Consider the following 67,930-nt stretch of genomic DNA (forward strand, 5'->3'; position numbering starts at 1 on the left):
AAAAAAAAAAAAAAGAAAAAAAAATGAAGGAGAGGAAGAAAGGGGAAGAGGAAGAGGGAGAGAGAACAGGGGTGTTGCTTTATTGCCCGGGCTAGAATGCAGTCTAAAAATGGGTATGCCTGTAATTGTGTTTAATAATAGAGACATTAAAAAAAAATGAGGGAAGAAAATAACTAACAAGCAGCCAACCAATATTTCATTTAAACCTGTAAATAGGTGTGATGTGGTACTGATAAGAGTGTATATTTTGTGTATTTAAAGTGGAGAGTTCTATAAACGTTAATTAAGTCTTCTTGTTCCGGATCTGAGTTCAAGTCCTGGATATCGATGTTAACTTTCTATCTCATTGATCTGTCCAATATTGATGTTGAAGTCTCCCATTATTATTGTGTGGGAGTCCAAGTCTCTTTATAAGTCTTATATATCTGGGTATTCCTGTATTGGGTGCGTATATATTTAGGATCTTTAGCTCTTCTTATTACATTGATCCTTTTATCATTATGTAATATCCTTCTTTGCTTCTTTTGATCTTTGTTGCTTTAAAGTCTATTTTATTAGCAAAAATTGCAACTCCTGCTTTCTATTTATTTATTATTTTTGCTCTCCATTTGGTTGGTAAATTTTTCTCCATCCCTTTGTTTTGAGTCTTGTGTATCCTTGCATGTGAGATGGGTCTGGATGTAGCATACCAATGGGTCTTGGCTTTTTTTGCCTGTCTGTGTCTTTGGATTGGAGGATATAGTCAATTTAAATTTAGAATTAATAACAATATATGTGAGTTTGATACTGCCATTTAATGTTAGCTGGCTGTTTTGCCCATTAGTTGATGCAAGTTCTTCATTATGTTGATGTTCTTTATTTTTTGGTTTTTTTTTAGAAAGGCTGATACTGGTTGTTCCTTTCTATTTGTAGTGGTTCTTTCAGAAGCACTTGTAAAGCAGGCCTGGTGGTGATGAAATCTCTGAGTGCTTGCTTGTTCACAAAAGATTTTATTTTTCCTTCGCTTATGAAGCTTAGTTTGGCTGGATGTAAAATTCTGGGTTGAAAGTTCTTTTCTTTAAGGATGTTGAATATTTGCCCCCACTCTTTTCTGGCTTGTAGGGTTTCTGCTGAGAGATCAGCTGTGAGTCTGATAGACTTCCCTTTATGGGTAACCTGACCTTTCTCTCTGGCTGCCCTCAGTATTTTCTCTTTCATTTCAACCCTAGTGAACCTGGCGATTATGTGCCTTGAGGTTGGTCTTCTTAAGGAATATCTTTGTGGTGTTCGCCGTATTGTGTGGAGTTGAATATTGTCCTGCCTTGCTAGGTTGGGAAAGTTTTCCTGAATAATATCCTGAAGCATATTTTCCAGCTTGGATTGATTCTCTTCGTCACATTCAGGTACACCTATCAAACGTAGATTAGGTCTTTTTACACAGTCCCATATTTCTTGGAGACTTTGCTCGTTCCTTTTTATCCTTTTTTCTCTAATCTTGTCTTCACGTTTTATTTCATCAAGCTGGTCTTCGACCTCTGATATCTTTTCTTCTGCTTGATCAATTCGGCTGTTAAAACTTGTGCATACTTCGCGAAATTCTCGTGTTGTGTTTTTCAGCTCCATTAATTCACTTATATTCCTCTCTAAATTGTGTGTTATTGTTAACATTTCGTCAAAACTTTTTTCAAAGTTCTTAGTTTCTTTGCATTGGGTTAGAACAAGTTCTTTTAATTCCCAGAAGTTTCTTATCATCCACTTTTTAAAGCCTGCTTCTGTTAATGGAACACAGTCTTTCTCCATCAGGCCTTGTTCCATTGCTGATGAGGAACTGTGATCCCCTGTAGAAGTAGAGGCATTCTGATTTTGGGTATTCTCAGCCTTTTTAGGCTGGTTTCTTCCCTTCGTTATAGATTTATCCATCTGTGGTCTTTATAATTACCGTCTTTATAATTGGGTTTCTGAATGGACGTCCAACTTGTTGATTCCCGGCGTTAAAATCTGAGCAACCCACTGCACCGGCCAAAACAGCGGCGTTAAGATTGATGGTGCTTTTCTGACTCTGCATCAAGAACCACCGCACCATGGCAGTGGCAAAACCGCCCTGCCGACCACAAGAGTCGCGCTGGTGACCCGTGGGGCTCCTCCGCTGGGAATCACCTGGTGCGTGAGCAGCAAAAATTGATCTGAAAGTGTGGCGTCCTCTCGTTCTCTCTGCTTTCAGTGGGAGCTACAATCCCGAGCTGCTAGTGATCAGCCATCTTGGATCTCTCTATTTTGTAGTATTTCTTTAAAATTTTCAAAATTATGGTGAAATATAAGTAACATAAAATTTACCATTGCAGGCCAGGCATGGTGGCTCACGCCTGTAATCCCAGCACTTTGGGAGGCAAAGGTGAACAGATCACGAGGTCAGGAGATCGAGACCATCCTAGCCAACACGGTGAAACCCTATCTCTACTAAAAATACAAAAATGAGCCAGGCATGGTGGTGTGTGCCCATAATCCCAGCTACTAGGGAGGCTGAGGCAGCAGAACCGCTCGAACCCAGGAGGCAGAGGTTGCAGTGAGTTGAGATTGTGACGCTGCACTACAGTCTGGCGACAGAGCAAGACTTTGTCTCAAAAAAAAAAAAAATTACCATCAGAACCATTTGTAAGTGCACAGTTCAATGGTGTTGAGCACATTCACATTGTTGGGTAACCTTCAACACCATCCATCTCCAGAATGCTCATCATCTTGCAAAAGCAAAACTCCATTAAACAATAACTCCCCACCCGCTCCAACCCCCTTGTCTTCACTTTTGTTGTTGTTGTTGTTATTGTTGATTTGTGCAAGAATTGGCTTTTGTAGAGTGATCTCTTTAATAGATATTTGCCAATGGTTTCCTGACCTGGCATTGTACTAGGCCTGGAACACAGGAGGAACTTGAAGCTTATCATTAGCTCTGAAGGTTTAAGATTCAATGAGACTGAAAAAATGGAGGAAAGTTTTTTTCATGTGTTCATTCAACAAAATGCTCCTAACCTTATCAGGCCCATGGGGCCAGGAAGCAGCAATGGAATATATACCTTCTCCCTACCCTGGAGGTACTCATGTCCAATGCCAGAGTAAAGGAGCTGGTGTGACCAGTGGCTATCTGGGCTCTGGGCTTCCCCTCCCCATGCTTCTCTGTTAGCCAAATCCTACCCTCACACTAGCAGAGTGAAACACAAGCTGCTATGGAAATGCAGTGGTGCAACCAACCATAGGTGTGCCGGGACCATGGAAGGCTGAGGGTGAAGAAGAGCTGAGAAAGGATTCATCAAAATTATGTATGTTTGAAAGGACACTATTGAGAAATGTCAAAGATAACCCACAGAATGGGATAAAATATTTGTAAAGCAAATATCTAATAAGGAACTGGTATCTACAATATATTTAAAATCTTGCAACCCAAAAGTAAAAAGACAAGCCAATTAAAAATGGACAAATCTTGCAACCCAAAAATAAAAAGACAACTCAATTAAAAATGGGCAAATATCGAAAGAGGATGTATAAATGCCCAGTAAATACACGAAAAAATGCTAAACATTGGCCAGGCACAGTGGCTCACACCTGTAATCCCAGCACTCTGGGAGGCAAAGCTGGAGAATCGCATGAGGCCAGGAGTTTGAGACCAGCCTGGGCAACAGAGTAAGACCCCCCTACCCATCTCTACAAAAAAAGAAAAAAAGAAGAGAGAGAAAAAAATTAGCCTGAGGACTATGGCCCACACCTGTAGTCCCAGCTACCCAGGAGGCTGAGGTGGGAGGATCACTTGAGCCCAGGAAGTCGAGGCTGCAGTAAGCCATGATTGTCTCACTGTACTCCAGCCTGGATGACAAAGTGAGACCCTGTCTCTTAAAAAAAAATTGCCCAATGTCATTAGTCATCAGAGAAATATGAATCAAAACTATAATGAGACACCACTTCATACCCATTAGAATGGCTAGAATAAAGAAGTCAGGTAATAACAAGTATTGTTGAGGATGTGGAGAAATTAGAACCTGAAACACTAATCATGGGAATGTAAAAGGGTGCAGGTAATTTGAAAAACAATCTGGAAATTCTTCAAAAATTTAAGCATGAAATTGCCACTGGATTTAGCAATTTCACCCCTAGGTTTATCTTCAGAGAAATGAAAACATAGTCACACAAAAATTTGTACACACAGGTTCACAGCAGCATTACTCACAATAGTCCAAAGAAGGAAACCACCCATATGTCCATCAACTGATGAACAGATAAAAACAAAAGGTGATAGGTTAGTGCGAAAGTCATTGAGGTTTTTTGCCAATAGTATCCCTACAATGGACTATTATTTGATCATAAGCAGTAATGAAGTACTGATACAGAGTACAACAAGGATAAACCTTGAAAACATGCTAAGAGAGAAACCAGAAACAAAAGATCACATTTCACAATTCAGTTTAACTATTTCGAAGTGTACAATTCAGTGGCATTAATTACATTTGCAATGTTGCACAAATAATACCACTATCTAGTTCCAGGATTTCTTTTATTCCCCCCCCGCCCCCCACCAACCATACACCTCATGCCTATTCTCCCTTTCCTCTAGGCCTTGGCAACTCCAGAGTTTTTGGTGTGTTTCTGTTTTGTTTTTTTGAGATGATGAAATGTTCTAAAATTGATTGTGGTGATGGTTGCACAACTCTGTAAACATACTAAAATCCATTGAATTGTATACTTTAAATTGGTGAGTTGTGTGGTATATGCATTAAATCTCAATAAAGCTGTTAGAAAGAAACGTTGAGAAGAATCCTCTGACATCCCAGTCTCTCCCCTCAGCACAAGTTAGCAGTAGCCAACAACTAGAAAAATTTGCAAACATGGCAACAACAAAACCCAAACCTAGCTCAATTCTCACTAGATCAGCTCAAAAACCACACTAAAAGAAAAAGAGGCATGCCCATTCCAAGCATAAATTCTATTTATCTCAATTTCTTCTCTTTTTCTATACATGATATTTGACATTCCATCAAAAAACAGGTGATACTCACACACGAAAAATATCCATTATCAAGAAATAAAACACACAGGAGAACCAGACTGAAAGATGAGTGAAACTATAAGATGTTGGGGCTGAGTGTGGTGGCTTATGTCTGTAATCCCAGCACTTTGAGAGACTGAGGTGGGTGGATCACCCGAGGCCAGGAGATCGAGGCCAGCCTGACCAACTTGGTGAAACCCTAACTCTACTAAAAATACAAAATTAGCTGGACATGGTGGTACATGTCTGTAATCTCAGCTACTTGGGAAGCTGAGGCAGGAGAATTGCCTCAGTGATTCTCTTGAACCCAGCAGGTAGAGGTTGCAGTGAACTGAGATCACACCATTGCACTCCAGCCTGAGTGACAAGAGCAAAATTCTGTCTTAAAAAAAAAAAAAGAAGTTGGAACCATAAGACAGAGGTTTTAAAATAACTATGATCAATAAGTGAAAGTATCCAGTGGAAAAGGTAGACAACCTGAATGAACAGGTGGGGAATTACAGCAGAGAGATGAAAACCATTTTTTAAAAAAAGAGTCAAATGAAGTGCCAGAAATAAAAAATAACATATCAAAGATCAGTAAGTCTTTCAATGTGCTTAGCAACACAAAGATAAAAAAAGAGTCTGCACTGGACACAGAGAGGGGAACAACACACACCACAGCCTGTTGGGGGATGGGAGACAAGGGGCGGGAACTTAGAGGATGGGTCAATAGGTACAGCAAACAACCATGGCACATGTATACCTAGGTAGCAAACCTGCACATTCTGCACATGTATCCCAGGTTTTTTTTTTCTTTAAGAAGAAATAAAGAAAAACAAAACAAAGCAAAACAAAAAGAGTGTGTATGAGTTGGGGGTTGGGGGTGGCAGGAAACAGAGCATCTAAGACCTGTAGGACAATATCAAACAGTCTATATGTGTGTGTAATTGGAGTCCCCGATGGAAAAAAGAGAGAAGAAAAAAGAGAAAATTCAAAGAGACAATGGTCAAGAATTTTCCAAATTTAAAAAAAGACAGCAAATCACAGACCCAAGAATTCCAGAGAACCTCAGGCAGGATAAATACAAAATATATACCCACGTAGATCCAAAAACTGCCAAAAAACAAAATCAAAAGTAAATATTAAAGATAATCAGAGAAAAAATGAAATATTACATACAAAAGAACAAAGATAATATTTACTGCAGATTCTTGTCAGAGTTTTTGCAAGGCAGAACACAATGGAGTGACATCTTTACTATAGGGAAAAAGCTGTCATCTCAGATTTCTATTCCCAGGGAAAAGGCCATTTCAAAATGGAGATAAAATAAAGACTTTTAAGACAAAGGCTAAGAGAATTCATTGCCAGCAGAGCTGCACAACCAGAAATGTTAAAGGAAGTTATTTAGGTGAAATGCATGTAATACCAGATGGAAATTCAGATTTACACAAAGAGATGAAGAGTGCTGGGAACTGTAAAAAAAAACGAAGGCCGGGCATGGTGGCTCACACCTGTAATCCCAGCACTTTGGGAGGCCGAAGCCGGTGGATCACCTGAGGTCAGGAGTTTGAGATCAGCCTGGCCAACGTGGTGAAACCCCATCTCTACTAAAACTACAAAAATTAGCTGGGTGTGGTGGCACACGCCTGTAATCCTAGTTGCTCAGGAGGCTGAGGCAGGAGAATTGCTTGAACCTGTGGGGCAGAGGTTGCAGTGAGCCGAGATCGCCCCACTTCACTCCAACCTGGGCAAAAGAGTGAAACGCTGTCTAAAAAAAAAGAAAAAAAAAGAAGATAAGTATAAAAGACTGTATTCTTATTTTTTAATCACTTTACAAGATAATTGTCTAAAGCAAAAACAGTAATAATATATTGTAGAGTTTATAACATCTGTAGAAATAAAATGTATAACAAAATAGCACAAAGGCTAGGAAGGAAGAGGTGGAAGTACTATACAGCTGTGAGGTTCTTACCCTACAAATGAAATAGTACATTAGCATTCAAAGGTAGACTAATAAATTTAAGATGCATATTGTAAACCCTAGGTCAACCACTAAATTTTTTAAGAGTATAACCAATGACCCAGCAGTGGAATAAAATGGAGTAACAATAAAATACTAAATTAATCCAAAAGAAGACATGAAGAGAGGAAACAATGATAAAAGATCAGATAGGAAAAGTCAGAAAAAAACTAGCAAGGTGGTAGATTTAAATTCAGCCATATCAATAATTATATGAATGGTAAAGGTCTAAATACCCAATTAAAAGACAAACTGTCAAATTTTATTTTTTCGAAAAGACCCAACTATATTCTCTTTCTTTCTCTCTCTCTCCCTTTCTCTCTCCCTTTCTCTCTTTCTTTCTTTCTTTTGATGGAGTCTGGCTCTGTTGCCAGGCTGGAGTGCAGTGGTACATTCTGGGTTCACTGCAACCTCTGCCTCCTGGGTTCAAGCAATTTTCCTGACTCAGCCTCCTGAGTAGCTGAGACTACAGGCCCACACCACCATGCCCGGCTAATTTTTGTATTTTTACAAGAGATGGGGTTTCACAATGTCAGCCAGTGTGGTCTCGATCTCCTGACCTCGTGATCCACACACCTCGACCTCCCAAAGTGCTAAGATTACAGGTGTGAGCTACTACATGGGGACCTCCAACTATATTCTTTATATAAGAACTTCCCTTTGCTGCCCAGGGTGCCCAGGGTGGTCTGGAACTTCTAGTTTCAAGTGATCCTCCTGCCTCAGCCTCCCTACTTGCTGGGATTATAGATGTGAGCCATCCTGCCCGGCAGAACCTCACTTTAAATATAAAAACATAACCACAGGCTAAAAGTAAAAGGATGGAAAGGGTTACACACACAAACACTAATCAAACACTGACAAAAAAAGTTAGGGTGACTTAAAACAGAGTAGAGTGAAAAACAGGAAAAATAAAAAATTAAGGTGACTATATTAACATAAGACAAAGTAGGTCTCGGAACAATATTACCAGGAATAAAAGGGGATATTATACAATGATAAAGAGGCCAATTCGTCAAGAAGATATAATCCTAAATATATGTGCCTAATAACAGATCTTCGAAATACTTGAAACAAAACCTGATAGCACTGAAAGAAAAAATAGACAAATACACAATTATAATCGGGGATTTCAAATTCCTCTATCCATTCAGTAATTGATAAAACAAATAGACAGAAAATCAGAATGATATAGACAACCTGAATAACAATATCAAACGATTCAACCTAACTGACATTTATAGAACACTATATACAACAGAATAAAAATTTGCAGGAAAAAAAAGATTTGCCAAGACTGATCATGTTACCAAAATTCTGCCCATGAAACAAAGCTTAATAAATTTAAAAGAATTGAAGTCATATGAAGTATGCTTTATAATCAAAATGGAATTACACTAGAAACCAATAATAAAAATATAGCTAAAACATTCCCAAATATTTGAAAACAATGCCCTTTTTAAAAAATAATGCATCAAAGAAGAAATTACAAAGGAAATTTAAAAATATTTTAAACTAAAAAAAAAATATTTTAAACTGAATGAAAATGAAACACAATGTATAAAAATTTATGGGATGCAGCTAGAGCAGTTTTTAAAGGAAAATGTATAGCATTAAATGCTTATATTATAAAATAAAAAAGGGGCCAGACACAGTGGCTCACACCTGTAATCCTAGCACTTTGGGAGACCAAGGTGGACCAATTCCCTGAGGTCAGGAGTTCGAGACCAGCCTGGCCAACAGACTGAAACCCCGTCTCTACTAAAAATACAGAAAAATTAGCTGGGTGTGATGGTGCATGCCTGTAATCCCAGCTACTCGGGAGGCTGAGGCAGGAGAATCACTTGAACCCAGGAGGCGGAGGTTGCAGCAAGCCAAGATTGTACCGCTGCACTCCAGCATGAGCAATAGAGCCAGACTGCCTCTCAAAAAATAAAAATTAAAAAAATCAAAATTAAAAAGAATTGGAGTCAATAATCTAAACTTAAGAAAAAGAAGGACAAAATATAGCCAAAGCAAATGGAATAAGGATAAAAGCAAAAGCAAATGAAACTGGAAACAGATACATAGAAAAAAATAATGAAAACCAAAGGGTTTTACTGAAATAAATAAAAATAAATCTCTAGTCAGATGGATAAAAAAAAGTAAAGAGACAAATTACCAATATTGGGAATAAAAAGAGATACCACTAAAGCTCCTACAGATATTATAAGAATAACCAGTGACTATTATAAACAACTCTGTGCCAATGTATTTTATATCTTATGAAATGTCCTAATGGAGGCACTCAGAAGTGGCCAAGTCATTTCTTCCACATCTGCACCTGGTCTAACTGTGAGGCTTGGGGCAGCCATGAAGGGAAATGTGGGTTACCCACTGTTCAAACTGCTGTGGGAACACGCCTCCAGCCTCAAGTGGATGGGGTTAGCCTGGCAGAGGCTACACTGTGCTAACTGACCGAGTTCAAAATCTCAGGTTTATCTCAGGTCTAAGCCTGTTTCTCAACATCAAGTACATAAGAAATGGTGGCCATGGACTTAATTCTGGAGATTGCCCAATGGCAGTGTTGGAAAATCCCCACATTTAGGCTTTTCTTCCCATCTAAGCCATGCTGGACACCATCGGACACAGGGCTCTCTCTCTGTCTGTCTCTCTCTTTCTGTCACGCCACCACTCCACCCCCTCTTCCATTCAGGCCCAGGTAAATAAAATAAGAACAAGCAAGGGCTTTGATATCAAAATAACCAAGATTCAAGTCCCAGTTCTTCCTCTAACTAGCTACTAATTCTCGAAGCCTCGGTTTACTCATTTCTGTTTTAAGGTTGTTGTGAACTCACCCCTCTAAGATCGCTGTAGAGGTTAAATAACAAGACGCATGTACAGTGTTATGAACAAGATCAGGGCTAAATTCCTATCAGTCTCTGGTCTCTTCCCAACCCCAATGCAGATTACCCCCTCTTCTCAGTTTGACCTTGAACTTCAGAAGCTTCAGGAGGCCAGGGATTGGGTCAAGTTTTCTTCTCACCATTGTATCTCTAATACCTACACAGGTATTGCAAGGCAAAGAGCATGTATGTAATATATGTGTTGAATGAATGGGTGAATGAATTAATGAATGACAATAGTCATTCTAGGTACAGTATCATGATAGTTGATACTGGATGCTGCAATGTATTTTCCAAGTTCCCAGAGTGCACATGATTGCAGAAGGAGGAATGGGCAATAAGATGGATAAGATCCAGTCTTTACCCTTGAGGAATCCATAAATGTTTTCTGATGTCTACCCTGTGCCAGGTCTGCACAGAATCAGTTCAGAATCTGATCAGAATCAGGCGTACTGTCCCTTCATACAGTCAGGTGGAAGGGGAGGAATACAGACAGATAAATTATTTGGTGGTAACTCACGCCTTTCCATTCTGGGAAGCCAAAGCGGGCAGATCACTTGAGGTCAAGAGTTTGAGACCAGCCTGGCCAACATGGTGGAACCCTGTCTCTACTAAAAATACAAAAAAATTAGCCGAGCATGGTAAAGCGCACCTGTAATCCCAGATACTCAGGAGGCTGAGGCACAAGAATCACTTGAACCCAGGAGGCAGAGGTTACAGTGAGTCAAGATTGCGCCACTGCACTCCAGCCTGGGTGAGAGAGCAAGACTCCATCTTGAATATGTATATATATATATACATTTAAACATACTGTCTGCTTCAATAAAATGTGGCTTCTCCAAGCTGTGAACTTCCAGCAGGGAAGGACCCTACTCCCAAATTTCCAGCTCAAACCCTGGTGTTAGTTTTTGTTTGTTTCTTTGTTTCTGTGCAGCAAGCAGCAGAAATGTTAAAGTTTAAATGAAAGTTTTAAAAAGGGGTATGGTTGTAAAGAAGGCTTCTTGGAGGAAGATGTGTCAAGACAGGACATACATGCAGGGTGTCAAAACGGGGGAGCTTGGGGAAGGGCTTGAGTTTAAGAGCACAGTGTGGGCAGGGGCCCAGAAGTAGAAAAGCAGCATGTTCAGGGGCATGGCAAGTGACCTAATGGGGCTAGTGAGCTGGACCCACATCAGAGCGAGGCAGTGGACGAGTGGAGGGGACTGGAGAGAGTGGCAGGGGCAGGATCATGTGAGACCTTGCATGCTAAGTTAAGGAGCTTGGGCCTCATCCTAAGAGCTATGGGGAGCCATGGGAAACAGTGGTTGGGTTCTGTGTCCCAAAGCTCATTCTGGGAGTCTGGAGATGGGAGCAGTGAAGAGGTTAGTACAGCTGTCTATGCAAGATGGCATGGCCCAAGGCTGTAGAGAGGGAGAGAACTGTTTCCTCGTTGTTGGAGGTGAAGGCATTAGTGTGAATGTTTCTATATATGTCCATGAGCATAAGCAATCTTTCTTAGAGGGTAAGTGTAACTAAAAAAAAAAAAATTAAAAAAAAAAAAAACAACCCTATTCAGTTTCATGGCTATTGCACCATATCCAACAGCCTGGGGGAGGCCAAAGTTACCAAAGAATGAGGCTGAGAGACATTCAGCCAAAGCCTGACTTTATATTTCTTTCTCATCAATAGCATCCTGCACATTCACATTTTTCTACAGGCTTTAAGGTGTTTTAATCCTGGTTATCTCATCCAAAATATTTGCTTTTCTGCCTTTCTTTGTGTTTCCTGTATGCCTCATGTCAACATCCTTGTTCAGGTCACTTATTAAAAAAAAAAAAAAAAAAAATCCATTAGGCCAGGCTGAGGTGGAGCCTGGAATGACCAGGAAACTTTACTCTGGAACGAACTCCTACCTGAAGCAGATCTTCCTCCCTAGCAGGGCCCACACTGGCCTGCTGGTCACCTCCCTGCTCAGGACTCTGCTGATACCACAGACCTAGCTCTAGGCCAGTTTGAGAATCTAATGAGGCCACTGGAAGGAAAACTGATGCAGGGATACCACCCCTCCTTGGTGACTCAGTCCTAGCTCCTGATAACTCATGGGGTTTTTTTGTTTGTTTTTTGTTTGTTTGTTTGTTTTTTCTCTTGAGGGCCACAGAACATCCTTTATAGAATGCAGTTATATAACTGACCTCAGAATACGCCAGGATTTTGCAGCCATTATAGAGAATTGTCTCTGGAGCCAGGCTGTCTAAGCTTATATCCTGGTTCTGCCACTTCCTAAGCTGTGTGATCTTGGGCAGTTTTTTTAACCTTTTCGTGTCTCAATTTCTTCATCTAAAAAATGGACTTATATAGTATCTACTCCAAAGGGTAGACTGTTGTAAGGCTTAACTAAATCCGCCCATGTAAGGAACCTAGAATAGTAACTGGCAGGCAGTAAATGCTCACAGAAGTTTAACGCCTGGTATTGCCTGCTGTAGTTCATGAAAACTGCTGCTTCTCCTTTTGGAAAAATCAGGATGGCACTAGCCCACCTCCAGTCTTCCAACGCTTCTCCATCTCAACAGCATTCCCTAGAGGTTATGGATTTCTGTCATCTGCAGGTTCTCTGAGATGCAGTTGGAGCAATTTAATACAGCAGAGCAGTCCCATGCTCCACTGTAGTCTCACTGCAAAGCAGTTCAGCAGTGTTTCTCAAAATGTGGGCTTCAAACTAGCAGTATCAGCATCTCGTGGGAACTTGTTAGAAATGCATATTCTTAGCCTCTCTCCAGAACCGACTGAATCAGAAACTCTGGGAGTGGAACCCAGCAAGCTGTGTTTTAACCAGCCCTCTGCTAAGGTTTGAGAACTGCCACAGCATAGTATAGCACAGTGGTTTATTTAGGTAGTTACAACCCAGTTAATTACCCGCTCCTTCTTCACAAAGTGTTCCTGATTCCCTCAGAACCCTCTTTTACTGACAGCTCTAACTTCCTCCCTGTATTACTGCTGTCCATGTCCAGAAGTGCCTCCCTGTATTGCAAATTCCTGAGAGCAGTGTTGGGTCTTACTCATCTCTGCACTGGGCAGCCCAGGGCCTACTACAGGGGCTTTTGCTTAGGAAAGATATGCTGAGTCAAGTGTGTAAAATTTTCAGTTTCCTCTCACTAAGACTACTATTACTGAGCCTCTGCTCCTTCCAGGACCCTTGCTCATACTGCATTTTCCTTTGTGAAGCGTGGTCCTCTCCTATGCTAAAATGCCTGGTTCTTTGTCATTTCTAGCGACCTTTAGTTCCACCGATTTCTCTGGGCCTTTTACTCTTCTGTCTCCCTTTATGTTTGTTCAAAGCTCTTTGGAGAAGGTGTCAGATCTCTTGGCAAACCTGTCCTCCTAATCCTTATTTTCAATCATAATATTTGTACTGATAACAACACGTCAAGTACTATACACCGGGCCCTGTGCTGGGCATTTTACATTCATTCATTCATTCATTCATTCAGAGACAGAGTCTTGCTCTGTTGCCCAGGCTGCAATGCAGTGATATGATCATAGCTCACTGCAGCCTCTAACTCCTAAACTCAAGCAATCCTCACCCTCACCCGGCCTCAGCCTCCTATGTAACTGGGACTACAGACACATGCCGCCATACCTAGGTAATATTTTTTTGGTATAGATGGGGACTCTCTGTGTTGCCCAGGCTGGTCTTCAACTCCTGGACTTAATTGATCCTCATGCCGTAGCCTCCCAGAGTAGTGAGATTACAGGCATGAGCCACAGTGCCCAGATGGCATTTTACATTTATTATTTTAGTCTTTACAACAACCCTAAAAGGAAGATACTTAATCCCATTTGGATGGAACACAAGGAAACTGAGGCTCGAACACAGTAAGCAACATTAACATGTGGCAAGGTTGGGGCTTATTCAGGCTGGGGCCAAGTCAGGGTCTGGGTGGATGGACCAGGAGAAGTGCCTTGTCTAGGCATGTATACTCATATAAGAATGATCCACCAACAAACCTGTCCAGTGCCCTTGCTCAGGAAGATGGGTCTGACCAGGTCTCAGCCCATCAGGGTGCCTTTCCACAGTGTGCAGGGGGTGTCCGACTGAATGCCCATCTTCAGTGCATCCCCCTGGCCCAGCATTTGCCCTTCTGTACAGTGAGAGTTTCGAACTGTGTTCCACAGAGCCCTGGAGATGAGGGTGGGTGGGCTGGGCAAGTGACAGGCAGACCCGGAGGAACTGTGGGACCACCCAGCAGCCTGTCATCTCTGTCACTTCTTGAGCTCCCAAACAAGGCTGTATTTGAAGAAAGGGTTTCACTGCTTTTAAAAAGCTAGAAACTACTGCTGAATAATAATTGTCATTTTAGGTGCCTGTTTCTTTTCCCAGAATATCCCTGGGGAGCAAGAACTGTACCCACAGCACCTAGCATCAGGAAAGGTTGGCCAAATGGAAGGACAGATGAGAAATCAATGTACTGAGAGCTCTCTGTGTAATATCCCCCGCTCAGCTCCGACTCCATCCCCCATTCCTACAGGGAAAAGGCCTTGGGAGAGTTGAGTAAGAAACGAGCAGGCAGAATGATGCAAGGAAGCTGTCTGTACACATTGCAACAGAACTTTCTAAAATAGGGCTGGGGCTGCTCCCAAGGGTCTCAGCCCTGCCCTTCTCCTCTACCATCATCCAGACCTGTCACACAATAGGGCCAAAAGCCATTACCAAGCCCTGCTAAGGCCTGACCTTAGTGCTGGCAAGTCAGTGGGCTCTGGAAGTCTTGGGTTCTGGTTTGAAAGCTGGATCCATCTTCAATCACCTGCTTCCTTCCTTTCAGCCCTACATCCATGCCATCAAGTCCTACAGACTCTAAAGCTCAGCACCTCTCAAAACCACCCTTGCTTCTCCTTTGCCTTGCCACCCCTTCAGTTCAGGCTGTGTCGTCATTATCTCTCCCCTTCCTCTCACCTGCCTCCCTCCCTGCCATCCAACATCACCCAGGTCCCTCCCGTAGGCCAGGCCTAGTGTTGGGCCCTGGGACACAGAGAGGACTCTGATTCTACTTGCCTCTCAAGGAGCCTCTCCGGGAAGAATCCACTGTATAAACATTTAGTTTCAGATGCTCATCGCTTCTTGGCCTTTTGGCTAAGATCAAGTGTAGTATCAGATGCTCTGAAAGAGGGAAGGTGGAAGTCTGATGCCAGCACAGAGCTGGGGAGGGTCATCGTAGGGCCACGAGCTGTCTACCTTCCATTACCCCAGCTCCACTCTCCAACTTTCCCCACTCATACTCTCCTTGGATGTTCTGTGTAGCATCTGTAGGTTGCCTTACCCTCTGCGCAATTAGAAGTTCTGACAGGCCAGGTGTGGTGGCTCATGGCTGTAATCCCAACACTTTGAGGGGCCAAAGCGGGTGGATGACCTGAGGTCAGGAGTTCGAGACCAGCCTGGCCAACACGGTAAAACCCTGTCTCTACTAAAATTACAAAAATTAGCCAGGCATGGTGGCAGGCACCTCAATTCTCAGCTACTCTGGAGGCTGAGGCAGGACCCAGGAGGTGGAGGTTGCAGTGAGCTGAGATCACCTCACTACACTCCAGCCTGGGCAATAGAACAAGACTCCATCACACACACACACACACACACACACACACACAAAGTTCTAGCAGAAGATTGGAAGGAGGAAGTGGCAGAGACCCTGCCAGGTTCCTGTGGGTTGTCTGTGCCCCTTCAGCAAAGGCCACAGCTTCCATGTGGCAGCCCTCTCTACTCTGCCCCCATTGCACCTGTTGTGTCCTCCTTTTAGTCCTTTAGGCCAAATGCCCTATGAGGTGACCATCCCTGGGCTACTGCGCCATCCCTTGAGTTTTGTCATAGCTTGCTTTCATCTTTGCGAACAGTCTTTGTATTAAATTGTCCTCAGATTACCCAGTTTGGGTGGGCTGATTCCCACAGGGACACTGACTAATACAAGGCAGAGATAGTCAGGAAGGGTGCCATGGAGGTGATAGTTAAAGGTGTTCTTGCCTGGGAGATGATCTTTCCAAAGCATAAAATCCTGTTAAAAACCAAGACTGCTTGCCAACCAAGACTGCTTGCCATCCAAGACTACACACCATCAGGCCCCTGATGACCAAGCAGCATGCGGGGAAGTCACCAGGAAGAGGGACAGTAGGGGGCTTGGAAATGGAAGCAAAGAGTTCCAAAAGGGGTGTGGCCATGCCACACAGCTGCTCTGGCTGGCAAATTCCTTGGAATAAGGAGGCGGGTAGGTTTACATGCTAGAGGGCCATGCCAGGCTGCCTCTACACTGCCCGCCCACTCTCTAAGTGAGTTGAGCACTGAAAGGAGTTTAATCCCAATGGGCCCTAGCCTTGGAACAGGAGAACTGGTTAAATTCCAACCCCATGTGTAAGCTTTTTAATTCCCTGAGTTTTCATTTTGCCAACTGCAAAATGGGACTAACCTCACAGGGCTGTGGGGGGAGCATAAAGGAGGCAATGAATGGCAATTTGCTTCCATCCAGTAGTTCTGATGTTTCAGGTGCTCCCTCTCCCAGCCTTGGGAGGCAGGAAAAGCGTACAGCTTTGAGGGTCTGGAAGACTTAGTGTGAATTCCAGTTTTACTACTTACTCCCTGTGTGATCCAGGATAAGTCACTTCACTTCCCCGCATCCCATTTGCAAAGGGGTGGGGGTAATCACCGCTTATAGGGTGGCTGTGAGGACTGCACAAGCTCACACAAGCCAGGGCCCAGCACAGAGCAGGGAGCTTGGTACATGTTTGTTTCCATCTTTCTACCTGTGCATTTTTTAGGGTAAATGTCCTTTCTGCCTTATAGGCTGGCCACTTACCCTCCTCAAGGATGTGTGCAATGGAGGAGCTAAGACTGCCATCCCTGAAACGTATCTCAGAGGTGCATGCATCAACCCCTCATGAACTACAAAGCTGCACACAATCCTCAAGGGCAGTACAACACTGGTGACTGAAGTGGTGCAAGGATGAGCCATCCTTATGGATGTTTCTCTCATCACACTCCTCCTTTGGTCCATCCCCCAACAGGATGAAATCCAAGCTTCTTGGCAGGACCACAAAGCCCACCCTGGTCAAGACCTTCTTGGAGGCATGACTAGACCAATCTCTGATTTACCCAAAGCACCCATGGGTTGAGAGATGGTGAAGGGAAGGTAACCAGGTCCTAGAACACATTCTCACAGCTGTCCTGCTCACACACTTGCAGGAAGGGCAGGGCTGGTCATTATAGGAGTCTAGGGATGTCAGGAGGCATAGGAAGGGGCCAGGAGAAGTCAGAGTCTGGTGTGAGCCCTCCACCCTTGTCCCACCTCACACAGGGGAAAAGAGTCCCAGGGCACAGGAAGCTGCCAAGAAACTTCCTTTCTGGGCTACTCTTAAGTTTGGGTCTGGTTTTCCTTCCAAATCCAATCTGGACCAAGCTGTTTAAGTAGTAGCCATGGGCATGGCGGCTGGAAGCCAAGGGGAAGGAGTCTTCTAGAAGTTGAGATGCCAGGGGCCCTTCGCTCTGTGAGATGGTACAAAAGCAAGCAATTGTGCCTCTCAGCCCTTGGACTTGCCTCTGCATCCACTCATAGACATTCCCACATGGGAAGGGCCTAAGCTGGGGATCACCAGATTTTATGGCCCTATTCCCCAAGCACCCATCACGGCACCACCAACCCCGCTGATCTTTCTAATCCACCAATCTGATCAAGGTGCCTCTCTGCTCACACTCCTCCTTTGGTCTATCCCCCACAGGATGAAGTCCAAGCTTCTTAGCGGAACCCACAAGACCATTCAGATCTGGTCCCTATCCTCAGCCTCACTTCCTGTCTGTCTCCAGCTTCACTTCCTACCCCTCCTCTGCCTGTATCTTTCTTCCAATCACACCAGGATGCTCACAGTTCCCACCTTCAGGCCTTTGCCCATGCTATAATCTCTGCCTGACATCTTTCCCCTTCCCCTGTGCCTTACAGAATCAGACTTCTCATCTCAGGTCCTGTGGCAATGTCACTTCTTCTTGACCTTTCCAATTTACCATTCCCTCCCCTTCCTCTATGACTTTACTATTCTTTTTCAGGGGGCAGCCCACCTTGAACTAAGCATCTATGCCAAGCTAGGCCCACACTAGGATACAAAGTGATGAAGTTCCTGCCCTTGTGAAACTCCTGGGCCCGTGGAAAGGCAGGCAGACAGTGACAGCACAGGGGGAAAGGCCAAACTTGGCATTGCCTTCCATGTTACCCTGTGCCACAATCTGGTGGTCTTAGGATCATTGGCTTTAGGACACCATCTCTCGATTGGGTCCCCTCGAAGCCAGGGACTAAGTCCAATTACTCTCTGTGTCCTAAAGAGGGCCGGGCTCAGAGAAGGTGCACAGCAAAAATGTGCTGAAGGAGATGAACCTGGGATCTGAATGTTTCAAAAAGGCCTTGGTAACTCCAAGTCTTGCCATTTAAGACAATGATGTCTTACATTACAGCACAATGGTAACACTCTTACATGCTGTAACTTCACTTGATTCTCAAATACTCAAGTGAAGTCAGCAAAACAGAAACTGTCACCTCCATTTCATGATGCAGAAACTGAAACCTAGACAAGATAGTGACACTGATTTGCTCAAGGTGAGAGAGTGGGCCCTGAGTTCCAGTCCAGGCCTCTTCCACAGGAGACATTTCCAGAGCAGGCACAAGCCACAGACTGACCTGGGATCTTCTAGGCCAGCAGGAGTCTTGCTTCCAAGAGCACCCTCTCTGAGGAGAGGATGCCAGGATTCACTGGCACCTTCAGCTTCCTCCTGGCTTCACTCCTCCTTGCCCAAAAATAAACCACACCTGTTTCCACCTCCCAGCCTTTGCACATACCAGTCTCCCTGTCTCCCCCCATCCCCCACACGTGGCATGCCACTAGCCTACCCTCAGTTTCCTAAAAGGCACTAAGATCTTTCCAGCCTCACGGCCTCAACACATGCCAGACCCACTGCCTGGGATCCTTTTCTTTCTACTCTTGGCCAACTCAGGCCTTGGGGCCCAGTGACAGGGTCTGAGAGACTTATCCCTGTGGCCTTGAGAGGACTGAACAAACGGAAGTGTTTCTAGGTTGCACCAGTGGCATTTATTACCTACTGCCCTGCGCCTGTTAACTTCTGTCATTCTCCCCTCTCCCTGTGAGAACATGATACAGACCACAGTCTTATGCTGTGAACACACAGCTAGCTGTTCCAACTATGCCTAAGAAATCTGTCTTGTCACTGCCATGCTTGTTGTCCCCACTCACTCCCTGAGCCTCCCATCCAACAAGTTGCTCCACCACATTCTGGTGGATCTCGCTTCCTATGCTCTTCTCTAGACAAGGCCTTCCCTCCATTCCCTCTACCACTGCCCTGCCTAGAGGCTCATCCTCTCTCACATGGATTCCCCCCGCCCCACAGACTCCCCACTGCCCTCCTGGCCTACAGCCTGTCCTGTCCAATTCCCATACAATGGCTAAGGGCTCTTAAAACTCACCTGACCAGTCATTTCCCTACTAAAGCTCTCCCAAGACTCAACTTCTACCCTGATGTCTCAAGAGTGGCACTTCCAAGACTCCCTCAGTTCTAGCACCCACGCCTCCCACTTTAGCCTCATTTTTGATAGGTGGCTGGGCTCCAGCCACTCCAGAGTCCCCAGCCCTGCCCCAAACATGCTGGCTTTTCTAACACTTTATGCCTATCTTTCTGCTTTGCCCTCACGTCCTCCAGCTGCAAAATTCCTACCCATTAATAGGCAAACAATTCTGGAAGCTTTCTATGTGCCAGACACTACCTAGGCTCTTTTTGTACCTTACCTGATATACTTCTCAAAGCACCTCCCAAAAATAATAATTATTATTCCCATTTTGCAGATATGGAAACTGAGGCTCAAGAGAGGCAGGGCAAGAACTGGACTCCTAGTCTATCTGATTCCAAAACTGCTGTACACCAACCTCTCTGGGAAATGCACCAGCCCCACTTCCCCCATCCCAAGGCAGAGTCCTCTCTCCTCTGTGGTTCCATAGTCCCCTGATTTCTCGCTTGTCTCAGCTGTTGTCACCAGTGACTGTGCGTGGCTGTCTCTGCCGCCCCCTCAAGGTGAGCATCCCAAGGGCAGAACCTGGGCTAATCTGGCTGGGTCTCCAGCACCCAGAAGGGAATAAGTGCTCTGTGGGGTTTCTTGATAAAGAGATAGAAAGCCAGAAGCAGTTTGGGTGGTTTAGACACTCAGCCCCAATCTAACTAATCCTGATACCAGTGACCAAAAGCAGGACCTTCGCATCTTTGCCGCCAAAGTACAGCCCGGCCAAAAGAGAAAAGGGTCGAGCCCCTGCACGCCCTTGCCTGCGCTGCACGTGCTCGGTTTTCCTCGCCCAGGTACCGGCCGCCGGGCCGTACCAATCTCCGCGGGGGAGCGCCCGGCGGCGGACTGAGGGAGCAGCGGGAATAACCGGGCGCGCTCCCTTGAAGGAGGGCTCAGAGCTGCTCACCTCTCACTCATTCCCTGGATTCTCGCCAAGCAGGCTGCCGGCCCGCTCTGGGCCCGCGCCGAGCCGAGCGTCAGGCGTTGTTCCCCCGCGAGCAAGTGGCTTTGGCCGCGGCTTGGAACGGCCAGTCCCGCCGCGCCGCGCCCCGCCCCGCCCTCTGCGTCGCCGCCCGCCGGGTTGTGAGGTGATAAGGTGCCGCGCTCCGGGACGCCAGCGCTGTGGTCGCCGTCTCTGCTGGGCTCTAGGCTGTTTCTCCCGCGCCGCCACTGGCCGCCGGCCGCAGCTGCCGGTGTCCTAGCCGCCCAGTCTCGGCGCTGTCCCGGTGCCCCCGTGCTCTGCGCGAAGCCCTGGCCCCGGCGGCCGGGGCATGGGCCAAGGGCGCTGGGTGAGGCGGCTTCCCGAGGAGCCGTGACGGGGCGGGCTTCAGCATGAAGACCCTCATAGCCGCCTACTCCGGGGTCCTACGCGGCGAGGGTCGGGCCAAGGCTGACCCTATCCAGCGCTCTCACGGAGGACCTTCGCTGTCGCGCGAGGGGTCTGGGAGATGGGGTGAGTGTCAGCGGGGTGAGCGCCACCGCGCAGGGGGCTCCAAGGCCTGGGCAGCTTCCGTCCTGGGGTTATGGACCTGCGAGAAGATTTTCTGGGAAGGGCCCTGTGGCAGGCTGGTGGGTGCGTGTTCCTTCACTCTGGCACTCATCAGTTTTTGCGACTTCTGTTACATCACTGTCCACCACCACCCGCGGCTTGTTTCCCTCATCCGTGAGGTGGGAGTGGTCCCATCTCCCTGCACCAGGTGCCCTGGATGGGGCAGGATGGCATGGGTTTTGCAATCTCCTGAGACAGCCACCAGACGGTGACATGCCCGACTGGAACAGGTGTGTCTGCCCTGCTCTGCCCACGCCCATCCTCTCGCCCAGGCTCTGGAGCCCACCCAGCAGCAACTCTGAGCCTGGCACGCTAAGAACGCAGCGGGGAGGCCCCTGCATGTCTTCCAGGGTAACTGAGGTCCTCAGTGAATTGGCAGAGTTGCAGTGAATCCCCCTCCCACCCCCCGCAGCTTTTCCCATGCAAGGAGGAGCAGCTCTTCCAACCCCCACATCCCTTACCTAGAGTTGGAGAAACTGAATTGGGAGGAAGCATGCCTAGGGTTTCCTTAGCTGATACCTTAACCCCGGGAGACCCTGGGAAGTCACCACAGCCATCCTGGTCCGTGTGTGTCTTGCGTGAAGCCCCTCTCTCTCCTTCTAAGTCTGTATTCTGCTTTCTGAGCCTCTCTGACATGGATTTTTCTTTAGTAATGTAACAGTCGCCTACTCCACCCACCTCTGTTATAAAAATAAAGCCTGCTAATTATGGGAATTTTGAAAAATATAGACAAACAATTTCTAGTAAATCGACTGTCCAAAGATAGCTTCCTATTAGCATTTTAGTATATTTCTGATTTTCTTTATACACATTGCATAGATACAGTTGAGGACATGCTATAGATAGAGTTATGAATCTTGTTTTCTCCCCTTTAATGTAACATTGAGGTTTCTCTCCTGTTAATCAGAATCACTTATAATGATCTAGTGGTTGCAATAACCCACCTGCAACTGTACCACACTTTAACTGTGACCTGGGCATTGGCATTGGTCCTTATGTGACTATCGCTGTGGTTATCTGCCTCTCTTGGTGTGGGTGCTGCTTGTTGCCCTTGAAGAGATACACAGCTGCTACCCTGTCTCCGGGGCAAGTAGCCTGAGCTGCCCCATGCACCCTGGCAGTAGCCTCTGACAGCCCCTTCTCTCACTTGAGTCCTTTTCTGTTCCCTCTGTCCTTTGATGTCCTTTGGGAATGAAGGGACTTGCCTGTGTTCATGCATTTAAAGATGTTTTTGCACTAGATGGTGGGATAGGAATGTTCTCTGTGGTGCTACTTCCTGGAGATCCCATTCCCTCAGCTCTGCCATCCGCAGGCTAGGAGCTGTGTCTTCCAGGAGCCAGTGACCCTGGCTGTCATGTTTTTGACTTAGAGTTTGTAACTCAGGAGAACTTGTACTCTAGCGATTGGTTTTAACCAAGCCACTTAATATCATGTCAGGAACATTTCTCCATGTTTTTATCAGATCTTGAAAACTTTTTTTTTTAAAACTGGGTGCAAGGAATGTACACCACGGCGTGTAGGAAGGGCTGGTATGAAATGTAAACCAGTCAGTTTAGCTTTCTGGGATCTACTTTGGTGAAAGATTGGGTGGAGTAGGGGAGGGCACTGAAGCACATTTTGTTATCTGGGCATCTCCATTAGACCTGCTTTCTACATCCTTGGTCCTTGAAGATACTCTCCAGTGGCCTAGTTTGCCTCTGCAGATAAGGTCCCACTGTTCTGAGCTGGTGAACAGCCTGTCAGTTACAGTATTCAAGGAGAGACCATGGATTCTGTGAAGGGAAGTCCTGTGATGGGTGAGAGATTGAAATAGATACCTTGGCATCTGGTTTTTTGGCCAAAAAAAAAAAAGGCCAGCTGTGGGGGGGTGGGTAGGTGGGTGCATGCTGGTGAAGCAGGAGTCTGTATTGATATTTCCTAATTTTTGGAGGGCTGTCCTGTGCCAGGCATGGAAGCTACAGAGTTCATCAGGTCAGGAGGGATATATATCCTATTCGTCATCCTTGCCTTTGGACTAGGGATTTTTCATTTAGATGAGCCCTCTGATACCTGTCTGTATCCTCAGGGTTCAGCACAGGACCCAGCATGAGATGATGGTGGTCCCAGTAAAATTCTGAGCTGATTTGTTGTGTGAGGCTTCGAAGAGCAAGGCTAGAAACAGGAGTGGGATGATGGATGCAAGTTTTGTTTAATGAGTCCTCTCTGACAGCTGTTGAGGACTACAGCAGGCTGGGGTGGGTGAGGGTGGAGTCCTACATCACTATAGATGTGCCTGAAACTAAGTGGCTAGATTGTTGGGGGTAACTGGGAACTGAGGATTGACAGTCACCTAACCTAGTCCAAAGTCATAGGATGACAACATAGAGTGTTCTCTCCAATGCTCCCCTCTCATGCTCTCTCTATTGTTCTCTCTCATTCTCCCCTCTCCAATTCTGTGTAGCTCCCCGCCTCACCTACATCACTTCCCCAGCTGCACAGAGGCCACTTTGGGGCTGTATTACCAAGGGCTCATCTAGGCTGGGAACTGAGGGCCAAGAGTAATGTTGTATTAACAGGCTCAGTGACTCAATTGCCAGTGTTGAAATCCTGCCCCACCTCCACCCTCCTGCCCTCAAATTCAACAGGAAGTACTTGAGTTGTAAAAACTAGTGCTGGATTGGGCCCAACCCTCATGTTGCAGATGGGATCACTGGGGTCCCCGGAAAGAAGGGACTTTCCCAGGGTTATCAAAGCCAGGCTAGAACCCAGATCCATCTCCCAGTCTGTGGCCTGACTCCTTAAACCAAAGGGTGATGAGGCCATGAAGGGCTGAGTGCAGAGCTCTGTGCTTTGTAGGTTCTCAACAGTTTGCTCAATGAGTGAAGGTTGCCCTGTGGTCTCCATGATGTGAGTGGCAGCTTATCCCTTCTCAAGCTTGCCCTAGTCGATTAGAGAAACCAAGATCCCTCAGAGCTTTGGCTGCCAGCTGAACTTCCAGTTGCTCCCTCCCCACACCCAGTCACCCTTCAGACTTTCCAAACTCTTCCTCCTGGCCTGTGAAGGAAGCCCCATCTGAACAGTCCCCACTGCCTCACAACTTCCTCTCCTACCATGTCACCCACTATGCTGCAGACACATGGCAGTCTTCCTGTTCCTGCAGCATGACTCCCAATTCAGTCTTATCTCAGGGCCTTTGAATATGCTGCCTTTCTGCCCAGGTCTTTGCATGGCTGGCTCTAGAACATTCAGTCTCCTCTCAGAGGTATTCGCTGGCCACCCCATCTAGAGAGCCACTCTCAACCACCACATCTTGTTTTATTTTTATAGCCCCTATCACTACCTAAATTTTCATGTGTGCTTATATGTTTAAGCAGTTGTCTCCCCATAAAAGCTCACACCTGTAATCCCAGCACTTTGGGAAGCTAAGGCAGGTGGGCGAATCAGGAGGTTAGGAGGTCAAGAGATTGAGACCATCCTGGCTAACACAACCCTGTCTCTACTAAAAATACAAAAATGAGGCGGGTGTGGTGGCGTGCGCCTGTAATCCTAGCTACTCAGGAGGCTGAGGGAGGAGAATCGCTTTAACCTGGGAGGTGGAGGTTGCAGTGAGCTTAGATCAGACCACTGCACTCCAGCCTGGGCGGCAGAGTGAGACTGCCTCAAAAAAAAAAGAATATCAATCCCTTGGTTGGCTGGGTGCCATGGCTCATGCCTGTAATCCCAGCACTTTAGGAGGCTGAAGTGGGAGGATCACTTGAGGTCAGGAGTTCAAGGCCAGCCTGGCCAACATGGTAAAACCCCATCTCTACTAAAAATACAAAAATTAGCCAGGTGTGGTGGTACGTGCCTGTAATCCCAGCTACTGGGGAGGCCGAGGCAAGAGAATCGCTTGAACCCAGGAGGAGGAGCTTGCAGTGAGCCGAAATTGTGCCACTGCACTCCAGCCTGGGTGACAGAGCAAGACTCCATCTCAAAACAAAACAAAAAGAACAATCAGAAAGAAGAATATCAGTCCCTTGGGAACAGGAACCTTGTCTATCTTTCTCAGTATTGTGACCCCAGGATATAGCACAGTGCCTGGCACTGGTAATAGGTACTTAGTATTTGTTGAATGAAGGAATCATTAATGGGACTGCCCCATTCCTCTTGGAGGAAGCCCTGCTTTTAGCTTCAGTGTGATTCCTTGAGCTTTCCTTGGGCCTTCTCTGTACCTATAACCTCCTGTGCTGCGTGCTGAGATTGCAGCTGTTCCCTGCCCTGAGGTACCCACAGTCTGGCAAGGAGCTGGCTCCATGGCTAAGTGGCAAGTGGGCAGAGCCAGGCTCACCATAGCCACCCTTACCACTTCCCAAGGCTTATTAGAAGCCAAAGAGCCAGGATTCCAGGCCTTTTGTCTGGGATATGGCTAGGGGGCTTACTTCTCTGAGAATCTCACTCCTATCTGGAAAATAGAGTCAGAATTCTCAGATTCTCAAGGATGGAGGGTTTTGTGAACTTGTGACATTCATGTTAGTCCTTGCCATTTGTCCTGTGTTACACATACAACAGGCCTCCAATACTGTGGAGAGTGGCAGGCCCTGCTCTAGGGCATCCAGGAAGGCTTCACTGAGGTAGGGACTTGGGTTGTGGACCCTTTAGTTTATTGACTGAGCTCCTTCCGTGTGTCAGCTGCAGTCCCTGCCTTTGAGGAAGTGAGATCAGGGGATGTACACAAGATGACTGTGCAGAGTGACCTTAGCAATGACAGGAAAGACTGCAAAGAGGCGAGAGAGGGGAGGTTAATCACCCTGAGGTCAGGGAAGTCTTCCTGGAAGAGGCGACATTCAGTCTGGATCTGGAAAGATGAATAGACATTAGCAAGACAAGCAGGAATATTCAGGTACAGGAAATAGCATAAATACAGGCATGAGATTTGGATAGGAGAGACAGACTGACTTCAGGGCCTCTGAGTGACCAACCGAGGCTGAGGTCCTAGTGTACTGAGAGCCAGAGACAAGAGACAGAGAGGATGCTGGATTCAGGCCTGTGGTGGCTCACCTACGTCTGCAGCAGGAGGAAGACTTGAGAGCTCATAGGAAAGGAGCCTGGTGCAGTTAGTTTCTTGGCCTTCAACACTTTGAGGGCCTCCTGTATGGAGCTGTTGGCTGATTCGAGGGCCTCATGGGCAGGACCCAGGGCTAGGAGTCAGGCCTGGGCTCTGTCCAGCCCCTGCTTGGCCACTGACCTACTCTGCAGCCTCAGCAAACCACTACCCTTCCCGACTCTCAGTCTCCTCATCTATGAAATGAGTAGAAGTGTCAAAAGAATCTGTCCAGATTATGGTGCAGACGCAGAGAGGTAAACCTGTGAACCTTTCAGGGAAATCAATAGAAATGGGAAATACAGCTCCTTTTCTTGTGAGAGCAGAATTAGCCATTCCAAGCCCTGCATCTGCTTCCCATGTGACCTTGGGCATTACCCTGCCTCTTGGGGCCTCAGCCTTCTCATCTGCACATTGAGGAGGACTGGTTGAGATGACCCCCTTGGCTTCCCTTCATCCCTGTTGGAGAAATGTGATTCCAGTCATGTCCCTAATTGCTGTGGGACCCTTGAGGTCAGCCACCTCCTTATTCTTGTCCTCAGCTTCTCCTTGTGAAAATGGTGCAGTCATTCACTTGGGACCAAGGTAAGTGCCCCTGAAGAACCTGTCTCCCATGCTTGCCCATGTATTGCGATGGGGACATATTTTGGAGATTCCTTGGTGACATACCCACAAGCTGGTAGTGTTGCCATGGTAACCCCTTCCACTGCAGTAGCTACTTTTTGAATGTGCTAGGTCACGGTGGGTGGGGGTAGGGAAAGCGGGTCCCTGGGGTCCTCAGCAATCATGTCCAGGGTCCTGGATGTAGCTCCATGTTCGGTTTCAGGAACATGGCATCCTAAGAGCCTCACTTCCTTGACTCTACCTCTAGGAACTCTGTCCTACTTGATGAAAACCGAATAGATGGAAACCCAGGTGTATGGAGTAGCCCGAGGAGGGGCTTATATTCCCTTTAGGGTGATCTGTGGATAAAAATTCATTAGTGGATTCTAGCAGAGCACAGACGGCCCTAGTTAGCAGCAACTTCCTAATTTAATGCTAATGGGGAAACCTAGAGAGGGGAGGAAGAGGCTTAGGGGCCCAGCAAGTCTACAGATCCTCAGCCTAGCTCCCTGCAGCAGGCCCTGAGGACTGACAGCCCACTTCCCACCTGGCACACCTACCATAGCTGTGTGCTGACTCTCTAGTAGTTTGGCTTCCCCTTTGGGCTAGATGTCCCACAGGGTCCTGCTTCAAGGATACCTCATTTGCAAAACAGAACCCTTAAAGGGGATTATTAGTCTTTCCAGAAAACAACTCACTGGCGTTTTGGGACCAGGTAGATGGCTAGCTAGCTGTCTTAGGGCTCTTAGGTACCAGTGGAGGGAGTGGGCTGTGACTGGCTGTCTGCTGTCTTCTATGCCTTCAACATAGAGGCCAGGACTCCTCGACCTGTCTTTTCCAACTAGACTCACACAGTCTGTGCTGCAGTCTGGCTAAACTACTTGCAGTTAATTCCTCAAACTTGTTCTCTCTCTCATTTTCGGGCCTTTGCAATGCCATTTGCAGAACTCTACTATCTGGGGTTCTGCCCCTGTACCTTCCTCCTGGATGGCATCCATAAGAACACCCTCCTGTGGGGGTTGGGGGTTTTCCCTGCATTCCTGGTCCTGAATGACCCTTTGTTATAATTGTTTGCAGCCTTGTCTCCCAGCCATATCTGGGGTGGACAGCCCAGGAGCAGAACTCAGCCTCTAGCAGATGCCCAAGAAACAGAGGAGAGGCAGGGTCTAGAAGCTGCCCTCCTGGTGTGGAGCCTGGCATGTAAAGGGTACTTAGAAAGCACTGGTGTGAATGTTAGTGTTTGGCCTTCACCCTTCTCTCTCCCTTCCTCTGGGGCCTTCCACTGTTGCCCAGACATTAACCACCCTCCAGCTGGAGAAGACATTTCCCTCCTGATTTCCCAGAAAGCTCTGCTTGACCCTCTGTCCTGGCACAGGTCAGTCAGCTGTGGGTGGACTTGTTTCTGTCTTTGTCTAGGCCCTGTTTATTAAGCATTCAGTCATTCAGTAAACATTGATTGAGGACCTTCTCTGTGCCTGACTCTGTGCTGAGTACCAGGGCCCGGATGAATGAGACATGGTCCCTGCAAACACATACACATACCTTTCCCATAATGAGAAAGGGCTGAGTACAGGGGTGAGTTGGGACAGGCAGGGATGTGGTCAGTCCAACCTAGGCAGAGAAGAAGGAAAATATTCTAGAGAAAGAGTGAACAGGTTGGTCTCTAGCAGGCCAGTGCTCAGTGCCTGGCAGATGCCTGGTAAGCGTGTGCTAAAAGACTGACCAAACAAGACTTGGAAGCAATAGAACTCTACCTGGAGGCACTGCAGGCATGTCAGAGAGTGTGGGGAGACTTCCTGGAGGAAGGAGTCTCTGGCTGAGCACATGGTGAGGCACCAAGCGGAGACAGCTTCTTGTGTGAGGCTTGCGGGAACCCAGTCCTGGCATGGGATTCTAATAGGAGCAGGCATAACCCTCCAGAGATGGCAGCTTTGCCATGATGGGCCTCTCATCATCATGTGTGTGGACTCCCACTGAAAGGTACCTGCCTGGAGGAGCCTGGAAGAGACCTCACCTCCAGCCTTGATGAACTTTCATCTCTTTGGCACTTGGCCTGACTTCCTAGACCTCCGTGGGGCTGGAAGAGCCCGCCAGGGGACAGTATGTACTGACCCCCACTCTGCTACCTCTTCTCATGACATAGAACCTGTGACCATGCACCTCTTAAAAAACTCTATTTGCTTTCTCTGTCTGCATGCAACTTGTCCTTGCCCCTTTGGGGTAACTTGGGGGTGACCTTCTCACTCACCTAGACCCAGGGCAGACATTAGGCCCAGATGGACCCAGGTGTGGCATCCTTGGGGTTGGGCATGTGGACAGGGTGACCCCCCCCCCCGCCACCTCAAGGAGCCCAAGAGGCTGTTCGCACCTCTCTTAGCTCGCTGGCATCTTTCTGGCTCTCTTACATTCATGCCAGACACTCTGTTTAGCCCTTTTCCATAAGTTAATTAGATTCCTCATGACAATCCTGGATTAAAGCTAAGGAGGACACTGAGTCCTGGTTGCAGGGGAGTGACTTGCAAGGTCTCACTGCAGGTAAGAATCAGAGCCAGGGTTTGAATCCTAAGTCAGCCTGTCACCTATGCCTCTGTTCCTAGGCAGGGCAGGGATTATTTTACATATCAAACAAGAGAGGACACCGAGGCTTACTTGGTAATTAACCAGCATTCATACAGTCTTTACTTTTTATGAACGCTTGCCTATACATTATCTCATTTAATTCCCACAACAATCTGGCGAGGTAGGTATTAGCCCCACTGTACAGATGAGGAAGCTGAAACTTGTATAGGAAGTGATTCATCCAGGCCACTTCCTGTGAGTTAGGGTCCGGGTTCTTCTGACTCACGGTCCCCGTTCTCTGCACATTCTCCAGGCTGGCATGCCCTCTGCCAGATAGCACTGTGGAGGTGGGTAGAGGAAGCAGTGTGGGCTGTTCAGAAGTGTGAGCTGCCCACATTCTCTGTCTACCACTGCTTCCCCATGTGCGCTCAGGGCCTCTTCTCCATAGACCAGGGATCCTCCTACCCCCCTCTCTATCTCATTGCCCCAAATTAGTTTTCTTCATAGCTCTCATTGCTGTCTGATGTTACATCATGCATTAATACAGAGGTTTTTTATTTCTCCCTCAGCAGAAGTTAAGCATCCTAATAGGCAGGACATCATCTGCTGTGCTCACTACCTTTCCCAGGACTAGTATTAGAGCTTAGTACCTTGTATGTGCTCTATGCTTTGGGTCTTACTCTGTCCCTACCCACCCACCTCCCCCAGGAAGCCACCTTTGACCACTCATCCCAACTTCTTTATTCTCAGCTTCTATTTCGGGCAGTCATACACCCCGCTTTCTGGGCTCTTGAATATTTGGGTCTGCCTCATTAGAACTCCCTGCAAGGCTTTATTCCAGCAGTTTCCCCCACCACATTGCCCACTTCCCTCCTCTTTGTCCCCTAGATCTTGTCTTTGGGGCCCATGGTCTCCTTGGAGCCTCCTCTGCGCTACCATCACTCTGCGACCTCTTCTCATAACACACACCTATGGCCATGCGCCTCTGGAAAAACTCTGCTTTCTCATTATGTATACCCCTTCCCTCTCTGGAGGTGGGAGGAGCAATGCCAGTAGCCACTGCTTAATCACCTAACAAATGCCACATGCGCCTTATACACATTTTAAAATGTAATGTTCCCAAAAATTCTGTGAGGTGGGGATTATGACTCTCATCCTACAGATGAGAAAACCAAAGCTACAGTTAGGTGACTTGCCTGAGCTCACAGAGCCAGGCAGGGGCAGAGCTAGTTCAGGGCCTTCTTTCACAGATTTAGGGGCTTGGGCTGAGATACTTTTGCCCTCAGGCATGTAAGAGGAAGCCCAGAAAACTTGGGTTTCATCAGCCCCGAGGTGTGGCCTTCCTTGTCACTTTGATATCAGATATTGGGCAAAGAGGTACTCATAGACACCCTTCAACACTCCAGCCCTGCACTGGGCCCTGGGCCTGAGGGCTGCTTGGAAGCACATGGGTTGGGGGGTAGGGAGGAATCACACTCCTTGTACTGCCAGTCTCACCAGAACATCCCCATGAGACTTTAAGCATGATATGGACAGAAAGGGCTTTGCCAGGCTGTGTTCCTGAAGTCTGGGTATGAGCTGGCTTGTTTAGTGGGGCCAGCCTTCAACAGCATGGCATTGTAGAGGTGATGGGGGACCAGGAGCCTGAATCCCTGCCTTAAGTCCTGGCTCCCACACCCTGACATCAAGCAAGTGGTTTTGAATCTTTTGGCCTCACCTCACCTCAGTTTCCTTCTCTGTGAAGCGGATTACCAGTCCTCCCCTTGTCTGCCTTCCCAGAGAGTGCTTTGGGACGGTAAAACCCCACATAGACACAGGAGAAGTGGATTACTTTCTGGGTGGTAAGAGAGCTGCTCCGTGTCTCACTGTCAGCTCTACTCCCTCTGCTTTCCCCAAATGTAGGAGCAAATGAGCTGTGTAAAGCAAGTGCTGCCCAGGAGCAGCTATTTGAGCCAGTTGTTGGGAATCTTCCCCTATAGCCTGTCTCATCTCCCCCCACAAAACAAAGACACCTATAGGTAACAGGGTTGTGTTCCCTTTATAGGCGGGGAAACTTGTGCCTAGGGAGGGCAAGAGAGGCTCATCCCCCATCTCTGGGGTTGGTCCTCAGTGATGGGGCTGGCTTGGCCTCCTGCCAGGTAGCCCAGTCTAACTTGGGCATCCAGGCCTATAGCTGCCTCTGAGGTAGCTCTGGATTTACTTACGGATTTGCTCAACCATGCAGTAAACCTCTATGAGCTCCTTTTACCACAGACAAATCAGGTACCAAGTCCTGGCACCCAAGAGTCACTGGCAGTGGGATGGCCAAGTAAAGTGACACTGGTGCTATGGGAGTGTGCAGAGAGGGTGCGGGTGTGGTGAGGGAGCAGGTTGGAGCTGGGACTTAGCTGGATGCTGAGGCTCCCTGGTGGCCCTCCTCTGGAGTCACGAACAGTCAGACAGGGTGTGAAGGTGGGGGCATGTGGTGGCATCTGATTGCAGCATCGACATCCCCACCAGCTTCTGCTGGGCTCCTCTCAGCCACAGCTGGGGCAGAGGAAGTACTGACAGCCAGGTGGCAAGGGCTAGCAGTGGCCTGGGGGTGCCCAACCAAACCCTGACTTCCCATCTGCCTGAGCAACTATACCAGAACTGCTGCAAGGTGGTAAGCTCTAAGTCCCAAATACCCTGCCAGGAGTCCTCAGGAGGGTAGATGCTAGAGATCACAGACTTCGCCCTTCTTACCCCCACTTCATAGATGGGGAAACTGAAGCCCAGAGAGGTGAGGAGACTTAGCATGGGAGTTGGTGGCAGAGCTGAGACTAGAACCCCAACTCCTGCTGCCACTTTACCTGCTGTAGAAAATGCCTGCTCCTGACCTACCCCTCTGAAGGAAAACAGGTTATTCATTTATCCCTTTCCCCTCTGAGCTCCCTACCACTTCCCCCTGCTATGTTGTGGGAAGCATAGAGAAGGAACTGGGAAACCCACAACATCGGGGCAGATGCAGGCCTGGAGGTTGGGCCTGAATTTAGTTCAGCTCTGCCAACCTCCAGCTGAGCGACTTTCACCCAGTGTCACCATCAGAATGGGGTGTTGATGCCAAACTCATAGGAGTCCAAGTGCCTGTGCAAGGGCATGGGTGGGGGGGTCCCAAAGCTTTATGGGCCTCTTGTGCATCATACCTGTCACTCAGCCCTGCAGAGAGGGAGCTCAGGGGCCTGAGGAGAGGCCAGAGTACCCCCTTGGGGCTGCCAGGGCACTAGGGATCCAGATAAGGATCAGACCCAGGCCTGGCCCTCAGGCAGTTTCTAGTGTGATGCAGAATCAGCTTGTAATCAGCACTTAGTACAAGGTCAGGGGCTATGGATGCCTTGAAGAGGACTCTCTTGTTTCTCCATTGTGCAGGTCTCACTTTATCTTCAAATAGGTTATCTTCACAGGTGGTAAGATGGCCTCTGGCAATTCCAGGCTTGCATAGACCTTAGAGTTTATCATCCCAGAGAAGGAAAGGCCTTCTCTTTCCAAAGGCTTCCTGGAAGACATGCTGCCCTAGATAGGTTCGAAACCTCTCTGGGTTTTGAAGGATTTGTTGCTTTATCTCATTGTGAGGGAATCTTCAAGTGAGCAAAGCAGGGAAGGCCTCTACCTAGAATATTTCTTATGTGGACTGGGAGCTCCTACTGGCCTACATGGGGTTCAACATCCATGGCCAGGCCAGGTCCCAGGCCCGGGCTCCATGGTCAGCCAGGTTGGGATTGTCTGAGAAGGCCTGGGCCTGAGACTGCAGAGGAGCAGTCCTCCTAGCTCCCTCTCCAGGAGCCTCCCCACTCTGACCCCCATAGAAGCACTTGGCATTTGGTATTTGGGACCTAGAGCTCACCACCTTGCAGCAGTCCCAGTACAGTTGCCCAGGCAGATAAGAAGTGAGGGTTCACTTGGTAGACTGCATTTTCCACTTGTTAGCAGAGCAAGCTGTGGGTGGTAGTTGGGGCTGGATAAGCCAGGGTGAGAACCAAACGAGCAGTGTGGGAAAAGCCTGAGCTCTAACCCACCTTGCTGTGGGACTTGTGAGACTCCCACAGGCCCTCAGTTTCCAGTCTATACAATGGGGTGAGGGTTGAACTAGGTGGTGTGTGTTTCCTGCACTATGACTTTACCTAATTTTAAGACACCTAATAAGCTTAGCAGAAAGATTTGAATTAGACATGGTGATGAATTTTTGGGTCTTCTCGGTTGTTTCAGTTCAGGATATGTCATCAGTGAAATTTCTGTACTCCTCCTCCAAGCAGGAGAGCTGGACAGGATCTGGCCCTGGCACCAAGGTTGGGAGCTTGATAAGCTGACTCCCAGGGCACCTATTCCCTAAGCACCCCTCAAACCTCTGGCTTCAGGGGCCTGTCTGCAACAGGAAGCAGTCAGCCACGAGAAGGCGTCCATTGCTTTTTTTTTGTGCGGAGTAGAAGGTGGTGTTCCCCAGTGCTGTCCCTCACCCCTACCTGAGTCTTTGGACTGAAGCACTTATAGTGGTGTTTCTCAGACTTAATCACCTGGGGATCTTGTTAAAATGCATATTTTGATTCAGTAGATCCAGTCTGGAGCCCAAGGTCCTGCATTTCTAACCTGCTCACAGGTGATGCTGATGCTGCCCTTCCCAGACCACACTTTGAGTAGGAAAGTACTAGAGTACATTTTGTCTTCTGTCTAGCCAGGGCATCCAGCCTGCCTCAGATGGAGCAGGAACTCACCTGCCATTTAACCAACCCCAAGTGAAGCAGGAGGCCATGGCTCAGGAGGCAGAGCCAGTTGCTGGAAGATGACTTGGCCGTCTCCAGTCCTTGGACCAAGGGTTCAAGCCTATGCTAGGACTTCACTTCCCTTCCTTATATACTCACTCAGGACTGTCCCCACTTGTAGGTGAAGGTGAAAGGTCATGAGACCCTCAAGGATAATCATGCGATGAACTCATCTGTCTAGGCTCCACTGACGGACAGGCTGACCAGGGCTTGAGCATTACCTTCCCACTGTGTCCTGTGTATAGAGCGTTTGCACTCAGCAGCTGCTCTGAGGAAGGGGGAGATCCTCTAAGCAGGGTCAGGAATACTGAGTTTCAGTCCTGGCTCTGCTGCCTACTACCTGGGTAGCCCTGGGCCAGTCAGTTCCCGTCTCTGAGCCTCAGTCTCCCTGGCTGTCTAATTAGGCTATACTGGATGACCCCAGAGGGCCCTCAGGCTCTAGGATGGATTGTTGGGCAACTCTGGAGATGGGACAGTCCTATGAAGGTAGGATTTTTATAAAGTGGGTGAAGGAGCTATTATGAGGCAGACATCTGGAATGGCTCTGTGGCCCAGCCTTTTTATATGCTTTTGTGAGTTCACATCCTGCCGCCTCCACCCCAGTTATGCCTGTGAAGTTATTAAATGCTACTGAGCACCCAGTTTATGCACTGAGTATATGGCAGTGAGCCCTGCAAGCTTGCCTGGGGTCACATAGTGAGTGGAACCAAAGTCTGAACCTAGGTTTAACTCTTCTGCTAAACCAAGCCTCTTTCCTCCAGGGAAAGGGGCCATCTTGAGGCCTAGCATTTCCTACCTTCCTCCTAAAAGTCAAAGCATTTGTTAACTTGATAAGGGTAGGTCTCTTTCTAAACTTGGCTGCAGCTTTGTTCTACAGATTTTAAAGAAAAGCAAAGGCTTCAGTGTAGCCCCCTAAATCCCTCTCTCTCCCTGCTCCCAGCTTACATGCTAAGTTGAAAGGTTATGAGACCCTCAAGGACAAGATTGTGACTAATTCATCTGCACTCTGGGCCTTGCATGGAGTAGATGGTATGAAGGAATGTTTGATGGGCACACAGTAGTCTCTTGGTGAAGATATGTTGAACAAAGGGCATGTACTGGGGGCTCAGCAAAGAGGGATTCGAGGTGGCCTACTGTTTCAGCTGCTGGAAGGAATGGGGTATGGGTGAGGAACCTTTACCCATGCTCTTTTCCAGTGCCATCTCTTGCAGTCACCAGGCTCCTGTCCTCACTGCCCATCAGCTGCTGGAGTCTAGAGCGTCATCCTGGGGGCACCAAGCCAATTAAGTGGGGACATCTCGTCCTGAATTCCAGGCTTGGCACTTGCTTGATAGCAAATGTAATTACAGCCCTCAGTGTCCTTCATGCTGCCTAAAGCTCACTAGCCACTGGGTCCTTTGGAGAAGCAAAGGCTCCCACCTGACTCCTTTCTGGGCCCCACGCTTTGTGCACTGAGGTGAAGCTGAAGATGTAAATCTCTCTGAAAGTGGTAGTGGTGTGGCAATCAGTGGTATTGGGGGTGGGGACAAGAGGATTCACCTCCTTGGAGAAGAGGTATTAGTCCGGGACATACAGGAGGTAGGGCAGTGGTTGGGGATGCTCAAAGTACACTTGGAAAAAAAAAACATTGCAAATTGGATGTTGAACCTCTGTCCTTGGTCTCACAGACAGATAGGAAAGATTAAATATTTGTACTAGATCCAGATAAAGGACAGGAGTTTGACTGGGGTGGAGGGGACGGAAGAGAACTGGTAATTACGAGAGATTTCCCAAGGCCCAGCCCTGGGACTAGTCTCTTTAGATACTTCATGTAGTCTCCAGAATGACCCTCGGAGTAGGATACCATTCCTATTGTGTATCTATAGAAACTAGAGCACAGGGAAGTATGCCAACAGCCCAGAGTAACAAAGCCATGGGGTTGGGGGCTAGGATCTGAACGTGGGGCTGTCTGATTCTGTAGTGGATGCTCTTCTCACATCTAGAAGGGTAGCTGTGGGAGGTGGAATTTGTACTAGTGACCACATAGCTGAAGTGCAGGGTGACAATAGACTGACATCTGCCCTCTGCCGTAGGTACTGGCTCCAGCATCCTCTCCGCCCTCCAGGACCTCTTCTCCATCACCTGGATCAATAGGTCCAAGGTGGAAAAGCAGCTACAGGTCATCTCAGTGCTCCAGTGGGTCCTTTCCTTCCTGGTAATGGGTAAGCTGGGCCTTAGAGGGAGAGTAGTTGGGCAGGCATGGTCCACTTCCCCAACAGAGGTTAGAGCAGGAGCTATGCTCTGCAGGGGTGAGGGGGTAATAGTAACCCTTACACAGGCTGCCCCCACCCATCACCTTTCCACATCCCAGATCAAGTGCTCTACCCCTCAACATGCATGAGGATTCAGTGAGATTCTGTGGGAGATGGTGTGATGGTTCCCATTTACAGATGGGAAACCTCAAGTCTTAGAGAAGCTAGGTAACTTGCCCAAGGTGACACAGATTTGATTCCCTGTCTTTAGAACCACTAAAGCCTGTGCCTTTCCCACAGTGCCACCCTGCCCACCAACAGACATTTTCCAGCAGGTATGTTACTTTGCCTTAAGGTGGTTGCCAGGTTTAAGTCTTGAATCTCCTGCAAACAAGCTGTGAACCTACAAAGGTTACTTGAGCTCTCTGAGTGTTAGTTTCCTCATTCTGAGTATGAGGAAAGTGCCTGCTTCACATGGATTTTGTAATGATTGAAGATAAAAAATGAGAGTACCTGACACAGGGCCTGGTCATGATGGGCCCCCATTACATAGGAGTTGTTGGGAGGTAGCCTGAGACCCTACTCCCAGCCCACACCCATCCTCTGCTGAACACATTCCCTAGCTACTTCCCAAGGCCTGCTCCCAGCTGTCTCTCAGCACAGCCCATGTCGGTGCTTTGGTTGCTTTTTCTGCAGGTCTGGCTAGATACTCTCACTCCTTAGGTTGCCATCTAGGCCAGGGGCAGGACAACACAGATTAGCTTAGGGGAGGTAAGAGGCCTCTTCTTATTCCCCAGACCCCTGTGCTCTCAGCATAGCAGACAGCTTCCCCAGTATGATAAGGCAGATGAACCTGCTGCAGAGCATCACAGAGTACATTCCAGTGCCTGTGAGTGAGTCCCTCTGGGTGACCCACTCTTTGGGACTGTATAGGCTGGTAGGGGATCATCAGGACTTACCATGTCAGTGCTGAGCAACTGTCCTTCCAGCAGGCGCATGGGGGGGGCTCTGAGACTCTGAGACCATGTTCGCAGGGCCAAGGGATGGAACTTCACAGGTGAGGAAATGGAAATTTACAGAGTTCATCAACTACCTGATACTGTGAAGCACATTAAATGGCAGAGTTGGGATTTGAGCAGAAACTCAGTGCATTACCTAAGGTAGCCCACCTTACTGGAAGCCCAGAATTAGTGAAACAGGGCTGAAACAGGCAGTCTTCACCTTTAGGCTTTGGGGGAGGAATCCATGAACCCTTAAAATTAGATGCAAAATTATATATGAGAGTATATGCACATTTTTCTCAGGAGAAGGGGCATAGCTGTCCTCAAAGTCTTACAGGGACATGCAGCCTCAAGAAGACAAACACTGGTTGGAAGAACTGAGCAAACTAAACGGACTCCCTCACGGCTCAGACCCCTAGCATGGCTTGCATTTGGCCACTTACTAGAACCCCAGAGTTGTGAGCATAGTGTGACCCGTCCTTATTCAAAAAGGAAGTAAAGAAGAAAGTACTGGGACCAGGACAAGAACCCAGGGACTCTAGCCTCCCAGACTCCCTGCCTAGTCTGCTATACCAGCTCCCTTTGTCCTCTGTTGCACCCAAAAGCCATCACTATCCCTGTCTTAGTAGGTTTGGGCCTGGCTGTTGCGGAGCTGAGCAGCTTGGAGAACACCAGCCCATATGGCATGTGATGGGGTCTGGCCCCAGGCTGTAGGTTAACAATTGATCAGACCCAACCACATCCCAGAAACCGGCCCAGCATCTTCTCAGCACCCTCGCCTTGCAAGACCTGGTTGGACAGGCAGATCTGCTGAGCTACTACTAATTACCGCCCTCAGCAGCCCCAGCCACTCCCTACCTCTGCCTCTCAAACCTGCTGGCAGAGGCTTACCTGGCAAGCAAAGGCCATGGTGGCTCTGTTGGTCTCTCTCTGGACCACCACTTTGTGCCATGGAACTCTCTGGCATTCTGGTGAGGTCTGTGCCCTTTCTCAGTGTTTTAGAGCATTTAATACAAGATATGTTGGATTTCAGAGGAAACTACTGATAATAAAATATAAATATCTAAACAAAAACAAAAAAAAAACAAAGGAAAATATATATATATATATAAAATATCTACACATTTAAAAAAGCTGATTAGACATGTAATAACAGATGCCTTTTTATTACTGTAAATAAAAAAGATCTAGTAGCAAGTGTAATAATTACTATAATTCTTAAGTAGTGAGAAGAAATGATTTTTTAAGATATCTGCAACTGCTACAAAGTTACATGAAAATACCTTTGTTATCTATTTATGTCATAAGTACTGCTAGTAATTCTGTGATTTATTACATTGGTAAGTAAAGGAAATGCCAAATTTCTATAAGAGATAAGTGAAAATTTAGATGTCATTTGTTTCCCCATTAAAGTCCATGGATATTATGTGCCAGGCTGAGTAAGTTCAAACATCATATTTAATTTTCCTAATGCCATGTAAGGAAATTAAGGCTTAGGAATGGGGCTTGGCCAGTAAATGGCAGGGCCAAGGCTCCAGGTCTGTTTGGTTCCAGAGTCCACACTCTTCACCAGGCCACACTGCTGCCTTCCCTGCCATTAAGCGTCCACAGGCTGCCCTGCACTATGGGCCTCGGGGCTCCAGAATTTTATATTACAAGTTTCTTTGTAGGCCATCATGATGTGCAGGGAGGGGGTGATATGTGAAAGTGGTCCTGAACCTTCCATGTATGGGACAAGCAGGGCCTTCTAAGCTTCTCATGAGCTCAGCAACAGTGGTTTTTGCTGCAGCCCCACGACCTAAGAGCAAAGGCTGCTGTTCAGAGGACCAGGATTAGGCTCTGAGAAAGGAAGGTCATTTGGTGGATTTAGTTCATCCTTTTGCCCTTCCTGTATTTCGTTTCTGAGGATGAAGAGATTAATCTGACCTGGTTTCTGCTCCCAAGGAGCTCAGGGGCTAAAGGACTGTCTGCTGGAGGGAGTCTAATGAGGGAGGCATATGATGAAAGGGATGGTGAGTGGTTTCAGAGAGGACTGTGGACACATAGGGGAGGGAAGGGAGCCTCCAGCTGAGAAAGGCCAGGATAAAATTCAGTCTCTGGAAGCCCCATCAGGTCTCCTCTTCTCCACTGAGGCTGCCTCAGCAGTGGACTAAGGACAAATGGGTAGGGATATATACCTTCTCAGAGAGACCAGCTCTCTAAGCAATGAGGCTTGGAGCTCAGCCTCTTCTGGTTCCTCTACCCCTCAAGAGAGAGGTTGCTGGAAGCTAGGTTTCCAGGATGCTCAGACCACAGCCTGAAACTAATGATTCCTGCCCAGCCCACCTGGAGCATCCAATTAGAGGATACCACTAAAGGAGCCTGAATGCCTGCGGAGTCAGTGGGGGGCTAGAGTCATCCCTTTTCAGGCCTAAGAAAGGGAATCGGGCAGACTACTGAACAGTAAGATGACTTTGTAGGCAGCATTTAGACATAGCTATTCACCAAGCTACTGTAAACTTTTCACAGTTTGCTTTTAACAGGCTCTTGTAGGCTGCACATGCTTCCCTAGAAACTCATCTTCCCTATCTGAGATGTCACACTCCTAAGCTGGTCCTGAAAAATTGGACATCTCGTCACTCGGTGTTCACTGCCCCTCCCAGAAAGAGAGTTGTACCCTGTTTTTAGCTACCCTGGGGAGAGGCTGGCCCAGGAGTCTAAAACAGGGCTAGATTGGGGGTCAACAAGGGGCTACCATTTCCCTCCCCATAGGCTCATGGAGAGTCTACATCCAGCCTTATCTTCTCCCATGGGAAACCAGAGGAGGCTCAGCATGGTGAGAAGAACATGGCATCCAGAGCCAGGCAGCTTACAATGCCTGGGACCACCGGGGGTTGGGCACACAGCAAGGGTTGGCCTCCCTTCTTGGGCAGTGAAGAGAGTCCTGGAAGGAGGCCATGCTTCTACCAAACACAAGTATCTGCTGCCTTTGCCCTTGTGCTGAATGCTAGGGATCAAAGAAGAAGGGGTCCTCTAGTGTGGGGAATTCACAGGCAAGAGATAATGTGTAGATAGTATTATATTGCAGAACACTTCTTGAAGAGCTGAGGTCTGAGATAGGCCTTAAAGGCTGGGTAAAAAATGGAAGGAAAGAAGCCTGCTGAGGGCAGCTAGTGGCAAGCCATAGGCATGGCACAAGCTCTCCTTCCCTTCTGTGCCAGGCCAGGTTAGTCTGTTTTCTGGCCTACAGGCCCAGAACATGGTGACCAATGGAAGCCAGCCCCCGGGCAAGTGTTCCAAGTGTGCTGTTAGGGTTTTTTCTTTAACTTTTGAGACAGGGATTCCCTCCGTCACTCAGGCTGTAATGCAGTGGCACAGTCATGGCCCACTGCAGCCTCAAACTCCTAGCTTAAGCAGTCCTCCCACCTCAGCCTCCTGAGTAGCTGGGACTATAGGTACATGCCACCTTGCTCAGCTAATTTTTAAATTATTTTAGAGATGGGGTCTTGCTATGTTACCCAGGCTGGTCTTGAACTTCTGAGCTCAAACAGTCCACCCACCTCAGCCTCCCAAAGTGCTGGGAGCCACTGTGCCTGGCTGCTGAGGTTTTTGAGGGGAGGGAGGCTGATGAGCTCTGGACTTTGACTTGGGACTGCCTGACCATACGTTATGTTGGAAGGGGGCCAGCGCTTCTCCTGGGCAAGCATCCCCTCTTAGGTCCCTCCAGTGATGGTCTGGGACTTTGGCGAATTTATAAAATCTGATGCAGAGAATGGGCTTTAGAGTCAGACCTGTGTTTGAATCCTGGCTCTGCCACTGTCCTGCCAGGTGCCTTTGGGCAAGTTACCTCATCCTTGAGCCTCAGTGTTCTTATCTCTAAAATGGGGCAAAGTTGCCCTGCCTCACACTTAAGACAATGACTCAGCCCAAGTCTTGAGATGCAGAGGCACTGGGTAGGTGTTCCCTCCTCTTATCCACAGTGTCTAGGCTGGGCGCTGGCATGGGGGCACACAAGGAGGGGACAGTAAGAACAGCTTCACAAGAACTGAAGCCTGTCTCCTTCAGTGCTCCTGCTCAGATAACATGGAACCCATGGGCCCCTCAATGCCAGGACAGTCCATCAGAGTCTGGGAGATGAGGCTCCTCTTGTCTCGGGATCCTGCGCCTCACTGTGCTAAGCAATCCTGTAGTTATTTCTTAGGGGATGTGGGCCCCATGCCCATGGCCCTGGCTGTGCCTAGCTTAGTGCCACAGTAAATACTTATCCACCATGGCCCAGAGGGGAGATGAGGCCCAGCAGGACCTGACCTGTGGCCATCTGTCCCCCAGGAGTGGCCTGCAGTGCCATCCTCATGTATATATTCTGCACCGATTGCTGGCTCATCGCCGTGCTCTACTTCACTTGGCTGGTGTTTGACTGGAACACACCCAAGAAAGGTAAGTGCAAGGCCTCCCTTGCCTACCCCTCACCATGGGGATGCTCTCCCTCCTGCACAAGCTGAAGGGCCTCATCCTGAGTGCTGTCTCTTTTAAAACCTGCTTTGTGAAAAGCACTGAGCTAGTCCAGTGGGTAGTTTTGGGGGGAGGTTAAAAGCTGCTCAAAGGGCACTGTTCTGGTCCTCAAAAGAGTTCACAGTTGAGGATTTGTATAACATGAGGCAACGAATGTGGAAAGGGGCCCAGTGGGAAGGGGGCAAAGATGCTGCATGGGGTGATGGTCACTGCTTGGGTTTCACACTGGCCCTGTCCTGTCTGCCTTGCCCAAATGTACCCCCAACCCCACCAACTCTGTATTTTATCCCCTGGAAGGTGGCAGAAGGTCACAGTGGGTTCGAAACTGGGCTGTGTGGCGCTACTTTCGAGACTACTTTCCCATCCAGGTAAAGTGCTGTGGGTGTTGTCTTGGGAGAGTGGGAATGGATTGGAAATCTGAACTCGTGCTTAACCCACCCACAGGGAAGCAAATTTAGACCAGGTTGGTCTCTGGGTTTCCTTCCTACTGTGCCACTGGCTGTGCTGGGGGCCCCACTGCTCTTCTGAGTACCCATCTTCTCTGTGCCATCCCCGAGGTCCTGACAGGGAAACTGTGGCTCTGTCTGGCTCTGCCTGGTCTGCAAGCTGGGCTGGTGAGGCACAGCCATCTGGCCTTGATGCATGTGGGCAATACTGGTGAATTAAGGATAACTCTGGCAGAATCCTGAAGGTTTTCACCACAGGGGAAAGACTTGTATGGCTAGCTCACTCAACACCCTAGTCCCAGCACACCCTAGCTGCTAGAGGACCCCCACAGAAGGGAGGGGTGCTGAAGAGTGGAGGCAGTGCGTGAGTGCAAAAGTGTTCTGGCAGGTGCAGGGTGGTGTATATTTTCTGTTTTGAGTCAGTGACTGAGATATCCTGATGTGCTGCCTGGGGGCAGTGGCTGGGTAACCCTGCATTCCTTCACTGCATCTGGTATTGTGGGGGTGGCAGGGCCAGCTCCTTCTGCTCATCCTTAGCCTAAGCCCAGTCTTTCCAGGACCTTCCTGCTTCTCAGGGTCAGGGTTCCTTCTCCTTTTCCTGACCCCATCTATCTGACCGCAGAAAATTGGAAGCTGTTTTTGTTGGGAGAAAGTTGCATCATAGGACCCAACCCTCTCATTTTGAAGGTAAAGAAACTGAGCCTCAGAGATGGGCAGGACTTGTCCAGGCTGCATAGTCTGGTATGATGACAACACTGCAACCATGATCCAGGCTTATTGAATCCAGGGCCCAAGTTCTTTTTCCACTGATTTACTACTGCCTGTTTCTGTGGGAGAGATTCAATCCCTGAATTTACCCATTGGATTGATTCTAGCTTCCTGGGTCTCCCTCTCCCATTTTGCTGCTAGATATCTGCGTTTAAGTTCCTGCCCTGTCACTCCATTCATTTTCCCACCACCCTTGCTCCCTGTCCAGTGCGTGGCTCTGTGCTGGGTATAGGGACATGTCAGCCCTGACCTTGGGGTGGGCTCACTGTCTAATGGATCCTGCTAGACTTTGTTACTTTCTGCCATGGGGCCATGAGCAGACTTTCTCAAGCTTGCTGAGCCTCATCTGCAAAATGGAGCTGTCTATATGATGAGAAGTGATCAGTTCTAATTGGGTGTGAGTGATGATAGACTTCTCTGCTTTCTCTCTTACGTCAGGGGCCAGGCCCCAGTGTTCTCTGTAACCACTGTGGCTTGGTCTTCTGGAAGCCTCCAGGAGGCCAGTAACTTCTTCCACTTAGAACAGGATGACCTGATGACCATTGGTCAGACCTGGGACAGGCAGCTGTCCTTCCCTATCTGATCTCCACCCTTCTGAAAGAACCAAACAACCCCCCATGTCCTTCTCACATCTCTGTTCCAATAAGTCAACTGGGAGTTGGAGCCATAGGGCACATGCAAACTGGCCCTATGAGGGCTCTCTGGAGCACTAGGACAAAAGCCAGGTGGCCCAAGGCAGGCTGAGATGTTGAGCCTCACCTGGGGCTTAGGCTGGGCCCTGTCCTTTGGGGCCTCGTCTCCCCTTCTGTACAGGCAGGATTTGGCCTTGGTGATGTGACATCAGGTCTGACACTCTGCAGGAAGTGTGCATGACCCTCCTGTCCCACCACTTTTTCCTGGCCTCTTGCCAATGATCATGTAATGAAGATCTGCCGCTGTACCCACTCACCCGCCTACTCCCTTCCTGGTGGGACTCTGCTCTTTGCCACTGGAGCAGCTCATCTGGCCCAGAGAGTATCCCTTCTGTTGGCACAGGTGGGGTTTGTGTGTTAGCAACAGCCACCAAGACCACCAGCCACCTGGAAGAGGAGCAGGCAGTGCCCCAGGCCACCTCTCTCCAAGGTATAGGCAGGATCCATGGAGAGGAGACTAGGGAAGACTCTCTAAGCTTAGAATCACCTATCTGTCCATCTGCCTCATTTCACTGATAGGCTGACTGAGGCACAGAGAGGAGGGACTATCCCATGGTCATGAAGCTTAAGTAGTAGCAGGATTAGTGTAGGAACCAGGGCTGTCTGCTTTGGGGCCCATGTTCGTACTCCTGTGTTCCTTTCACCATCACCATGCCTTGCCGTGTAAACTTAAGTCTTTGCTCTTCTGCGGGCCTGGATTTCTTCCTTTATTCGGTGCTGTGGTGTGACAAGCCTATCTGTGCACCTTTCCTCTCCTGGGAGGCAGGGTATAAGGAGTGACTTGATAGGAATGTGTCCCAGACTGACATTAGCCAGCAGGCCTGGCCTGGGTATCATATTAGGCTGGGACTTTGCCACGGTAAACAGGTAGCAAGAGGACACAAGAGCAGGCATGTCAACAGAGCCTTCATTGGTGGTGTCTCTCCCCCTCCCTCCAGAACGGACATTCTCTCCAGCCCTGTGGGAGGACAGTGTGACATGAAAACAGATCAGAGCCAGTCAGATGCCTGCATTCTTCTGGGTCCTACAGCAAGGTCATTGACCTGCACTGTGTCTCAAGTCACCTCATTCAACCAAATGTCCCATCAGATAGAGCTTTGGAGAGGAAGGAAATGATTGAAAGAGCCACCTAGGGGCCCACTGGGTGACACATCTTCATCCAGCAGCCCAGGGAATAGTGCAGCAAGTGGACTGCTCCAGACCTGCAGAATGATTTGCCGTGACCTCCATAGGAGAAGTGCAGCTCCCTTCTCTAGGCCTCAGCTTCCCCCTGTCATCCAAGGAATGGCCTAGACCTTTCAGGGCTCTGCCAGCCCATGCTGTGCTGTGGGTTCCTGTTTATCAGGGCCCAATGAGAAGTGGGGGGCATGGGAAGGGACAAAGATGCTGTATGACATGATGGTCACCTGCCAGGGTAACTATCCCAGGCCTGGCCATAAGCTCAGAAGCAAGTTTCCAAGTTTCCTGCCCGGTATTAGCTGCTCCAGCTCTTCCCTCAATGCCTGCCTACCTTTTTCATCAAAACTGGCACAAAGAATTTTTAAATTCCAGCTTCACTGAGAGCTAACTTGGGGGTCAGACCTACTTGTTAGGCAAAACATTGGAACAGCAATCTCACAGAGCTCATGTAAACTAGATTTTGAGACCTTCTCATTGTCTCCAGCCCCACTAGCCATGAATTAGACTGCAGATGTTTCCCATTTATTTGGAGGAGCAGCTGAGAGTTGGTTTAATCTGTTTACCAAAGGCAAAGCAGGAAAAAGACCATCAATGTCCCAAGCAGTGGGAATGAGACTGAGGGAGGCTTGCTTACATTTGCACAGACTGACAGCACCAGAACTGGGAATGGTGCCAGTCATTCTGTTCCATCCCCCTGAGCCCTCTGTCACCTGAAGATTGGGATTTCAATTTTCCAAGACCAGCCAGCAGCACCTCTCCCCCAGAATTGCACACAAGGTCCTTCAACTTCGCCAGGAGGTTCCCAAATCCAGAGTCGCAGAAGCTCTTGACATTCTGCTGGTGGCCAGTGATTCTGCTTCCAGCTGGCACCAGTGCAGGGAAGGGGCACTTGCCAGCACTCAGGTGGGAGTGTCATTGACGTCACCTTTCTTGAGGCAGGGCAGCCAAAAAGATCAACGTGTTCATTCCATTATCCAGGAATTGTATTTCTAGAAATCTGTCTCACAAAAACAATCAGATATGTGGACAAAGATAAGGTATTTATTGAAGCATTACTTCTAAGAGGGAAATTTTGGAAGCTTTAAAAATGTTCATCAATCAGCGTTTGAGTCTGTGCTGTTACATGCAAGAGTGCTGTGCAGTAGAATACTAATGCAGCCATGAGAAGACGTGGAACAGAGGGATTTTGATAAGGACATTAGCTGTATGTTTGGTAGAAAATGATATAAAAATGATATCAACTCATATAACCTCAATTTTGTGGGATCTGAAAAAGAGCATGTGTATTTTTGAATAGAAAAAGGACTCAATGCGTCAGATTGTTTTATCTGGATGGAAATATTACAGGTGTTTTTAAATTTTCTTTTTGCTTTCCTATATTTTTTAAATTCTCTATGAGTATTTACTATTTGCCTTTCTTTCTTTCTTTCTTTTTTCTTTTGAGATGGGTCTCACTCTGTCATTCAGGCTTGAGTGCAGTGGTGCAATTCAGTTTACTGCAGCCTCTGCCTCTTGGGCTCAAGCCATCTTCCTATCTCAGCCTCCTGAGTAGCTGGGACCACAGGTTTGTGCCCCCATGTCCAGCTAATTTCTGTAATTTTATAGAGATGAGGATTTCACCATGTTGTCCAGGCTGGTCTCAAACTCCTGAGCTGAAGCGATCCTCCCACCTCAGCCTCCCAAAGTGTTGGGATTACAGGCGTGAGCCACCATGCCTGGCCCTATTTATTGTTTTTCTAATCAGAATAAAAGTGATGTTTTTATGAGCAGACTACCCTTACTCACTCACTCTCTCAGCATCCTCCACCCTGATCACGTTCCTTGTAATGCAGGGTAGGTGTCACAGGCACTGTCTCTCTTGGCTCAGGGTTTAGGGAAACTGCGTCACCCACCCCTCCAAGCACCAGCCCCAGAGCAGAGGGTGGGCCCTGAGGAAGCCAGTCACCACTTGGAGCATCCCAGTGTCCTTAGTACCACAGATCAGGTCCTCAGCAGCCTTACACTGATTCCTACCCTAGGCTGGCTGGCACAGGGCTGTCGCTTGTCCTGTCCTGTCCTTTCTGCCTCAGAACTTGAGCTGAACCCAGCGGGCTGTGGGGAAGTTTCCATTCGAGCCAGCTGCAGTGTCCCTTCTCCAGGCCAGGGGAGTAGGAGGTGGGCTGCCCCTCTCACTCTGTGAGCTGTTAAGGAGGCCTCAGAGCACAGGGTCAAGTAGACCCTACCTCCAGGGATCTCACAGTCCAGGGAGACTGATAGTGGAGGCAGAGCTTGCAGCCAAGACCCTAGTTGCCAAACTCAGGAACTTGGACTTTACTCACATGAAGCCAGACACCCTCTCCAGTCTGAGAGTGACAAGGGTTGGATTTGAATCTTAGAATAATCACTCTGGCTGTGGCAAGGAGGGTGAGCCCAGAGGGAGAGAAGGCAGGAGGCTGGCAGAGTGTAAAGAAGAGGAGCTGTGGGCCGGGCGTGGTGGCTCACACCTGTAATCTGAGCACTTTGGAGGCCAAGGCAGGAAGATCACCTGAGGTCAGGAGTTCAAGACCAGCCTGACCGACATGGTGAAACCCCGTCTTTAAAAAAAAGAAGAAGAGGAGCTGCACTGTGCTTGGCTAGGGACTGAGAGGAAAAAGGGCAAACATTGCCCACCCCTTCCCAGAGACCCACAGTGCAAATGGTGACTGCCCAACACCAACACTGTGCCCCTGGGGATGAGAGTCTGAGGTCAGGCATGGAGAGTCATTGCAGCCCTCAGGCCTATGGAAGCCCAGGGGAAATGATACATCCATTCCCTCCCTACCCTCTGGGTGTGCCCCAATACCCCTCTCCCAGCCAGTTTCCTCTGACCCAAGATCATCCTTGCAGCTGGTGAAGACACACAACCTGTCGACAACCAGGAACTATATCTTTGGATACCACCCCCATGGCATCATGGGCCTGGGTGCCTTCTGCAACTTCAGCACAGAGGCCACAGAAGTGAGCAAGAAGTTCCCGGGCATACGGCCTTACCTGGCTACACTGGCAGGCAACTTCCGAATGCCTGTGCTGAGGGAGTACCTGATGTCTGGAGGTGAGAGTCCACCCCTGCCTGCTCCTGCTGGGCACTCTTGTCAAGGCCTGAGCCTCTCAATCGAGCAGGGTGACACAGGGAACCAACACACCATTCCTTGGTGCTGGGCCTGCATTAGGAGATGCAACCTGCTGCAGACACGGCGGGTCAGGGCTGAGAAGAAAAGCTGTCCATACAGTCTTCAGAATTCAGCTTGGATAACATCTTCCTTAGGAAGCCTTCTCTGACCCCCTTTTCTGGGAACCCCCAGCCCCTGTGTTGCCCTCTGTACAACCTGATTGTTGTCCTTGGCACTGTAATTGTTCACCTTCCTGAGACCTCCCACCAGCCTATGCATTGGGATCCCTAGCACCTCGCACCAATTGGCAGAATTAGGGCCCAGGGAATATTTGCCAAATGTATGAATTCCCAAAACAACCTTGTATCATTAGCTGCATTTTCCAGATGAGGAAACTCAGGCTCAGAAAAATAAATAGCTTACGCAGAACCAGACAACCCCAAAGGGGCTGAGCTAGGTCTGGGGCCCAAGTCCAGGGTTCTTTGTGTTTTGCACCTGACTGTGTGCTGAGGATAGGGAGTTGATCCCCAGGCAACCCTGACTGTGTGTCCTCCCCTCCCCCCAGGCATCTGCCCTGTCAACCGGGATACCATAGACTATTTGCTTTCAAAGAATGGGAGTGGCAATGCCATCATTATCGTGGTGGGGGGCGCAGCTGAGTCTCTGAGTTCCATGCCTGGAAAGAATGCAGTAACTCTGCGGAATCGCAAGGGCTTTGTGAAACTAGCCTTGCGCCATGGGTGAGTGCCTCCCTACACACACACAGACACATACACAGACACCCTCCAGTGCGTTACACACACACACACACACACACACACACACACACACACACCCCCTCCGGTGCTTTCCTCAGCATGGGGCAGCAGACTGCTTGGCCCCTGAAAGCAGGACCCAGACCCCAAGAGGGCGTGGAAGGAAGTCAGTCATTCTGTTAGGGAGGGGCTGTTGGATCCCAGACTGCACAGTGTGGGCCAAGTTTGCCCATGTGTAGGCTGGGTGTCTGGGTGGGCACAGATGTAACTTGTGGCCTGTGGGCCCTTGCAAGTGGGCTGAGAGTCCAGGCTTAGATGCAGTACTAGACCACTTGGGGCCAGAGTACATCATTTAGCTGGGAGAACAGGAGGTCAGGAAGGAAGTTGGTGTGGAATGTGGCTGGCAGACAGCAGCTCTTTTCTCTGTCCCCTGGGGACCTTACCTCAGGCTTTGGAAGAAGAGGCTGCCCTGCAGGCTCAGCCCTGAACCAGTCCCTGGGGACACAGTCAAATTGGACCCAGTCCCTACCTTCAGGGAGCACCAAGGGTAGGGGAGGGTGGAGGGACAGATGGTGACAACACAGTGTGCTGAGACTGTGACACAATGGTATGAGTCCAGGACTGAGAGAGGCCTGGGTTGGCAGTGGGACAGAGAGAACTTCTGGCAGAGGCTGGCACTGCAGAAAGAGGTGGAAAACAGGTATTCCAGAGCAGGGTGCTTATTCTTCCCTTTGCCTGGGGGGCCCAGAGCTCTGATATGCTCCCCAATCACTAGCAGTGGGGCAGAAGGCCCATCAGAACCTGGTAGAGAGGGAACATGTGAGCTTGGGACACCCCAGGTGATTCCGGTATACCCAGTTGGGGGAGAGGGCCATTTGACCAGTGTTCAGGGCCTCTAGGCTGACATAGAAACTGAAGCCAGTAATTAGGGTTTGACAGACCCTGGCTTCTCCCTTCCAGAGCTGACTTGGTTCCCATCTACTCCTTTGGAGAGAATGAAGTGTACAAGCAGGTGATCTTCGAGGAGGGCTCCTGGGGCCGATGGGTCCAGAAGAAGTTCCAGAAATACATTGGCTTTGCTCCATGCATCTTCCATGGCCGAGGCCTCTTCTCCTCTGACACCTGGGGGCTGGTGCCCTACTCCAAGCCCATCACCACTGTTGGTAAGCCCCCAGCCTGCAGGCCACCTGGCTCTGATGGTTATGCCCTTAGCCATGAGGACTTTGAAGTGTTGGGTGCTGATGGGCTTGGTCATGATGGGTAGGAGTAGGGGTACGGGAATCGAGCCTATGCAATGAGCCAAGCAAACTCTGTGATGCGTGAGAAAGGAAAACCTGCAGTCTCTGGGTTTGCAGCACCTACTAGTCTATTAGGGAAGACTATTATAGCAAAGACTAGTGGGGGAATGTGATGAGGATGTGCAGGTGCTCCAGGGAGTCATAGCAGACCCCAGGGAAGACATAACTCTTGCCCTGCTAACTGATAGGAATTATCTAGCAAAAGAGAGGAGGAAATAGAATTCTTATCAAAAACAATAGCCTAAGTCAAGTTCAGAAACAAGATTGTGTAATTATTTTGAAGAACAGAAAGAAAAACATTAATATGATTGCAGCATAGACCTGTCAGAAGGGTGGAAAGCATTGGGTACACTTGGCCCTCGTCTGTGTTGTTTTGGGTATATTTGGGACTGTTTAGAGGATTCTAAAGAATTACCTATTGTGGGTGTGTGTGTGCGTGTTAATCGATTCCCCCAGGAGCACGTGGGCCCTTGGCAGTGGACTTGAGGGGCCAAAGCTCACACAGATCTTTGCATTCCTAGGCCAGGTGTCCTGCCTTGTACGTTTAGATAGAGACAAAGCAACAGGGAGGCAGCAGGAACATTTCCACACACAGCTCTGGCTGGGGAGGGACTGGGTCCTGTGGGCAGTATGAAGGAATTTGCTCTTCACCTTGAGAATGGAGAGTGCTTGGGAGGGGAGGTTCAGATTTGCATTTTTAAACGATCCTTGGAGCTGCTAGATTGAAAATGGGTTTGAAAAATGGAAGCCACAAGACCAGCCCAGAGCCTGTTTTGGTAGCCAGTGGCTTGGGCCAAAGGAGTAGCAGTGGAGATGGAAGAGATGTGCATGATTTGGGAGAAATTTCAGAAATAGCATTGGCAGGACATCGGAATGGAATGGGTATGGAAATGCAGCAGGATAAGACAACAAAGCAATGTACAGATCCATAAACACTGGTCTTCTCCCTCCTGCCCCTAACCACACTTTTTATTTTTATATTTCTTTACTTTTGAGACAGGGTCTTATTTTGTCATCCAGGCTGGAGTGCAGTGGCATGATCTTGGCTCTTTATAACCTCTGCCTCCCAGTCTCAAGCGATCCTCCTACCTCAGCCTCCTGAGTAGCTGGGACTACAGGCATGCACTACCATGCCCAGCTAATTTTTTTCTATTTTCACCATATTGCCCAGGGCTGGTCTTGAATTCATGAGCTCAAGCAATCTGTGGGCCTTTGTCTCCCACAGTGCTGGGATTACAGGCATGAGCCACCATGCCTGGCCTACAATTTTTAAAGCATGTCACATTTCTCACAGAATCCTTAGAAAAGCCCTATGAGGAAGAATCCCCATGTGACAGATGAGGAAACTTGAGGCTCAGAGAGGCAGAATGGCTTGCCCAGAGCAGAGCAAGAGCAAAGCTATTTACTTGATGCCTTGACTCTCATAGATCTTCCTGGCAAAGTGCAGTGGTTTCAACCAGTCTTGATTCCATCTGCCGCTCAGCACCTGTGTGGCCTTGGGTGGGTCCTTTCACATGCCCTTGGGCCTCAGTCTTTTCATCTGTAATAGGAGACAACCTGAGATGCAGCACATAAAGCATTTGGCACAGTTCCTGCCACATGGCGGGCCCACAGCCCAGCGTCACTGCCGTCAGCATCATGGTGGATGTCCAGGGGAAGGGTGTTGACTAACCAGAAGCCTCTGCCCTGTCCTTGCAGTGGGAGAGCCCATCACCATCCCCAAATTGGAGCACCCGACCCAGCAGGACATCGACCTGTACCACACCATGTACATGGAGGCCCTGGTGAAACTCTTTGATAAGCACAAGACCAAATTCGGCCTCCCAGAGACTGAGGTCCTGGAGGTGAACTGAGCCAACTCCCGGGAGGAACCAGCTACAAATCATTTTCTATCAAGTGCTTTTTTGTTCTGTAAATGTGGAAGCGTCATGGGTGTCTGTGGGTTATTTAAAAGAAATTATAATAATTTTGCTAAACCATTACAATGTTAGGTTTTTTTTAAGAAGGAAAAAGTTAGTATTTCCAGCTCTTTCACTTCCGGTTTGGCCTGTTCTAGGTGGTGGCTAAATCTGGGTCTAATCTGGGTGGCTTAGCCAACCCCTCTTCTTCCCTTCCTGAAATGACAGGAAACTCAGTCTTGGCTCACAGGGGAAGGAGGATTGCCATTAGTGACTCAGGCCAGTTAGATGAGTCACTTTTTGCCCCTAGGGATGAGAGGCAAAAGCTATTTCTCATACAAGCCCCTCTATTGCCACTATCCCACACTCGTCTGGTCCTGAAACTGCAGGACCAGTTTCTCTGCCAAAGAGGAGTCGGAGAGCATCATTGCCCCATTGTGTGAGGCCAGTGGTAGGCATCTGGAATGTTCCAGTTTGATCTCCCTTCTGCCACCCACACCTCACTCCCAGTCACTCACATCGGAGCCTGGACTGGCCTCCAGGATGAGGGTGGGAGTGGCAATGACACTGTGCAGGGGAAAGGACATGACAATGTGCATGCACCATTGCAGGGAGGATGCAGCCACCATGAACTTGATGGAATAACTGGTTTTTCTTGGGTGGCTGAAGACATGGACTCAGCACAGACTCAGCTTTGGCCTGGAGCTCACACTTCCTAGGTGCCCTCAGTATACCTTCTCTACACCTCAGTCTGGGTATGAGGAAGAGGTTCCTCTTCAGAAGGGGCCTCGCCTTCTGAGCGGCAGATTGGTTCCAGAACAAGTGGCCCCGGACCCAAGCCCCGGACCCAATTTGTGCCTTCCTGAGGGGTTTGGGGCCTGAGAGGAAACCCAAACCTCTCCTGTGTGTTCTGTTATCTCTTGATGACATCATTGCACCATGTCAGACTTTTGTATATGCTTGGAAAATAAATGAAAGCGAGAATCCTCTGAGTTATTGCTAGGGCTGCATCTGCATCTGCTGCTAGCACCTGGGGAAGATAGGAGCCCCAGCTGGCTGCCCACTAAGCCCTCTAGCCCCATGTGCCTTTGGCCACATGCCCTGCTGTGGTGTGTAAGTTACCAATCACTGTAACAAACTACTTCAGAGCTCAATGGCTTCCAACTGTATCTGTTGTCTCCCAGTTCCCAGTCACGATTTGAGGCTTAGCATGGTCCTCCACTGAGGGTTTCTCACAGGGCCGCAGTCATCTCAGAGCTGGACTGAGGGAGGATCCACTCCCACGGCCATTCGTGCAGTTGTTGGCAGGATTTACTTCCTCACTGGCTGTTGACAGAGGCCACTCTCAGCTCCTTGCCACATGGGCCTTTCCATGGGGTGCTCACAGCACAGCAGCTGGCTTAGCAAGAAGAGCCAGTGAACAGAGTGGTGTGTGAGCAAGACGGAAGTTCCAGCCCTTATAACATAACCTGGGAAGTGATATCCTGTCACTTTTGCCATATTCTGTTCATTAAATGAATGTTGCTAAGTCTAGCTCCCATTGGAAGGGAGAGGATTACACCAGGGAGTGGATGCCAGCAGGCAGGGGTCATTGGGAGCCACTTCACATGCTGCCCACCACATGTGGTAAAGGGCTTCTGTTCAGCTGTAGGGCCCTTAGTGGCTGAGCTGGAAGGGTCCTTATGGGTCACTCAGGCCATGTTCCCTGCCCCTGGCCTCAGCTCTACCAAAAAGGCAGAGCCCTCCTGCTGTCACCCTAGTGATGACAAGATGCCACCTCTTTTCTAATTCCATTCTGTTCAGTGAGTACTAAGCACCTGGGAACCCTTCCGGAGACCAAAGGACCTCATTCTAACGTCTTTACTGCCGGAACTGTCTTGCCTGTCCTTGCCATTCATCCCGCTCAGGGCCAACTCCTCTGTGTCAGAAGCTGTGAGGGAGCTGCTTGGGAGCAGAGACAAACACTGGGAACAGCTGAGGATATGCAGGGTGGTCAGAGCTGTGTCAGATGCCCCAGTCTGCCTGGGGGTGCCTCACTAAGGAAAGAACGCCTGAGCTGGGCCTCGAAGGGCTGCTGGGAGTCGCCAGGAAAGGAAGGCAGTGAAGGGCAGAACAGCAGGGGAAGGATAGGGAGGCCTGATTGGAAAAAATGTTGCAGTTTGAAAGATAGAAGAGGCAGAGACAGTAGTGAGGCTTGGCTTGAAAGGGTGGGGAGCTGGTTTCTCCAGAGTTTCTATGTGGGTAGGAGGGCAGAGCAGTGAGAGGAGTGCTGGGAGGGTTCAACAGAAGCTGGCTTCTAGCTTCAGGCAAGCCTCAGGCTGCAGAGCTCAGGTCAGGGACAGCTATTTCCTTTGGGATGGGGGAAAGACCGTTTTTTCTGATGAGAATCTCAACATCACCCCAGCCCTAGCCTGAGGCTGACCTAAGGCTGGACTGCAACTTCAGTCTCTGACTTTAAGCCAAGCCCTGGCCCTAACTGAGGCCGCCCCGCCAAGGTAGGCTGTTATTCTTAAGCACTGCTTTTTGTGAAGAGAGAGCACCTTCTGTGCACTGGGGAACTCCGCCATCTGCCTAAGGAGAACAATAACCAGGTCCCAGATCCCAGAGGAATGCCCTCAGTGGGCTGTCCAGAGCTGAGACCACCCTGCTCTTAAGCTGTGCGTGGGGTGGGAGGGACTCCAGTAGGTTCTGTGAACATTGCCTTGGGATGGGAGTGGTTACCTTGGGAGAGGGAATTGGAACCTCGTTTCCCCAAAGACCTTCTGCCCTTGGGTGTGGTGGTGAGGGCAGCCCTTTGAGCCTGAAGATGGTCAGTACCAAGATTCTGCTTGTGGTTCCCAGATACAGCCACAAGGGGGCACTGAAGATGGTTCTCGGGCATTGGCCACACGGGCTTTGGCTTATCACATTGTTCCAATCTCCTATTTCTTTGTTGATCTGCCTAGTTCTATCCATTATTCAGAGCAGGGTATTGAATTCTCCAACTGAGGGAGATATGTCTCCCTCCAGTTCTGTCAGTTCTTGCTTCATGTATTTTGGGACTCTGCCGTTAGCTGCATGCATGTTTATAACATGTTTATATTGTTATGTCTTCCTCATAGATTCACCCTTTATCATTATAAAATGCTGGTCTCTGTAGTAACCGTTTTTGTCTCAAAGTTTATTGTGTATAACCTACATTGGTATAGCCACCCCAACTCTCTTTTGTTCCTATTTATATGGGATATCTTTTTATTCTTTCCCTTTCAACTTATTTGTGTCTTTGAATATAAAGTGTGTCATAGATGTAATAGCATTGGATGTTTTTTATAACCACATTTCTACTGTTTGCCATAAGATTGTTTAGTCTCTTTACATTTAATGTAATTATAAGGTAGGATTTACATCTGTCATTTTGCTATTTGTTTTCTATGTGTCTAATTTTTTTATTTCCTCTCTCTTTCCATTCCTGCCTTCTTGTGTGTTAGACATGTATTTTCTAATATACTATTTTAATTATCTTCTCATTTCTGTATATCTTTGAGTTATTTTCTTAGCGGCTGGTTGACACTTTAGTCCAGATTAATATGGGTTAAGGTTAACATCTGGCTGGGTGTGGCAGCTCATGCCTGTAATCCCAGTATTTTGGGAGGCTGAGGTGGGCAGATCACCTGAAGTCAGGAGTTTGAGACCAGCCTGGCCAACATGGCGAAACCCCGTCTCTACTAAAAATATAAAAGTCAGCCAGGTGTGATGGCGTACGCCTGTAATTCCAGCTACCCGGAAGGCTGAGGCAGGAGAATCACTGGAACCTGGGGGACAGAGGCTGCAGTGAGCTGAGATCCCGCCACTGCACTCCAGCCTGGGCAATAGAGCAAGACTCCATCTCAAAAAAAAAAAAGATTAACATCTTAATTTCTCCATTATTTGGGCAGGGTAGCTTGAGAGAAAAGAAGGACAGGCCATATGAGAATAGTGTAGTGGGTTGAATAGTGGCCCATACAATATGTCCACAATCAAATCCCTTGAACCTGTGAATACAGTCTTATTTGGAAAAAAGGGCCTTTGCAGATAAAATTAAATTAAAGTTTTCAACATGAGGTAATACTGAATATCTAGATGGGACCCAAATTGAATGATAGGTGTTCTTAGAAGAACAGGCCAGGCACAGTGGTTCATGGCTACAATGCCAACACTTTGGGAGGCCAAGGCAGGAAATTCACTTGATCTCAGGAGCTTAAGACCAATCTGGTCAACATAGTGAGACCAGCCTGGCCAGCATGGCAAAACCCCATCTCTACTAAAAATACAAAAATTAGCCAGTGTGGTGGCACACACCTGTAGTCCCAGCTACTTGGGAGGCTGAGGCACAAGAATTGTTTGAGCCCAGGAGGTGGAGGTTGCAGTGAGCAGCGATTGTGTCACTGCACTCCAGCCTGGGTGACAGAGCAATACTCTGTCTTAAAAAAAACAAAAAAAACAAAAAAATGGAGGCAGAGATTGGAGTTGTGTAGGCACAAGGCAAGGAACACCTGGAGCCACCAGAATCTGGAAGGACCATAGAAGGATTCTCTCCTTGAGTCTTCTAAGAGAGCACAGCCCTTGATTTTGGACTTCTGGACTCCAGAACTGTGAGAGAATAAATTTCTGGGCTTTTTTGTTTTTGTTTTTGTTTTTGGGACACAGTCGCTCTGTCGCCCAGGCTGGAGTGCAGTGGTGCTATCTCTGCTCACTGCAACCTTCACCTCCTTTGTTCAAGTGATTCTCCTGCCTCAGCCTTCCGAGTAGCCGGGATTACACGCACGCCAACACCAAGCCCAGATAATTTTTGTATTTTTAGTAGAGATGGGGTTTCACCATTTTGATGAGATGGTCTCCATCTCCTGACCTCGTGATCCACTCCCTTGGCCTCCCAAAGTGCTGGGATTACAGGCGTGAGCCACCCCACCCAGCCAAAATTTCTGTTTTAAGCCACTCAGCTTGTGTCTTAAACTAACACAGTGACTTTAATATATTTATACCACCTGATAGAGAAGCTGGACCAGCGGATGACAACCTCTAGTCTTCTCACAAATCAAATATTTCACTTTTCTTTCCATGGGGTGGATGGCAAGTTTGGAAGGCACTCTTCCCTAGTACTGCTGAGAGGGTGGAATAATTTCCCATTTAATGAGTTATAATGGGATCATGAGGAGAAGGAAAGAAAAGGCATCTGTAAAACTGAGACAATAATACCTACTTCAGCCGGGCTTGGTGGCTCATACCTGTAATTCCAGAACTTTGGGAGGCTGAGGTGGGCAGACCACCTGAGGTCAGGAGTTTGAGACCAGCCTGGCCAACATGGTGAAACCCCATCTCTACTAAAAATACAAAAATTAGCTGAGTATGGTGGCTCACACCTGTAGTCCCAGCTACTTGAGAGGCTGAAGAAGGAAGGAGAGTTGCTTGAACCTGGGAAGTGGAGATTGCACTGAGCTGAGATCACGCTACTGTACTCCAGCCTGGGTGACAGAGTGAGACTCTATCTCAAAAAATAAAAATGCAAATAAAATAATAAAATAAATAATACGTACTTCACAGGGACTAGAGTAATGTATGTAAAATACTTAGCAAATGTTAGTTCTCTCTAGGTCCTAGGGAAACCTGTAGACTCATAGAGGGGAATCAATCTGCCTAAAATCATGCAGTGAATAAGCTAAAGGTCTAGAGTGATCTCCAGCTGCCTACCCCTGACATGGAGTCTTTCAGCCACACCACTTGGCATCCAGGGTATACCTTCTCAGGAGCCCTGTGACAATATGTCTGCCTGGGGAGTGGCTCACCAGTCAAAGAATCAGTCTAACGGGAAATCAGACATCCCTTGAGTGCCTTTACTACCAGAAACTCAGCACATTTTTTTGTCCTGTTCTCAAACTCAATGAAGAAATGTCACAGTTTGTCATCACGATTTTCACTGCTTTGCCCACCCCAAAATCCACTTGACACAGCAGCCAGAGAGATATTTCTAAAACATAAATTAGAGCATGTAACTCCCCTCCTTAAAACCCTTAATAGTTGTCCATGAGCCTCAAAGAAATCCAGACTCCACTGTGGCCCACAGTGCCTGGCAGGGTCTGGCCCCTGCCAGCTCTCCAACCTCCTTCTGCGCCTCATTCTGTGACGAGGACTTCAGAAGCGCTAAACACCAAAGGATAGTGCTGCTTCTGCTGTGTAAAATTACAAATAAGGGCCAGGTGTGGTGGCTCACACCTGTAATCCCAGCATTTTGACAGGCCAAGGCAGATGGATCACTTGAATCCGGGAGTTCGTGACCAACCTGGGTAACAAGGCAAAAGCCATCTCTATAAAAAATACAAAAATTAGCCAAGTGTGGCGGTGTGCTCTAGTCTCAGCTATTTGGGAGGATGGACTGAGCCTGGGAGGTTGAGGCTGCAGTGAGTCATGATCACACCACTGTACTACAGCCTGGGTGACACAGCAAGACCCTGTCTCAAAAAATAAAAATAAATAAATAAAATTACCAATAAAAACAACACTAAACTGTTAAAGAAACTGAAGGTGGTCTTTGGTTTTGGTTTTGAAATATCAATTTCTTTCTCCTCTCCCTCATCAGCACTGGCTGGCCTTCTCTTCAAGTTGCTGCAATGCTCCATATGCGCCTTCACAGGCTGTTCCTCCTGTTCCTTTGTCCAACAGCTTCCCTTGACCTCACTAGCCTCCTTTGTCCAGTTGACTCCTACTCATCTTTCAGATCTCACTGCAAACATCAGTTCCCAGGGAAAGTTTTCTTTGGACAATTCACTCAGTCAGCTCCCTGGGTTGGATGCGCTTACATCCCACGTGTGTTACCTTCACATATGGCCCACACATTCACAAGCTCCTGTGTCCACACTGGTAACTTGACAGTTGGTGGCAGTGGGAAAACCACTGGAACTGAGGAAAGAGTGTTGGTCTTGGGGGCGAAAGGCCCAACTCTTTGTCTTAGCTTTGCTACAAGCTGCATGTGACCATGGGCAAGCTCATTTCCCCTCTGGGAGCTCTGTCTAGTGGGGAGGAATGGAGGCCTCCATGCAATCCAAACATTCCCTTACTCAAGCATTCATTTGCCCATTCATTCACTGACTTCATTCATTCAGCCATTTGCTCACTGATATTATGGAGCCTGTCCTCTGTGTTGGGATTCTGGGACTCAGAGAAATCAAAAGCAGAGTGGAGGGGACAAATGTAGACTGCTCAGTGTATGCCTAGGCACACAGTTACACATGCCAGAGTGAGGTCAGACAGCGGCTGTGGGAGCCCAGAGGAAGTAGCAGTTAGTTCAGACCTGGGAACGCTTTTTTGAGAAAATGACCTTGCTGAGTTGGGAAAGCAGGAAAATGCTGTCTAGGCACCTGCCTTTCAGGGTTCCTGGGCACGTGCAGTTTATTTGGGGAACTGCCTTTCTCTTTTACAATTCCCATCTGCCTTCTGCAAGAGTCTCGCTCTTCTAGTCCTGCCTCTTCAAAGCTACCCCTCCCACAAAGGTTGCCTGAGCCGTCTAAGTGCTTTCTGTTGCCCATGATGAAACTCACGTTCTTTGGCCTGGTAGTCAGGTTCTTCTTCTTACCCAGCACTAGCTTCCTCTTCCAACCTCTTTGCCTGTTATTCTCCCATGCAGCCTCTGTTTCAGCCATGTTAGACTATGCTGCTGCCACATCCTCTGTCCCTGTGTCTTTGCTCATGCTGTTCCTCCTGCGCAGGATACTCACCTCACCTAGGACGCCTCCCTGGACAACAAGTGACAGCAACTTTCTCTTAGTGCTTCCATTGTACTTTATACATCATCTCCATTACTGTACTTACCACTTTGTATTGAATGATTTGCAATCTCCTTTCAGTTACGGATTTTTTTTTTTTTTTTTAGGAGATAGAGTCTTGCTCTGTTGCCCAGGCTGGAGTGCAGTGGCTCCAGCCACTTGGCTGATCTCGGCTTGCTGCAACTTCTGCCTCCCAGATTCAAACGATTCTCCTGCCTCAGCCTCCTGAGTAGCTGGGACTATAGGCGCACGCTGCCACACCTGGCTAATATTTTGTGTTTTATTTTATTTATTTATTTTTTTGAGATGGAGTCTCGCTCTGTTGCCAGGCGCCGGGCTGGAGTGCAGTGGCACAATCTCGGCTCACTGCAACCTCTGCCTCCTGGGTTCAAGCAATTCTCCTGCCTCAGCCTCCCGAGTAGCTGGGAGTGTAGGCGTGCGCCACCATGTCCAGCTAATTTTTGTATTTTTAGTAGAGATGGGGTTTCACCATGTTGGCCAGTATGGTCTCAATCTCTTGACCTTATAATCCGCCTTCCTTGGCCTCCCAAAGTGCTGGGATTACAGGCTTGAGCCACCACACCTGGCCTCAGTTAGGGATTTATGTGCATCATTTTTTGAAATGTAGTGCCCAGGCTGCACATCTGGCAAAGGTCTGATGGGTGTTTGACTAGACAAGCAAGTGAATGGAAGAAAGAGGGCTCTGTTGAAAGGAAGGGGATAAATTTAACTCAATAAAATTTAAGACATTGAAAGGCTCATCTGCCCTATCTTCTATTGTTTACCCAGTGCATCAGGCCCATGAGGTGGGAGGAGGAAGTGGAGGCAAAACAACTGGGGTAGGCTTAGCTTTTTCACTCTGGAAACTGGATGTTTGATTTAAATACCCAACATGGTACTAATTAGCTGTTAAAACACCAGTCATTCCCGAGCCCAATAGGTCTAAACACCTACTGTTCGTCTACTAAACTTCCAATCATCCTTTGTAACTTTTGTGAAGTCTGCTCTGACCTTGCCCACCAGCTCCCGAAGAGTCGGCCACTCTGTTACTACTTGACCGTGAACCTCTATCATTGCTACATATTGCATTTGGCCACCTTATAAGCTATGTTCCCTAAACTTGGATATATGTTTCTCTGGGGGATACATAACACTAAGTAAATATTATAATAATTTAATACTGTGATGTAAAATATTTTTATGTTAAAACAGCCATATTATGAAACAGGATCACAATAATAAAAGAGTTTTTAGGGCCAGGTGCGGTGGCCTCACACCTGTAATCCCAGCACATTGGAGGCTGAGGTGGGTGGACCATTTGATGTCAGGAGTTGGAGACCAGACCGATAAACATGGTGAAATCCCTTCTCTAATAAGAACACAAAAAATTAGCTGGGCGTGGTGGCACATGCCTGTGATCCCAGCTACTTGGGAGGCTGAGGCAGGAGAATCACTAGAACCCGGGAGGTGGAGGTTGTAGTGGGCTGAGATCATGCCATTGCACTTCAGCCTGAGTGACAGAGCAAGACTCTGTCTCAAAAAAATAAAAAATTTTTAGAATTAAAGAGGACATATGAAAATAATGACAGCTAGTATTTATTGAACATTTACTATCTCCAAGACAGTGTGTTAAATGCTTTACATTATCTTGAATACTTTGCAAGCAGCAGACTTTTGAGTTCTTCCCAATGCCCCTAGGGGTGAGAGTTCTAGTTCTAGTGTTTGTGGCATTTGGGAAAAGTGGGAGAAGGGTTGTTTACTTGAGCTCTGCATTTCCAGCACCCAGTAGCTAGCCTGTACAAAGTTGAACTTCAGTAAAGGCCTGTGGAAAGAATGGACCCTGTTCTCTGCTGGAATGTCATTTCTTTCCTCCCTCCCTCCCTACCTGGTGAACTCTTATTGGCCCTTCAATAACCTGTTTAAATGTCATCTCCACTGTGAAATCTGACTCTCAACTATTTTATCTGGCTGCCACTGCCTTTGGGCTCCCCTCAGAACCAGCAGTGGGTAACTAGATTAACACTCTTTGTTTGTCATTGATATGGGGTCTCAGTCTGTTGCCCAAGCTGGAGTACAGTGGCATGACCATGACTAACTAACTGCAGCCTTGACCTCCCTAGGCTCAGATAATCCTTCCACCTTAGCCTCCTCAGTAGCTGGGACTATAGGTGAAAACTACCATGCCCGGCTAATTTTTGCATTTTTTGTAGAGACAAGTTTTTGCCATGCTGCCCAGGATGGTCCCGAATTCTTGGGCTCAAGCTATCTGCCTATCTCAGCCTCCCAAAGTGCCAGGATTATAGCGTGAGCCACTGCACCCCGCCTACTCTTTATTTATTGGACTCCAATATAAGGGGTTGGGCAGCTCCTCTAAGAATGGATCTTGGTCTGATTTCCCAGTATCTAGCAAAGAGCTTGATAAGAGAAGCCCTCAGTGTGCATTTGTTGAATGAGTGAAGTGATAAAGTTAGCTAATATTCAGAACTGATCATTAAAGGAGAAAGAAGTGATTTTGTGTTCTTTCTCTAGGTCCATTTTCTTAACTGAGTGATGGCCCCCTAAAAGATATGTCCATGTTCTAACACTTGGACCCTGTTACTATGACCTTATTTGAAAAACGGTATTTGCAGATGTAATGAAGAATCTCAAGATGAAATCTAAATTATCTGGGTAGGCCCTAAATACAAAGACAATGTCTTTTTTTTTTTAAACAGATTCCTGGCCTGTCATCCAGGCTGGAGTGCAGTGGCACCATGTCGGCTCACTGCAACCTCCGCCTTCCGGGCTTAAGCAATTCTCCTTAGCTTGCCAAATAGCTGGGATTACAGGTGCCCACCACCATGCCTGGCTAATTTTTGTATTTTTAGTAGAGACGGGGTTTCACCATGTTGGCCAGGCTGGTCTCAAACTCCTGACCTGAAGTGACCCGCCCACCTCAGTCTCTCAGAGTGCTGGGATTACAGGCCTGAGCCACCGTGCCCCGCCTTCTTTTATAAAGACATTGTCTTTAGGCTGGGTGCAGTGGTTTATGCCTGTAATCCCAGCACTTTGGGAGGCCAAGGCGGGCACATCACCTGAGGTCAGGAGTTCAAGACCAGCCTGACCAACGTGGAGAAACCCCGTCTTTACTAAAGATACAAAATTAGCCAGGCATGGTGGCACATGTCTGTAATCCCAGCTATTTGGGAGGCTGAGGCAGGAGAATTGCTTGAACCTGGGAGGCGAAGGTTGTGGTGGGCTGAGATCATGCCATTGCACTCCAGCCTGGGCAACAAGAGTGAAACTCCATCTCAAAAAAAAAAAAAAGAAAAAAGAAAGAAAAGAAAGAAGAAAGAGAAAACATAGGAATAAGAGAAGGCCATGTGATGACGAAAGCAGAGACTGAAGTTATGCAACCACTAGGTAAGAAACTAGAGCTATCAGGAGCTGGAACACGTAAGGAAGGATCTCCCCTAGAACCTTCTGATAGAGCACAGCCCTCCTGACACCTGGATTTCAGGATCCTGCACTCCTGAACAGTGAGAGAATTTCTGAGGTTTCAAGATACCCAGTTTGTGATAATGTTATAGCAGCCTCAGAAAACTAATACAGCTTAGAAACAGAAATGTGTTTTGTGTGAAATTCCCCCCAGATCTTGGCACCACATGAGCTCAACCAGACAAGATTTGGGATTTCCCGGAGACTCCTTTCTCAACAAACACCTGACCACGCACCCCAGGCTTCAGCCATGAGGAACCACTCAATGTGTCAGAACAGGAGACAGTGTGACATCTTTGTGGTCCAGCTCTGAGAAAAGATCCAAGGTGTTTTTCAGGCTTCTAAACACCCTGGAAAGACAGTATGCTTACATTTTGTTTAAAAATTTAAAATGCAAGTATTACGTGCTAGGTCCCGTGTGGGCACTTTACATATGCTGATTTACTTTAATCCCTACAGCAACTCTGTTACTATTTTAAATCTGAGAAAGGGGAACTCACTTGCCCTGGGATACATAGCTCAAAGGTGGCAGAGCCAAGATTCCAGAGTGCCTGATTCCTATCGTGTCTGACTCTAAAACACTATGTTCTTTCTGCTATGTTCAGCCAGGTGGTGGAAAAATTCAGTCTAGGGGTAAAAAAAGGAAGATCAATATCCTGCAGAATGACTCATGCTATTTATTATAGAAGCAATTGCTGGAGATGCTATTATTGTGGATCGCAGAAGTCTTCATGGAAGAGGTGGCATTTGAGCTGGGCCTTCACTGCACAAAAACCATTTCCTGATTCTCTGTCAGGCACTGGGGATGCAGAGATGAACCAGACAAGGTCCTTTTGCTTGAGGAATTCACTGTGTGTGTGTGTGTGAAGGAGGGTGCTTGTGTGTGTTAAAAGACAATGTGGCCAGGCCCAGTGGCTTGTGCCTGTAATCCCAACACTTTGGGAGGCGGAGGCTAGAGCCGATCGCTTGAGCCTGGGAGTTTGAGACTAGCCTGGGAAATATGGCCAGACCCCATCTTTACAAAAAATTTAAAAATTACGAGCCTGGGAGTTTGAGACTAGCCTGGGAAATATGGCCAGACCCCATCTTTACAAAAAATTTAAAAATTAGCTGGTCGTTTCAATATGCCTGTATTCCCAGCTACTCAGGAGGCTGAGGCGTGAGGATCACTTGAGCCCAGGAGGTCGAGTCTGCAGCGATCCCTGATCGTGCCACCGCACTCCAGCCAGGGCAAAATAATGAGGTACTGTCAAAAAAATAATAATAATAATAGAATAATCCAGATCATGGTAGAGTCAGGTTCCTAACTCAAGGTCCCAGAGAGGCTCAGAGAAGCCTTCTGGAAGAAGGGACTCCTGCCCCAGCTGAGACTGATGGATAAGAAAACATTAAGTCAGGAGGAGAAAAGTAGTAAAGGCTTTCTAGGAACAGCACAAGCAACCCATCCAAAGCCGTGAATCGGCGTCCTGGGTGCCTGGCACACCTTGTAGCTCAGCGTACTAGTTAGAGGAGTGCAGGAAGGGGCGTGTACTCGTGGGTTGGAGTTGGTCGTGGAAGAGCTGGTGGGACCGCCCGACGGTTCTCGGGTTCCAGTGCATCCTGCGTGGTGGCTCTCTGCTGAACCATAAAGCATTCCTTTTCCATCCCTGCACGCCGATGAGAATGCCTCGGGAAAAGATTACACATGGGCCCGCCACGGCAGACAAGCGATTGCCACCCAGCCGGCTTCCAAGCGGATCCCCGCCCTCCACAGCCTGTTACCACGGCAACCAGTAAAGGCGGAAGTGGCTCAGAAGACTGATACTCCCTAATCAGGTGACTCTCCTTCCTCCCACACGTGACACCGGAGCCCAGGCGCGCGCTCTACCTAATCAAGACCCCACCCCTCTTTCCCTTTAGTGACAATTGACAGCGACCTCGTGCAATGGCCCTTCCGGCTCCTCTAGGACACTCTGCCCGTTGGTAGTGAATGAACCAATTAGACAGGGAAAAAAAGAAGCAACGCCCCAGGTTTCACTCTTGCTTGACAGACGCAATTGAGGCCATCCTCGAGTCCCTCCGCCCCCAAGTCCAGTCCAGCTGGCGATGGACAGACCTTCTACCCAATAGCACGTCCGTTTTTTTGCCGTTGGGTACCGCCCCCTTGAGAGCTAAGCCAATAAACGCACCGGGTCTCGGCGGGGTGGAGGGGTTGCACTGCGGTAATATGGCTCTTCCTTAGCCAGCTGCGGCGGCAGTGGCTGCGGCCAGTGTTGGGACGGAGCAGTCCTGCCTCTTGGGTGGCGGGTGTCTAGGCTGTAGGGGCTCGGCGGGTGGAGGGTAGGAGGTGGCAGCCGATGCTGGTGGAGCGCCCGCCCCGCCGTTTGGCGGACCCTGGATCAAGATGAGCGCCTCCGCGTCGGTCGGGGGCCCGGTGCCCCCGCCACCACCGGGCCCAGCCGCGGCGCTGCCTCCCGGTTCTGCCGCGCGGGCCCTGCATGTGGAGCTGCCGTCTCAGCAGGTAAGCCCGCGACTCGCAACGCTCGGGAGGGACCCTGGCAGGCCAGCGTGGAGAGTCTGCTGGCTCCGGGCTGACCCCGCGAGCTGGGACACCCAGAGCAAGGACCGGGAGGGCTCGCGGGACTGAGGAAGGCTGTCGGGAGATCGTGTGCGGGGAGGGGTCCAGTGATGGCCGAACCTCCGGGAGATCCCAGAGTCTTAGGAGAATCCCGTTAGAGGAGATGGGCTTGTGAGGAAACAAGCAGCCAGCCATCGAAAGTCCCTGGGGCCCCGGCCCGAGGCCGCTTTTCCCCACACTTAGAGCCGGGGATTCCCTTGAGCAGACCCTCCCCCTCGTCGTCCCCCCTGCAAGGGACCTGGGAAAGCCCCTGTGTCCCAAGGGCCATGGCGAAAGCACTTCCCTTTCCCCACCTGGCCATCCCCTCTTACGGAGAAACCAGTTTGTACTGTCGTGCGAGAGCCCTGGAAGAGACTTTGGGGTTTCTACCATTTGCTTTTTAATCTTCCCTGATGGTTAAGTGTTCAGCCTCTTTAGACAAATGTGTTTGAGACTTCCTAATTCTCCGAGTCCCAACGAACGCCTGTTAATAATGAGGAGGACTCTTTCCTACTTCATTCCCTCCAGGGAGTCTCTGTGGAAGGAGGATTTGATGTATATATTCATGTGTTCCCTCATACTTTGGGAAAGATGTTGGGGACTTCTTGGCTCTACCTTACCGGGAGATAAGAAAGGGAAACACTGATTTTGGGGATCTGACAAAACTCTTTGTTTCACTCACATATCTATAGAGTACTTCCCTTCTTATATCCTTGGCCTTCCTTCTGTACCCCCAAGGGGAGATTTTGTGGGAATCTTAGCATTAAAGAGACCTGAAGAAAGTACCTTTTCCTCTCTCCGTTTATTCCTCCTTCAAAGAAGAGGAACTAGGAGAAACTGTCATTTATTGACAGCTTACCGTGTTAGACTTGTGCAAAGGGCTCAGTGACCATTAGTTGACTGAATTTCCACAACTCTGTGAGTTAGCTGTTTTTATTACCTCCATTTGGCAGTTGACACTGAACCTTGCCCAGAGCCTTCCAGTTAGTAAGTGGTGGGGCTGGGTTGCAGAATCCAGTGTTTGACTCTGCAACCACGCACGTGCTTGAGACTTCGGCAGCCTTCCTCCACCACCTTTACACAGGACAGAGAAAGCCCCTTAATAACACCCCTCCAACTTTCCATAAGCTGCCAGTGGGACTGAGGAAGGATTCATAAAGAAGAAGGGAGAGGCTGTGGGGAGAGAGTGGTTGAAAAGTGAAATGGATTTTGAATGCAGTAAAGGAGGCGGGGTCTAAAGGGAAGAGTTGGAGATAATAATCACAGTGGCTGCCATTGAGTAGGCAGGCAGAAGAGCTTGCAGAAGCAACGGCTTTTTGTGTTACTACTACCGAAGAGGATTGAAAAGATACCGTGTGCCCTGGTTTTGTGATGCTGTTGGGCAGGGAATTTCTGAATAGTAGGAGTTTGAGGGTAGTCGGGATTTGGATTGTATTGTGACACTGGAGAGGGTAGAAGTCTGGCTGGGGAGACTCGTTCTGCCGTGAGCATTAGTGTAGGTTTTTTTTGTGTGTGGGAGGTAGAGTGTGAGGGTGGATGCCGGGAGAGGGAATAAGGAGCATCGTTAACAGCCTGGAGCAGTCCTAAGTAGTTCAGGGGCCAAGAAGTGTTTAGTTTGGGGGAGCTTTGAGAGCATGTGGGATTAAGAAAGAGAAAGCTTCATTTACTTCATAGAGCCTGTTCTTTGGTAATAGTTAACAGTTTAACACTGGGAAAACTGATGCAAACAGTTCATGGAATAATTTCAGCCTCATTTGTTAGTGTTTGCAAATTTTTGGATTGGTGCCAATGGATATAGAGTGGCTTAAGTGTACAGCTGAATGCTATATGAGTGCTGAGTGTGCTATTTACAGCTTCCTGGAGGTGTCATCCTTGAATTCTTGGAAGGCAGCCTATGTAACAGAGCACTTTTACTTTTGCAGTTGACATTAATTTAGCTTTTGGAGTCAAAGTGCTCCGGTTTTTATTGTATAATAATATCTATAAAATCTTGTTGAAGTTTTATCTGTGTAAAGTAAAGTACACAGATTATTAGTATTCACTCGATGAATTGTCACCAAGTGAACAGTTACGTAAGTACTACCCAGATTAAGAAATACAAAATTTTGGCTGGGCACAGTGGCTCACACCTGTAATACCCTGTCTCTACTAAAAATACAAAAAAAAAAAAAAAAAAAAAAAAAAAAAAA

The 67,930-nt window shown here is 48.2% G+C and overlaps 2 protein-coding genes across 6 annotated transcripts in view; both read left to right on the forward strand.

The window, feature by feature from the left end:
• The first annotated feature begins 20,541 nt into the window (after positions 1 to 20,541).
• On the forward strand, positions 20,542 to 52,885 carry DGAT2 (diacylglycerol O-acyltransferase 2). Its single transcript, XM_032259106.1, has 8 exons — positions 20,542 to 20,914; positions 36,079 to 36,207; positions 41,547 to 41,654; positions 42,027 to 42,097; positions 47,680 to 47,884; positions 48,508 to 48,682; positions 49,658 to 49,860; positions 51,694 to 52,885. Exons 1-8 carry the CDS (start codon positions 20,794 to 20,796, stop codon positions 51,846 to 51,848), a joined length of 1,167 nt encoding a protein of 388 aa, XP_032114997.1. The 5' UTR covers positions 20,542 to 20,793; the 3' UTR covers positions 51,849 to 52,885.
• Positions 52,886 to 64,991: 12,106 nt separating this feature from the next.
• The window catches only part of UVRAG (UV radiation resistance associated), a 317,013-nt gene continuing 314,074 nt past the window's right edge, over positions 64,992 to 67,930 (forward strand). For all 5 annotated transcript variants that reach the window (XM_032259109.1, XM_032259107.1, XM_032259108.1 and 2 more), the window contains exon 1: positions 64,992 to 65,645. In XM_032259109.1, the coding sequence (XP_032115000.1) occupies positions 65,529 to 65,645 (117 nt within the window). In that variant the 5' untranslated portion in view covers positions 64,992 to 65,528. The remainder of the gene's footprint in view (positions 65,646 to 67,930) is intronic.

The sequence above is a fragment of the Sapajus apella genome, unplaced genomic scaffold (assembly GCF_009761245.1).
Source record: "Sapajus apella isolate SASKATOON/1434 unplaced genomic scaffold, GSC_monkey_1.0 scaffold106, whole genome shotgun sequence".
NCBI classification, from domain to species: Eukaryota; Metazoa; Chordata; class Mammalia; order Primates; family Cebidae; genus Sapajus; species Sapajus apella.

What these genes read in the sequence shown, in the direction of transcription:
- DGAT2 (XM_032259106.1), top strand. Translation starts at nt 20,794, where the DNA reads ATGAAGACCCTCATAGCCGCCTACTCCGGGGTCCTACGCGGCGAGGGT. An exon ending in GAGACTACTTTCCCATCCAG is followed by an intron (nt 42,098 to 47,679) that starts GTAAAGTGCTGT and finishes TCATCCTTGCAG; the next exon opens with CTGGTGAAGACACACAACCT. An exon ending in AAACTAGCCTTGCGCCATGG is followed by an intron (nt 48,683 to 49,657) that starts GTGAGTGCCTCC and finishes TCTCCCTTCCAG; the next exon opens with AGCTGACTTGGTTCCCATCT.